Raw genomic sequence first — 71,017 nt, 5'->3', positions numbered from 1 at the left:
CAGGTGCTAAAATGCTGTTGGCTGGCCCTGTGTGCTACGTTCAAGCTTTGCGTCATTTTGAGCAAGAATTACTCCTACTGGCTCCTCTTAGTTTCCACATCTCGTCCTGCCACCCATGGTGTCTGTCCCTCTCTCTTTCCCTGCCCCGGCTGAGCCGCTGCTATGGTTCCCTGAGCACATCTGAAGAAGTGGGCTGTTCCCACAAAAGCACAGGACACCATCTCTGTGTTTTGTGGTGCTGCTAAACTATTCGTTGTTGTTTACGTTTTTCCAGTTACCAACTAACTCGGCTCCCCCTTGGAAGCTTTTCCCACATAGATTGTTCAGGCTGATCTCCCCCAGTTCTCCAGTGCAGGTAGACACTGCGCTTAGCCAAGTCTGAGGAGGTATTTCTGTGAGCTGTCGCTGTGAATCCTGGCACTGGTTTTGTTTCTAGGTGAGGGGTATCACTGTGTGGCAGGGCTGGACATTCTGGGTAGACGTACATGGCCAAGTGGCCAGTATTGGGTGTTCTGGGTCCAGAAGCTGGGTGCACATTTACATAGCTCACATTGCGTAGCTTATTTTGAGCTAGAGGTGCAGGGTAGATGCACTCACAGTGCATCTTATTCAGTTCGGTTTCAAATGTTGTTTTTTACCTTCAGACATTTCACTGGAGAAAAGTATCATTGATTGTTCTGTGGCACTGCTCTTCAAAGTGCTGTTATTATGACACAGTTATAGTAAAAGCTCCATTTTATGCAATAAGACTCGGGCTACATCTAGACTGGCATGATTTTCCACAAATGCTTTTAACGGAAAAGTTTTCCGTTAAAAGCATTTTTGGAACAGAGCGTCCGTGGCCAATCTAGATGCACTTTTCCACAAAAAGCCCCGATCGCCATGTTTGCGATCGGGGCTTTTTTGCACAAAACAAATCTCAGCTGTCTACACTGGCCCTCTTGTGCAAAAGTTTTGCGCAAAAGGGACTTTTGCCCGAATGGGAGCAGCACAGTATTTCCACAAGAAGCACTGATTTCTTACAGTAGGAAGTCAGTGCTTTTGCGGAAATTCAAGCGGCCAGTGTAGACAGCTGGCAAGTTTTTCCGCAAAAGAGGCTGATTTTCCGGAAAAACAGGCCAGTCTAGACACAACCTCGGAGTTTGGACAAGAACAGGACAGTCCTCCACCTAGGACCTAGTGGTTATTTTGTCTGAAGCCTGTTTAGCATTGGTTCACACAGTGCCTGGTCAGACAGACCCTCGGAAAATTTTCCTGATGTGTAATTACTCTCACCGTTTTAAAAATACGTGCCTTATTTCCAGTCAGAAATACTTTCACTTAAACTTCCAAGCTCTGGATTGTGTTACACTTCATGTTAGGCTGAAACACTGATTATTAAATATCAGTTACACATAGATGTAGTTAATGGCTATGATGCTTAGGCATCTTTGTTAAAGTAAATCGACTGAGCTGTCTGGGTCTATCATTATAAAGCAGGTTTTCTAATCTTTTAGGCTGTGTCTACACTGGCATGAATTTCCAGAACTGCTTAAAACGGAATACTATTCCGTTTTCAGTTTTTCTGGAAAAGGAGCGTCTACATTGGCAGGCTGCTTTTCCGGAAAAGCCCTTTTTCCGGAAAAGCGTCTGTGGCCAATGTAGACACGCTTTTCCGGAAAAGAGCCCCGATCGCCATTTTCACGATCAGGGCTTTTTTCCGGAAAAGACTACTGGGCTGTCTACACTGGCCCTTTTCCGGAACAGTGTTCCGGAATAAGGACTTATGCCCGAGCGGGAGCAGAATAGTTTTTCCGGAATAGCGGCTGATTTTGTACAGTAGAGCGTCATTGCTTTTCCGGAAATTCAAGGGCCAGTGTAGACAGCTCGCAGCTTATTCCAGAAAAGCGGCTGATTTTCCGGAATAAGTGGCCCAGTGTAGACACAGCCTTAATGTCAGAGGATGGTGTGAAGACCAGGACTGTAACAGGGTTAAAAAACGAACTAGATAGATTCCTGGAGGTTAGGTCCATTAATGCTTGCCAGCGAGGATGGTGTCGCTAGTCTGGGTTTATCGGAGGCTGGAAATGGATGGCAGAAGAGGGATCATGTGAGGATTTCCTGTTCTGTTTGCTCCCTCTGAGGTACCTGGCATTGGCCACCGTCAGGAGACAGGACACTGGGTTGGATGGACCTTTGGTCTGACTCAGTCTGTCTGTTCTTATGTTCTTAATAATTCTTATTTCTGACTTCCATGTGGCAACATCCATCTTTAATTGTAGACCCCATAACCGAATGAAGTACTCCAGCAGCACTCACACCAGTGCGAAATACAGACGCCATATAACGTTTACCTCTCTTTGAGTTTTCTCTCATTATCATCTAAAGATCACTTTGGTCTTTCGGCCACAGGATCACACTGGGTGCTCATGTGCAGCTAATTATCCCTTCGTGCCCCCAAATCTTCCTCAGGGTCATTGTGGTCTCCACAACAGCCCCTGTCTGTGTAAACATCAACTGCATTCTTTTTTCCTAGCGGAGGATAGCTACAGGGTCACATTAGAACACACGTGGCTTGTTTTGACCCGTACACCAACCAATCCAGAGGGCTCTGAATCAATGACAGGATCTTTTAATTCTAGTCCTCATTTTTTGAGGAATAAGGGTTCTTGCACAAAAACATGGCACAAAACAGCCCCGTCTACACTGCGTTTTTTTTTTAGCAAAAACCTCTTCCACAAAAAGGATCGTAGGAGAATATGCAAATGAAAGCACAAGAAATGCTAATGAGCACCTCATTTGCATTTCCTCGTCTGCAAAAATGATGCAGTTAGGACGGAGCTTAGGTGTGTGGGTTAGACAAGCTTTTCCCACCAACAGGAAGCCATATTTCCATTACTGACATCAAAGTCTATCTGCTACCAGGATGCCTGTTCTCCAGCTTAGTTAGCTCCCTCTGAGGACTTTTGTGGACACAATCATGAGCTAAATAATCTGGTGCCATGTGCAAATGTTGCTGCTTCACTCCTCACCCCTGACCCCCTCAAACTGGCTAATTGCTATATGCACCTGCCGTACTAACTTGCTCACTCTGTCTCTCATCCTTCACAGACCTTCAGCATTTCTGAGCATGATCAACACATTGACCGTCGGATGGCAGCTTTCAACCTTACCCCCTCTAACCCGTCCACATTCATCCTATTGGGCGTCCCTGGCCTGCAAGATGCCCACGTCTGGATTTCCATCCCCTTCTCCATGTTCTACATTAGCAGCCTGTTGGGAAATCTCATGCTTCTGTTTGTCATAGGCAAAGAGCAGACCCTGCACCAGCCAATGTACCTGCTGCTCTGCCTGCTGGCGCTCACCGACATCGCCACCTCCACTTCCCTCATACCGAAGGCCCTCTGTATATTTTGGTTCAACTCGCAAGACATTACTGTGGGTGGCTGCCTCACCCAGATGTTCCTCATTAATGTGGGTGCGTCAATGCATTCAGCCATTCTTGTGACAATGGCCTTCGACCGCTATGTTGCCATATGCAACCCCTTGAGATATACCACCATCCTCACCAATGCCCGGATAGCTAAGCTGGGGTTAGTGTGTTTGCTAAGAGCTATCCTCTTAATTTTGCCCCTGCCCCTGCTCCTGAGCCAACAGCCATTCTGTGCCAACCGCATTATCCCCCATACGTACTGTGACCACATCGTTGTCGCAAAGATGTCATGTGGGGACACCACAGTGAGCAGTATGTACGCTTTGGTGACAGTGATTGTAATCATGGGGTCAGACCTGACGCTTATCGCCCTGTCCTACAGATTCATCGTCAGAGCCGTCCTCAGAATCTCCTCCAAGAAAGCCCACCAGAAAGCCTTCAACACCTGCACGGCCCACCTTTGTGTGATACTCATTTCTTATCCTATTTTCCTCTTCTCCAGTCTCACACACCGGTTCGGTCAGGCTATTGCACCCCACGTTCACATTATCTTGGCCAACCTCTATTACCTACTGCCCCCCGTGCTCAACCCCATCGTTTATGGGATCAAAACCAAAGAGCTCCGTGAGAAAGTGGAAAAATATATCTCCAGCCTGTCCTCACCTGGGGTCACTAATGTTAAATCTGCATGAAAGCCCATCTCTGCATTAATCAACCATGCTCTGTCTGAGTCAGGAGTGAGTAGTTTCCCAGACTCCGAAATTCCACCACACTAAGGGTGTGCCTAGACTACATGTTTCCGTCAATGGAGGCATGTAGATTAGACAGATAGGCAAAGGGAAATGAAGCCGCGATTTAAATGATCGCGGCTTCATTTAAATTTACATGGCTGCCACGCTGAGCCGACAAACAGCTGATCAGCTGTTTGTCGGCTCAGCACACTAGTCTGGACGCTCCACACTGACCTGAAATCCTCTTATCAACATCTCCCTTATGCCTCGTAGGATGAGGCTTACGGGGGATGTCGATAAAAGGCTTTCATTTCGACAGGGGAGGTCCAGACTAGCGCGCTGAGCTGACAAACAGCTGATCAGCTGTTTGTCGGCTCAGCACACTAGTCTGGACGCTCCACACTGACCTGAAATCCTCTTATCAACATCTCCCTTATGCCTCGTAGGATGAGGCTTACGGGGGATGTCGATAAAAGGCTTTCATTTCGACAGGGGAGGTCCAGACTAGCGCGCTGAGCTGACAAACAGCTGATCAGCTGTTTGTTGGCTCAGCGCGGCAGCCATGTAAATTTAAATGAAGCCGCGATTATTTAAATCGCGGCTTCATTTCCCTTTGCCTATCTGTCTAATCTATATGCCTCCATCGACGGAGGCTTGTAGTCTAGACACACCCTAAGTTCCATCTACCTTCTTACCTCTTCATCACCAAATATTGCTCACTCCATTCCTCCATTCTCTCTCTCTCTGAACAGCACCTAGTTTTTTCCTCATCACCCATCAGCCCCTGGCTCCACAAATCCTCTCCCTCGGTCTTTCCTTGATATCGCTTTTTTTGGAAAAAGCTACACAAAATGTGCTCTGCATTTTGCGTAACTTTTTCCAATTTTTTTTTTGGAAGAGGATTTTCTGAAATTTAGCCCATCTCTATTGGACCAAATTTTAGAAAATGCCCCTCTTTTGGAAGATCCCTTCTTTCTCACGGAGGGTATGTCTACACTACATGGGTCTGTCGACAGAGCCATGTAGACGAGCTTTGTAGACATAGCAAAATGAAGCGGCAATTTAAATAATCGCTGCTTTATTTACATCAAAATGGTGACCTTGCTATGCCAATCAACTGTTTGGTGGCACAGCACGGTAGTCTGGACACTCGGCGGTTGACATCAAAATCCTTTATCGACCGCCCCGGTAAACCTCATCCCACAAGGCATAACAGGGCGGTCGACAAAGGCTTTTGATGTCGACCGCCAAGCATCCAGACTACCACACTGTGCCACCAAACAGCTGATCAGAACAGCGCAACAGCCATTTTGATGTAAATGAAGTGGCGGTTATTTAAATCGCTGCTTCATTTTGCTATGTCTACAAAGCTCATCTACATGGCTCCGTCGATGGAACCATGTAGTATAGACATACCCAGAATGAGGAAGACAGGGCTTCCGGAACAACATGTTTGCACTTCTGCAAAAAAAAAAAAAAAAAAAGCAGAAGAGCAAACGTGTTCCCTGGACTCAGCAGGGTTTTTCTGGGATACCTCTGATATCCCAGAAAAACCCCAGTATAGACATAGCCTGAAGGAAGGTGGCTTTCCATTAAGCACTTATGAACAGGTTTCTTTATCCATTTGATGAACTGAAGCTACACTTTCTGATAGCCAAAGGGGGGTGGGGGAAACACAATGTTGACTTCCTTTACCCTATGTACAGTGATGTGGTGTGCAAAGGGTACCTGTTTAGTCTTCATTCAATCATTCACAAAGGCTGATGGCTCAACCCAGTGTTTTAATTGAATAGTGTGGCTATATGAAGGGCTCTCAGCCATGATGAATTAATAAAATAAAATATGTCCTACTTAAGGATTAATTGGAAACTGACTTTTGGATGAAAGATCCAAATTTACCTGGCATCTTCTGCTAATCCCACTGGGAAGAGTGGATAGACAAGCAAATAAGTGAGAATGAAAGAAGATAAATGAATGAAAACACAATGTCTTGATATAAGAACTGTGGTTCTCAACTGGTGGTCCATGTCATTAAATTAATTAAAAGCCTGCTGTCATGGCTCCTGGCTTCTACCCTCCTGCCCACCACTGCTATGCCCATGTCCCCTCTGCCCAATGCAATGCCTCTTCTCACTCCCCAAGCAATGCCCAGGCCCCCTCCCCAAGTGAAACCCATGCCCCCTCCCCCTGCCATCCCTGACCCCACTGCAGCCCCCCCCCCATGCCCACCTCCGATGAAGTCCCTGCACCTGAGGTGGCACATCTAGCTGTCCCCCTCCCTCTCCAGGTTATGAGGCCCTGTCCTCCTGCACACCTTTTTTAATGTAATATTAATTCAGACTTCATTTTGTTGGAAACAACACAGGTGTTTTTATTGACAGGTCAGGGAAGGGGTGAAGGGAGGGGTTGTGGTAGGGAAGGGATAGGGCTGAAAGCCAGAGGACCCTATTGGGGAGGCCCTGAGGAGAGTTTCTGGGGTTCTTGAGAGAAACTCTTCCTCAGGGCCTCGTGGATGCACACCCCGGCCTGATGGGCCTGTCAGATGGCAGCTGTCCATGGTTGCTGGAAGGCTTGGCCCTCGCAGCCAGAGTCTGCCTCCAACTCCAGGAGGAAGGCCTCCCCCTTCCTCTCCACAATGTTGTGGAGGGCACAGCATGCTGCGACCACCATGGGGATGTTGTGCTCCCCCACATCCAGGAGGGTCAGCAGGCACCTGAACCGTGCCTTCAGATGCTCAAAGGCACACTCCACTTGGATTCAAGCCCAGCTGAGGTGGGCATTAAATTGGTCCCTGCTGGGGTCCGGGTGGCTGGTGTACAGCTTCATTAGCCACGGCATGAAGGAGTAGGCTGCATCCCCCATGATGCACAATGGCATCTGCATGTCCCCAACCGCTAGTTCACAGCGGGGGAAGAATGTGCCCACCTCCAGATTCCTGTTCAGGCTAGAGTTCCTGAAGACATGGGCATCATGTGCCCTGCGTGACCACCCGACAGAAATGTCCGTGAACTGTCCACGGTGGTTGACCAGGGCCTGCAGCACCATTGAGAAGAAACCCTTGCAATTTATGTATTGGGCTGCTTGATGCTCCGTTGCGCTGATTGGTATGTGGGACCCATCCGTCGCTCCACCACAGTTCGGATACCCCAGGGCAGCATATCTGGCCACGACCAGGTCCAGGTCTCCCAGGCAGATGATCCTCCACGGCAGGATCGAGTTGATGACCCTCACCACCTGCAGAAGGACACAAACAAACACACAACACAGAGAATAAGAGAGGGAGTGCCTGGACCCCTGGGAGGTGGCTGCCCCCTCTTCCCTTCCCTCCCTAAAACACCCCAGGAGCCACCCACTATGAAGCTGCCTCCCCAGCAGCAGGGCTGAGTGAGGGCAGGAAGGCACAACTCCCAAGAGAAAGGGTTTCCCCCACCCTCATTCCACCCCCCATAGTCTCCAACCCCCCATTCCCTAGGATTTCCCTTTTCCAGGACTCCCCTTGCCTGCAGGGACTGTAGCCCCTGAGTGCCTTACCTCCATGAGGAGGGCCCTGACAGTGGACTTCCCCACACTGAACTGGTTGCCCATCAACCGGTAGCTGTTGAAGGTGGTGAGCTTCCAGATGGCGATTGCAACCCTCTTCTCCAGGGGGATGGCAGGCTGCAGGTGGGTGTCACGTCTCTGGAGGGTGGAGGCGAGCCAGGTACACAGCTCCAAAAAGGTGGCCTTCTGCATGTGGAAGTTTTGGAGCCACTGCTGGTTGTCCCACTGCTCCATGACCAGCTGGTCTCACCAGTCCGAACTGGCATCGAGCCTCCAGAAACGCCTCTCCACTGAGGGGTGTGGTTGCCAGACTGTAGCGCCTGCGCCTAGGGAGAGGGTTGCCAGAATGCGAAATGTAAGCAGGCAGCAGAAGCAGAGAAATGACTGTCCGGGGGGGGGTTCCCTTTAAGTGTGTGTCTCTGCAGGGCTCTAGCACCAGCACTCGGAAGCAACTAGTGACCTAAAGCCCTGGTTGAAGTGGTTCTGGGTGGCCTTTTATGTGAAACAGCGTCCAATCAGTGTGAACACTCTCAGTGTGGAGTTTGATTGTGTTTCCAGTGTGTACTTAGGCTGTTAGAAACTCTCTGGGGTATGTCTACACTACCCCACTAGTTCGAACTAGCGGGGTAGTGTAGACATACCCTCTGTTAGTTCGTTTGTTTCTTAGGCTAGGTCTACCCTGCAAGGATAACTCGGAAAAAGAAACGCAATTTGCAATATGCAAATTTTGTGTATCTTTTTCTGCTTTACTATTGAAAGAGGGTTTTCTAAAATTTGGCACATCTACATGGCACCAAATTTTGGAAAAAAAGTTATTTTTCGACACATCCCTTATTCCTTGTAAAATGAGGTTTACAGGGTTGGCGAAAGAGCGCATCCGCTTTTTCCAATTTTTTTTTTAAACGATGCCTTCCTTGGATGCAGCATTGCTTTTCTAGGATACCAGAGGTATCCAGGAAAAGCAGTGCAGTCTAGACTTAGCCTTTGTTTGTTTGGCATATAAGGGTATGTCTAAACTACATGGCTATGTCGATGGAGCCATGTAGATTTGTTTTTTTGGCAAAGGCAAATGAAACCGCGATTTAAATGATCGCGGCTTCATTTAAATTTACATGGCTGCCGCGCTGAGCCGACAAACAGCTGATCAGCTGTTTGTTGGCTCAGCGCGCTAGTCTGGATGCTTCCCTGCTGACATCAAAGCCCTTTGTCGGCAGCCCCGGTAAACCTCATCCCACGAGGAATAACGGGGCTGCCAACAAAGGGCTTTGATGTCAGCAGGGGAGCGTCCAGACTAGCGCGCTGAGCGGACAAACAGCTGATCAGCTCTTTGTCGGCTCAGCGCAGCAGCCATGTAAATGTAAATGAAGCCGCGATAATTTAAATCGCGGCTTCATTTGCCTTTGCCTATCTGTCTAATCTACATGGCTCTGTCGTCGGAGCCATGTAGTCTAGACACAGCCTAAGTTAGCAATTAGCTGTCAAGAGCACTGTATCTAACACATATATATATAAAAAGAAATTAAAGAAATTACATCAGGGATGGTCTAGATGGTACTGGGTCCTGACGTGAGGGCAGGGAACTGGACTTGATGACCTCTTGAGGTCCCTTCCAAATTTTGGGGATCTAGGATTCTAAGATTCTCTGAGTAGACCCATTCAGCTATAATACTATCATGCTCTGACATCCTGTCACAAGTCACTTAAGGGACACTGGTTAGTTGTAACATTTTCATGTATATTCTTTCTTAGTCACTAACTCTGCAGAGAGATGGACCCGTCATTACTCTTGGGTTCCATCTCTGCCATTGGATGGGCGTGCATTTAGTTGGACTCAGCAGAATCAGAGATACAAGAGACATATATATAAGAACATCAGAATGGCCATCATGGGTAAGACCAATGGTCCATCTAGTCCCAGCATCTTCTCTTCTGACAGTGGCCAATGCCAGCTGCCCCAGAGGGAAAAAACAGAAAGAGAACAAGGGTTTCCCACACATTGTAGTTTGAATCAATTCATCACCATGTATTTTTCCTACCATAGGGTGACAGTGACTTTTTAGGGGCAAATGGACTTCATGTTACAATGACATGATCCATATGCAGCTGTAGGATGTTACAATAAACCATAAGAGGAGGCTAGAGAAACATGGAGTTCCTTGTTCTAAGGCCTTGTGTTACATGTAGAATTCCCCATCCCATGCCTGCTGGATTCAGATGTTTTCCTTAGTTTCTGTCCCTGCTTGCTCTGTGAGCAGGGTATCCCATGCCGTAGTGCCCAGCTCCCTCTCATGCAGGTGTGTGAGGTGTTCACGCATTTCCCTCCCCAACGGACATACATGTTGAAGTTATTGACGTCAAAGTTTACCCACCAACATTCTGCCTGTTCCCTAGGCATGATTAGCTCCCTCTGAGAACTCTGGACATGAGCATGCACTAAATAATCTGGTGCCATTTGCAAAATTTGGCACTGCACTACTCACTCACTTTTCTAGATGGTTAATAAATATCCAATAATTCATGTACTGTTTGATATAAAGCATGTAACCTTCTGGCTCTGCTTTTTTTCTTTCACAGGCGCCTTGCTCACTTCTGAGCATGATCGATGTCTTGACCACCTCATGGCAGCTTTCAACTTCACCTCCTCTGACTCTAACATTCATCCTATCGGGCGTCCCTGGCCTGGAGGCTGTTCATGTCTGGATTTCCATCCCCTTCTCTATGTTCTACATTTCTGGCCTCTTCAGAAATCTCATGGTTCTGTTTGTGGTCGGCAAAGAGCAGACCCTGCGCAAGCCGATGTACCTGCTGCTCTGCATGCTGGCGCTCACAGACATCGTTACACCTTCCTGCGTTGTGTCCAAGGCCCTGAGTATATATTGGTTCAATTTGAAAGACATTACTATGGCTGGCTGCCTCACCCAGCTGTATATCCTTCATGGGTGTGTTGCGATGCACTCGGCTATCCTCATGATAATGGCCTTCGATCACTACATTGCCATCTGTAACCCTCTGAGATACCCCACCATCCTCACCCTCACACGGGTAGCTAAGCTTGGGCTAGTGGGGTTGCTAAGACCTGTTCTCTTCATTCTACCTCTGCCCCTGCTCCTGAGCAGACTGCCATTCTGTGACAACCACGTTATCCCCAACACGTACTGTGACCACATAGCAGTAGCATAGGTGTCATGTGGGGCCATCACAGTGAACACTATGTACGCTTTGGCGATAGTGTTTCTTGGCATTGGGTTAGACCTGACACTCATTGTCCTGTCCTACAGTCTCATCATCACGGCTGTCCTCAGAATCTCCTCCAAGAAAGCTCCCAAAAAAACCCCTCAACACCTGCACCGCCCACATCTGTGTGATGCTGATTTCTTACCCTGTTTTCCTCTTCTCCAGTCTCACACACCGATTCGGTCAGGCTATTGCTTCCCACGTTCACATCATCTTGGCCAACCTCTTTTACCTACTGCCCCCTGTGCTCAATCCCATCATTTATGCGGCCAAAACCAAAGAGCTCCATGAGAAAGTGGGGAAATAACACCTGCAGCAAGTCGTCTCATCTGGGCATCACCAACGTTAAACCTGCATCACAGGGAGGGGAAAGCCCATCTCTGCATTAATCTATGGTGCCCTGTCCTAGTCAGGTGTGTGGAGTTTCTCAGACTCTGAACTTCCACCAGACCAAGTTTCACCTATCTTCTTACCTCTTCATCACCAAATACTGCTCACTCCATTCCTCTGTTCTCTCACCTGTTCTCTTTCAACATCACCCTCAGCCCCTGACTCCACACAACCTCTCCCTCAGCCTTTCCCTGACATCAAGTTTAACAGCCAATACTGCAGCTCTGTGAAGGAAAGTGGCTTTCGACTAGGCCCTATGTGAACAGGTTTCTTAGTCAAGTTGAGGAATGGAAGATACGTAGGCCACAATGGCCTTTTTTTTTGTAGAGGGTATAAAATCATAGTTAAAACTGTGTACATTTGGGCATTCCTCTGAATCCACATTGAGAGACATTTTTCTTGACACCTTCTCCCCAAGGGTATATCTAGACTACATGCCTCTGCCGATGGAGGCATGTAAATTAGACATACCGACATAGTCAATGAAGCAGGGATTTAAATATCCCCCGCTTCATTAGAATAAAAATGGCCGCCACGTTGTGCCAGCTCAGCTGTTTGTCAACCCAAACTGGCAGTCAAGATGGGGATCAATCAACAAGGAAAGCCTTTGCTGACTGATCCCTTATGCTTCGTGAAACAATTCTAGTATTTAAATGTACACAAACACACAGAGCAGCCAATTCCTCTTTGACTCAGCACAGAGCTCAAGAGTTCTCCTCCCCCTTTGGGAAGGTCTCTTAATTATTGTTTACTTTTAAAGGTGGAAAAAGAATCCTGAAGCAAAGATGTGGAAAGAGAGACACTGGGTACTGTGCGCCTGGTCTCCAGCCTGGTTACATCCAGATGCCATGTTTCCCCTACAGGCTGAGCAACCCCCCCTGCGATTGTATGGAGCTATATTAGCAACAGCACATGCACCATGTCCGTTCCTGGCGTGGGAGGCTGCTGCAGATGCTGGGGTGAGACAGGTGTGGGATACAACTAGCTGAAGGGGAGTCCCAGGGAAGACACGTCCCTCTCAGAATTAACAGGTACCCATCTCACGCTGAGGAGCTCACCTGCTCGACAAACCCAGTGCAACATGGGCATGATGGGACAGAGACAAGGTCTGTTTTTCATTCTGCTCTGCACAGCCGTTAAACAGCCCTGGGCCCTGTCACGCTGAAAATGAGTCATCCATATAGAAGGTGTCAGTGTCTTAATTAGAGGTGGTGCCACCAGCAATATCTACAATGGCCATGCCCCTTGTGAATCCCACTCAGCTAAACTCTTTGCCCCCATGACATCTGAGACAAGGAGCTGTGCAGGAGAAACGTGGATGCTGGGAACAATGTTCCCTTCTTCCTGTGTTCTATGAGACAGCTGATGGAAATGCCCGCTCTATTTTCTTTATTCATAGATTTGTAGGGTTTAGGGCCCGAAGGGACCAGTGCATCTTCCAGTCTGAATTCCTGTATGACACAGGGTATTCAATTTCACCTTGTTATCCAGGCATTGAGTTCCATAACTTGTGTGTGCCTAAGGGCCAGTCTGCAAAACAGAGGCGTAGCGAAGGGGGGGGGGGGCAGAAGGGGACTGTTGCCCCTGGATGCCAAGTTAGGGGGACGACAGGCTGGGGTGGGACCGGACCACATGGTGCTCTGGCCCAGGTGACACTTTGAATGGAGACCCGGAAGCTGCTAGCTAAGTGCTGGCTGCTGGCTTCGTTGCCTGGCTCTCTACATACTGTGAGCTGAAGTAGCCAAGCTGGGTGGGAGGAGCAGCGGTTTTAAAAGTACGTTCCTCCTTTGCCTGGCTCTCGGGGTGGGGGGGATTTGATTGGGGGAGTGCTCCCCGCATTGGGGGTGCCTAGCTCTGGGGGAGGAGAGGTGAATGCATGGCGGGGTAGGGGTGGCTCTGGGGGAGGGGTAAGTGCATTGGGATGGGGGGCATTGGTGTGGCCTTGCTCTGGGCACAGGTGAGTGCAATGGGATTGGGGGTACTTGGGGGACTGACTCTGGGGCAGGGATGGTTGTATTGTACTTAAAAGTACTGCATGGAATCTGTTATCGGTAATACACACATATAGCAGTCAACACTTCCATCATATAATACAGCACACACACACACATGCACACGCACCATGTCTTGTTTTTACCAATAGCTGTTCCACCTAACTGCTGGCCAGATTAGTTAGTTGGGGGAAAGCTGAAGCCGGATCAAAGCTCGCATGTTGACTGTAAGATGCCTGTAAGATGCATGTAGAATGTAGACTCATGCAGAGAGTCATCACATGCCTATGCAGTTATTCCTCTATGGCACCTTCTTGTGGGTGTTGTTTTAATGCTCCCCCATTCACCTTCAAAGAGGGAGCTTCCAAAAGCAGGGGCCTGCTGCTTACTCCCAAAGAATCCATAGATCCAGTCTTCTTTCAATGAGTTCTTATTGTTCTTGAATCTGGCTTCCACCTTTCTCCAACCATGGCAGGTGTCCTGCTAGTGGGGCGCTAATTTAGTGCCCTTTCACTCCCCGTCATCCCTCTGCTGGCCCGCTCCACCTCTGCCCACTGCTACCGGCTGGAGACACCTCCTTCCCGCCTCCTGGCCCCCAGCCTCACTCTCCTCCACCTCTGCCAAAGGGTTAGTGTGTGCAGGGGCCTGGCCCCAAACTGGAGGGAGTGGGGTAAGATGTGGTACAAGCTACCCCCCTCTCCCAGGGCCCGGCTCAGCCATGCACCAGGTTTGGGGGGGGAGAGCAAATTTTGCCTTCACCCCCAGGCACATAACACCCTCGCTACGCCTCTGCTGCAAAAGGATTTTTCATTAGAGAAACGTGGCTCAACAGGGTTAGAAGGGACGGCATGGGCCAGCTAGTCCAACCCATGACAAATGGCAGGCATCATTGTAGCTAACCCCTCCAGGGCAGATGCTGTCCAGCCTCCCATGGGAAACCATCAATGAACAACCTCCATGACCTCAAGGTGTCCATTCCATTCTCATTCTGTTCTTACCATGGAGGAACATTTGATAGTTGTGTCAATATTGACCATTGAAAGTGCCTCTGTACAAACTGTTACAATGACTTAATTGACGATTTTGTAAAGACAAAGTGTAGAAAGGGAGCCAGCTGGATTTTTTTTCCAAAATAAATACGTTTCTTCAGAGGAAGTCAACTTCTATTTTTTTCCACACATACGTCAGCTATACATTTTATTTGGACATATTTTTCATGTTGGTGTAGGGAAAATTCAAAGTTTCATGTAGACCTGAAGGTCTAAAACGGTGCTCTGAGAACTCCATTCAGGCTGACTGAGAAAGGTTATGATGTTTGGGTTTTTGGGGGTTATTTTTATAAAGTGCTCTTCTCCAAAGCACTTTACAATAGTGAGCTAATGGTACAAACAATATTCAGAAAGATCGTGAACGGGTTTACCGAGACCCTCAGCAATTTTCAATTGGTCGGTGAAAAAAAAGTTAGACCACTCAAACAACCAAAGTCCCTCACTTTTATTTTCATTTACTTATCATTACTTATAATATAGGAGGAGGATGAAGAGAAAAAAATGAAAAATGTCAGGGGCAGGAGGAGTGAATTTTCTTTTTCATGGCTGGGCCCCGAGGGCCCCCCAAAAGGAAGCTGAGCATAGGGCCCAATTAATTCTAAATCTGCCACTGCTGCTGTCCTGTTCCCTTTCCATTTCCTCTTTTCAAACCAAATATACCCAGTTTCTTCAGCCTCTGCTTGTGCGCCTTGTGATCCATCCTTGGATCATCTTTGTCCCATGACTCTGGACCTTTTCCAGGTTTGCTGCATTCTTCCTATACATGGGCAACCCAAATTAGATACAATGGACCAGCTGAGGCCCAACCAGTGCCAAGTATAGCAGTATTGTCACCACCTATGACTTGCAGGCAATGCCTTGGGTAAGGCAACTCCAAACTGCATTTTCTTTTTTCACAATGGCAAATAAATCCACACCCCAGAGAGGTGAAGCTATGGGAAGGCAACCCTTGCATAGGCAGCATGAGTCCCTCAACAGAAGACTTCTTCCATAGCCCTGGCTACCACCTCTCAGGGAAATGGATTACCCACACTGATGGGAGAAGCTCTAGTGTCAATGTCAGTAGCGTGTACAATAATGTGCTACACCAGCACCACTCTAGCCTTTTATTTCTAGTGAAGCCTTCAAACAGATCTTCCAGAAAAGCATCCAGTCTGGATCTGCGAGCACAGGGAATTAGAAAATCCACCACTTTCCTTTGCTGTGACCCAAACGTTAATCCCCCTCACAGCTCAAGATTTGGTCCTTATTTCCAACACAAATTTGTTTGGCTTCAGCTTCCAGCTGTCGTGGTTCCTCTGCCTTTGTCTGCTAGATTACAGAGCCGGTTATCACCCCTGGGTTTTCCCCATGAAATTCCCCCCTTAACCATCATTTTCATCAGTTCTGTCTCTCACTCTGGCATTTTCTCCAGCCTCCTGCCATTTTTCTAGCTCTTTTCTGCAGGTCCCCCAATTTTTCAACAACCTGTTTGAATGATCAGCCTCAGGGCTGGACATGGTTGGTATCACCAATGCCATGCACTGAGCTAAAATCCTTCCCCTGCTCCAGCTCTCCACTCCCCGATTTTGCATCCAAGGAGCCCGTCAGCCCTGTTTTCCACATCATCACCCTGGGAGCTCAAAATCCTAATGACCCCTAGTGATCCCTAATTCCTTTTTAAGGTCCTTGGCTGTGTCTAGACTATCCAGTTTTTCCAGAAAATCAGCTGCTTTTCCGGAAAAACTTGCCAGCTGTCTACACTGGCCAGTTGAATTTCCGCAAAAGCACTGACGTCCTACTTTAAGAAATCAGAGCTTGTTGCAGAAATACTATGCTGCTCCCGTTCGGGCAAAAGTCCTTTTGCACAAAACTCAGCTCAGATTTGTTTTGCGCAAAAAAGCCCCGATTGCAAACATGGCGATCGGGGCTTTTTTGCGCAAAAGCGCGTCTAGATTGGCCACGGACGTTTTTCTGCAAAAAGTGCTTTTGCGGAAAAGCATCCATGCCAATCTAGAAGCTCTTTTCCAAAAATTCTTTTAACAGAAAACTTTTCCATTAAAAGCATTTGTGGAAAATCATGGCAGTCTAGACGTGACCCTTGTGTTCCCTAATGAAGTGTCTTACTGGGAGAGTCGGTTCTATATTCCCTGGTTCCCAGACAATAGTTCTGGATCTGACTGTACCAAAAGATTTTGTTCGTTTGGACCCAACTAATTATATGCTCCAGGACAATCAATGTTCCTGCCTTGGCGTCCTCGTTTTAACCCCTCTGCCTATATTTCGGCCAACCACAATTTTTTTCTGTAATGATTTTCTGTTTGCTTCTGGATCATTGATGAAAATATTGACTACCATTTAGCCTAGAATGGAATGCTGCAAACAGTCCCAGTCCCTAACAAAGACCTATTGACAACTGCTCTCTGAGATGTGGCCTTTAGCCTCTTTTAGCCCATTTTTCATGTGCTCTATTGATATTGTCAGTGTTCATTTTAAGAATTATATTTCCCAACACTGAATCAAATGCCTCAGAGGAATCGAAGCATTTTTTTCATATCTGTGGATGACCCTTCAACAATCAAAAGTTCTACTATACTTACTATTTCACATCCGTTCTCCTTCACCAGCTAATGTGATAGGAGTGTCTCTAACTGCTTCTCCCAAATGAAGAACAAACTTAGGGTATGTCTACACGTGCACCCTTTTTCAAGAGAGGAATGCAAATGCAGACATTCGAAATTGTAAATGAAGTCGGGATTTAAATATTCTGTGCTTCATTTGCATATTTGTGGATGGGTGCTATTTCAAAATACGTCTTCCGAAATAAACTTTAAACCTTGTTCTATGAGGAATAAGGGTTATTTTGGAAGAAGGGTTTTCTCCCAAAATAATTGCATCTAAACAGCGTTTTTTATTTCGAAATAAAGTATTTTGAAATAGCGCCCGTTTGCAAATATGCAAATGAAGCATGGGATATTTAAATCCCGGTTTCATTTACAATTTCAAATGTCTACATTTGCATTCTTCTCTCAAAAGAGGGTGCAAGTGTAGATATATCTTTATTGTTGAAAGCATCTACCTTTTCTGCAACATTCACAAGTTTCCTTTCGCCCTCTTATAACTGGTGTAAATCTTTTCTATGATTTCTTTTGTGTTCAATACACTTCATAACCACCTTTTTCTGAGTGCCACCGGACTCCTTGGTGTTTTTATTGAATCAGACTAACAGGACTCCTTTTTTGGAACCTTTTTGGGATATAATAGAAATGTAGCCTTGTTAGTCTGGTGTAGCTGAAGCAAAATACAGGACTATGTAGCACTTTAAAGACTAACAAGATGGTTTATTAGATGATGACCACGAAAGCTCATCATCTAATAAACCATCTTGTTAGTCTTTAAAGTGCTACATAGTCCTGTGTTTTGTTTTTGGGATATGTAACTCTGCCAAGCATAGATTTTTCCCTTATCACTGTGGAATGGTAGCTCTTAGATATCTAATAAATTCTAAAGAATTCACAATTTTTCCCCCATTTTTCTGTCTAAATGTTTCCTTCCAATACCAATTGCTCGTTATTTGCCTCAGCTTTAGGGAATTAGCACTTTTGCAGTGATATAGATATCACTGGTTGGGAACTGTTCTCACCTTCTCCATTTGAATGTAATAAGTTTGATTCTTCATTTCCTTCTCCTCGCTCATATGTACCTTTGTTTGTCTCTTCTTTAAGGGTGCATCTACACAACACCCTAAACTCGAAATAAGATACACAAATTGCATAATGCAAATTGCATATCTTATTTTGATTGAAATTCAAAATAGGCTCTTTCAAAATTTGGCACATCTACACAGCACCAAATTGTGAAATAACATGCTCTTTTGAGATGTCCCTTAGCCTTCGTGGAACAAGGGATGCCAGGATGCTGAAATATTGCACCCGTTCTCTAGAAAAATATTTAGAAAAATATTTAGAAATAATGGACAGCTTGTGAAGACGGGGGGGAAGAGAGGGCAGCTATTTTGGGATATCTCCAGTATCCCGAAATAGCCGTTTAGTGTAGATGTACGCTAAGCTAAGTAGTTCCAGAATTTTCAGCCTGTCTGCAAAGACTTCCCCAATCTCATAACCTGCCAGGGAAACCCTCTTTCTATCTGCTATATGCTTTCCAGAGATTGGGTGGACAGAGTTGAGCGTACAGTCTGAGCAGATAATTCTGAGCAACCCGTTGACTGGGGAAAATCCGTACAGCGGGGATTTTCTGGCCTGGATTTAATTGAAATAAGAAACATAAGAGATAGCCATTATCCACACTCCTGTTTCCTCCTGATGCCTATTAAGGTTTCCCACACAGAAGTGTTTTGGAACTCCTGAGGCTCGGAGAACTTTCATATATGGGACATGCATTCCTATGGTCAGTGGTTCAGAATTCATTTCTGTGAATAACAAAAGTGCCACTCTGCTTCACGCGCAAGACAAACCTGTAGTAGTACATTCAGGGTCACATATTTCCATTGTCTCTCCTTTCAGGCATTTGTACTGAAACCTTCACCATAGGCCCTGGACAAATACAAGAACTCACAGGAGCACACGGTACAAGTTGGGGCAACATTCTTCCACAGAGCTGGACACCATCTCTCCTACTTGATGTCAGAAGCCAACTCAACTGACTTCAACAACCCCTCCACCTTCATCCTGCTGGGCATTCCTGGCCTGAAGGCAGCCCATGTCTGGATCTCCATCCCCTTCTGCACCATGTATATCATAGCTATCTTGGGGAACTTCACCATTCTTTTCATCGTTACTAGGGAGCCGAGCCTTCATAGGCCTATGCACTATTACCTCTGCATGCTGGCCGTCAACGACCTGGTCCTGTCTACGATTATCGTGCCCAAAACCCTGAGCATCTTCTGGTTTGATTCCACAGAGACCAGTTTCAATGCCTGCCTCACCCAGATGTACTTTGTTCACTGCTTCACAGTGGTGGAGTCTGGGATCTTGGTGGCCATGGCTGTGGATCGCTACGTGGCCATCTGCCATCCCCTGAGACATTCCACCATCCTGACTGACCGCATGGTGGCTAAGATTGGCCTGGCCCTGCTGCTGCGCGGTAGCACAGTTGTATTGCCCTATCCACTCTTAGCCAGGCAGTGGCTATATTGTAGAACCAACATCATCTCCCATTCATACTGCAAGCACATCGCCGTGGTAACTTTGGCCTGTGGCGACATCCGTGTCAGTAATTACTACGGCCTGTTTATGATGCTCTTTGTGGCCTTTGTGGATATGTGCTTTATCACAGCGTCTTATACCCAGATCTTTAGGGCGATTTTCAGCCTCCGCACAATGGACGCCCGGTGCAAAACATTTGGGACCTGCAGCACCCAACTCTGTGCCATCTTAGTCTTTTTCATCCCAGATGTCGTGTCCTCCGTCATTCATCGGTTTGACTATATTGTGCCCCCCCATGTCCTCATTCTCATTGCTAACGTGCACCTTGTGGTGCCGTCCATGCTTCACCCCATCATCTATGGGATAAGGACCAAGGAAATCCGGGACAGGTTGCTCTGGGTCTTTACTCATAAAAAGATCTAAAGGTTTCTCTTGGTGCATTCACTCTCTTGTAATAATATGTTTTTTCTGTAGTCATGTTGGAAAGCCTGTAGCCATATTGGTAGGCCTAAAGCCTTCCACTGTAGCCAGACTGAAGAGCAGCAGCCATGAGCTGTAAAGCCTGGAGTCCCATTCTCACATTCTATGTAAATAGCATTAAAATAGTGTCGCACTAGGCTGTTAAGAAGGAGATCCTGTCCTAATGGCCCCCACTGTCACCAGATAAAGAAACAGATCTCAGGATTGGTCGAGAAAACTTAGTTAACAACATTTCATCTGGCAAGAAACTGTTTATCAATAGTTGAGGTCGTGGGATTCTAGGTTCATGGTCCTCACTTTCCTATTTTTTGTCTGTGTGGTCTCTCTCTGGTTTGGAACTATATCCATCTGCTGTATAATTAATTTTGCTAGGTGTAAATCAATTAAGGTAGTGAGGTAGGATTGGTTAGGTAATTCTGTTAGAATATGTTATGATTGGTTAGTAAAATTATACTAAAGTAATTGGTCAAAGTATAGCTAATCAGGACTGAAGTTTCACTATATAAACTGGGGTCCAAGAAGGAGAACAGGAGGGAAAAAAGAGAAAGAAGAAGGAAAAGAGGCAGGGAAGAAAGGAACAGCAAGAGGAGAAGGAAGGAAGAGCCGGAAGAAGAACTCACCTCCAAAGCCTAAGACTAGAGCTGCCAGGATTCCTCTGCACGACCATGAAGTGCAGCAGCTAGAATCGCGAGAAACTGACATTGCCTGGTGAACAGGGGAAGTCTGCCTGCCTTTATTGGGATTGGTGAGCATGAGACTGTGCTGTGTCTAGACTGGCCAGTTTTTCCGGAAAATCAGCTGTCTACACTGGCCGCTTGAATTTCCGCAAAAGCACTGACTTCCTACTGTAAGAAATCAGTGCTTTTTGTGGAAATACTATACTGTTCCCGTTCGGGCAAAAGTCCCTTTTGCGCAAAACTTTTGCGCAAAAGGGCCAGTGTAGACAGCTGAGATTTGTTTTCCACAAAAAAAGCCCCGATCGCCAAAAAGGCGATCGGGGCTTTTTTGCGGAAAATCATGTCTAAATTTGCCACGGATGTTTTTCCGCAAAAAAAGCGTCCGTGCCAATCTAGAGCCTTTGTTCTGAAAATGCTTTTAACGGAAAAGTTTTCCATTAAAAGCATTTCCGGAAAATCATGCCAATCTAGATGCAGCCTTGGAGATTTCATGAGCGGGACCCAAACCAACAAAATATTTTAATACAGTCAAATCCAAAGCTATTCTCTCAGAACCAGCGAATATAGAACCAACTCACACTGTAGGACACTTCCTTAGGGAATGCAAGGGACCTTGGAAAGGACTTAGGGGGCACTTTGGACAATCAGCTGATTCTGAGCTCCCAGCATGATGCCGTGGACAAAAAGTCTGATGGGATCCATGAATGCATGAATGGTGGAGTGAGGAGCTGGAGCAGGGGAAGGAGAATTTCTTTGTGGAAATTCAAGTGGCCAGAGTAGAGAGCTGGCAAGTTTTTCCGGAAAAGCGGCTGATTTTTCCGGAAAAACTGGCCAGTCTAGACACAGCCAAAGAGAATCAATGTTCCTGTTTTGGTGTCCTCATTTGATTCCCTCTGCCAATATTTTGGCCATCTGCAATTTTTTTCTGCAATGATTTTTCTATCTGCTTCTAGATCTAGCATAATGGCAGCCGCTTCTTTTTTTTGAAATGGGGCTTTTTCGGAAATCATATGGCAATTTAGATGGGGATCTTTCGAAAATAAAACACTTTTTTGCAAGATTCTGTACTCCTCATAAAATGAAGTTTACAGGATCTTTTAAAAAAGGGTTTTGTTTTAGAAAGATCCCCGACTAAATTGCTGCGTTATTTTTTTTCTGAAAAAGCCCCGTTTTGAAAAAAAAGCACCGGCTACCATGAGGCAAATTAAGGGCTGTTCTGACAGAAACACTGGCACTGACTTACCTGGTTTGCGGGTCTTTCTGCACCCCTTTGGAGTCTAATCAATCAGCCATCTGTGCAACACTCACTCAGTGTTTGAAGGGCCGGCATGCAGCTGAACAGACATCATAATTGGACAGACCATGGTACCTGTCAGGACACCGTGCTGCTGTCTTCTAGCAACCAGACCATCTATGGACAGTTCATTGATTTGCCAACTTCTTAAAACTAGACCCTCCAGACCTTACCTCTCAGATCTCTTCTATGTCGGTCCCTCCCTGCTCTGCCTCTTCTGCCCCAAATCCTCCTGTTGCTCTCTTCCCCTCCCCTTGTCACTCGCTAGATCACCTCCATATGCCCCATCCAACAGCCTCCATCTGTAAGGGAGTCATTTCAGATGGTATGGGATAGACTTTGATTGTGTTTCCAATGTCTACTTAGGCTGCTGAAAGTTCTTGATTTTTTGTCTGTTTATTTTGGGAGGGTTTTTTGACATATAAGATAGCAATTAGCTATCGGGAGCACTGTATCTAACACATAGATAAAAGAAACTTAAATACACATTAGACCCACTCAGCTCTAAGACCATCATGCTCTGACATCCTGTCACAAGTCACTTAAGGGACACTGGTTAGTTGTAACATTTTCATGTATATTCTTACTTAATCACTAACTCTGTGGAAAGCTGGACCCGTCATTACTGCTGGGTTGCATGTCTGCTATTGGATGGGTGTGTATATAGACGGACTCAGGAGAATCAGAGATACAACTGGTATGTATATAAGAATATCAGAATGGGTAAGACCAATGGTCCCTCTAGCTCTGGAATCCTCTCTTCTGAAAGTGGCCAATGCCAGGTGCCCCAGAGGGAAAGAACAGGAAGGACAAAGGTTTCCCACACATTGTAGCTTGAATCAATTCATCATGTTGTTTGCCCACCAGAGGGTGCCGGTGACTTTTTAGGGGCAAATGGACTTCATGTTACAACGGCATCGCCCATATGCACTGGTGGGGTGTTACAATAAGCCAGAAATGGTTTTGTTCCCATACAGAATGGGAAGCGACTATCTAGGAAGGAGTACAGCAGAAAGGGATTATAGTGGATTCACGAGCTAAATATGAGTGAACAGTGTGACACTGTTGCAAAAAAAGCAAACATGCTTCTAGAATGCATTAACAGGTGTGTTGTGAGCAAGACACGAGAAGTCATTCTTCCACTAGACTCTAATCTCGCTAATTAGGACTCAGTTGAGTGTTGTGTCCAGTTCTGGGCACCACGTTTCAAGAAGGATGTGGAGAAATTGGAGACGGATCAGAGAAGAGCAACAAGAATGATTAAGAATCTAGAGAACATGACCTATGAAGGGAGACTGAAAGAATTGGGCTTGTTTAGTTTGGAAAAGAGAAGACTGAGAGGGGACATGATAGAAGTTTTCAGGTATCTGAGAGGGTGTCACAAGGAGGAGGGAGAAAATTTGTTCTTCCTGGCCTCTGAGGATAGAACAAGAAGCAATGGGCTTAAACTGCAGCAAGGGAGGTTTAGGTTGGACATTAGGAAAAAAGTTCCTACCTGTCAGGGTGGTTAAACACTGGAATAAATTGCCTAGGGAGGTTGTGTAATCTCAATCCCTGGAGATGTTTAAGAGCAGGTTAGATAAATGTCTATCAGGGATGGTCTAGACAGAATTGGGTCCTGCCATGAGGGCAGAGGACTGGACTCGATGACCTCTCGAGGTCCCTTCCAGTCTTAGGATTCTATGATTCTGATTCCCATAGTTTGTGGCAGCAATCCCACACATAGTGCAGATGGCGGCATCATACACAGAGTGGTGTGTGGGGGAGGGGAAGCCACTGTTATTGGCTAAGCTGACTGGATTTGGAAACTCCGTTGGCTCTGACCATATGAGCCCCTGGTATCAGCTCATCATTTCCTCCCTCCTAGAGGAAGCTCTCAGGCTGCAGTTGTCCAGGATCTATTTTCTGCTCTTCCCGCTGCTCACAGAGCTGAGGGAATTGTCTGGGAGCCTGGCCAACCTAAGAGTCCACAGGGATTGTGCAGGGAAATCATAAAGGTGGCTGTCCAGCAGGGGAGTGTCAGACATGTTAGACTCACACGCTGATTCTCGGAGCTCTGCCTCTCTGTCACAGGATGGAGGTTTCTTCTCTCGTGTGAGCAGGTTTGTGGTGAGTTACTTGTTCCTGCTTTAATGGCAGTGGTGCGGGCTGAGAAAGAGTTCCAGGGTTCAAGTCAAGAACTGCCCGGGCAGGAATTCACCAGGATAGAGCCTTTAACTGTTTAGTTTTGTCAGACACAGCTGGCAAAAATAGAAAGGCAAATGTACTGGAAAGAGCTTAGATAAAACTTTGTTTTTAAGATCAGTTATTTTATCTCCTCTTGTGTCTCGCTGTATTACCCCGGAGCTTCCTTTCGGAGCCGTGTGGTTTTTCCTTCAGTTTTCCAAGTCAGGCAGGGTGCTGCACTGTTAGATGGCCCAGCCAGAGCCTCAGCAGTGGGTCTCTGTTCTACCAAGGGGGGTTCACCCTATGCCTGAGTCCCATACTGGCCAGATTCTGTTCTCCCATTCTGCCTTCCTGAGGTCACTCCAAAGTAGTCTGGCCTCCCTGTCAACAAAATCAGGGCCCGTTTGTTTTGAAATCCCCAGATTCCAAAGCTGGTCTCAGAACACCACATAAACTGGGGAGTTTCTTCGCTCCCTTTCACTCTGTGAACAGAATAGCACTCGCTGTAGCCAGACCCGAAGGCAGGAGATTTGCAGCTCAAAGCCAAGACTTAAACCTTCAGAGTGACTCTTGGTCCCGTAGATATCGGTGGCAAAACTCTGAACACAGACAGGAGTTCATCCCGAGTCAACATGTAGGGACTTCAATAAAGGGCCTGATTTACACCGGACAGGAGCCGCAGGGCCCATCCACAGGAGTCCTCCCAGGGGTGAACTTATTTGGACCAAATTAGAACGGACAGAAGAGCTGCTGAAATGTCAAACTCACAGATTTCAGAGCTCAGGATAATCAGGAGAACAGTTGATTTTAGGGCAGGAGAGGGGCTCTCCTCTCTGGTTCCCTGCATCTCAGGATCTGGAGAGGATGATAAACACCAAAGATTGCAGTAAGGAAGGTTGAGGTTAGACATTAGGAAACATCTCCTACCTGTCAGGGTGGTTAAACACTGGAATACATTTCCTAGGGAGGTTGTGGAATCTCCAAAACTGGCGATATCTAAGAACAGGTTGGATAGACATCTGTGACGGGGTGAGGGCACAGAAGACCCTTTGGGGGGTGCCTCCTGGGGTCCTGAAATGGCCATGGCCGCTCGTCTTCCTGCTCTCTGGGGCTTCTTACCGTCTGGTCCTGCTTGGCCAGTTCCCTGGTCTGCCCCAGCCAAGGCCCTGAGCTGAGATCCCTGCCCTCACCCCCAAGAAGCACTACACACATTAAACCACTTCGCATCCAAGGAGAGTGCAGTTTAGGGCCCAGCTTCCTGGGATACCCCTCCCCAAAAGGGATCAAACCCCAAAGAATTAGGTAAGACCCCTCTACCAATGGAAGGGGGAATGTGCAGAGTGGTTGCTTTCTCAGGTGTTTACTCTGGGTTTGATACAAAATAAAAGTGATTGTAAGTAGAAGCAGTAGAATTTAAATGGAAATAAGTGAGAACAGGAAGAGCTAAGTAGGCTACAAATCAAAAGAAAGAAAAATACTTGGCTAATTCTACACTGACGTCTCACTACAAATGTTTTCAAACTCACCCTAACACCTTTTTTCGAGCTGCCCCCCTCTGAGGTCTTCAACTCCTTCCTTCAGGTGATGCGTAACCAAAAGACCCACTCCCTACCAAGCACTGCTCAAACTTAAGGACAAAAGAGATTGTTTACCCTCCATGACTCTCATTCACACGTTTGAAATGCACAAAGTATCCCCCACTCCGTATGTCTCATTTTAAACATGAAAATGATGCATACATCAAAGTAAGATAAACAGAACAAGTGGATCGTGACATGAAGATTGATAGGTTATTTGAAATAATTCGCTCAACGCACCTTAGAGTTAAGTATATTCAAGTCACAAAAAGTCATTCTTCCTCTCTACTCTGCACTGATTAGACCTCAATTGGAATATTGCATCCAGTTCTGGGCACAATATTTCAAGAAAGATGTGGAAAAGCTGGGGAAGGTCCAGAGAAGAGAAATAGGAATGATTAATGGTCTAGAGAACATGACCTATGAGGGAAGACTGCAAGAATTGGGCTTGTTTAGTTTGGAAAGGAGAACATTGAGAGGGGACATGATAGCGGTTTTCAGGTATATAATAGGGTGTCACAAGGAGGAGGAAGAAAACTTGTTCTTCCTGGCCTCTGAAGATAGAACAAGAAGCAATGGGCTTAAACTGCAGCAAGGGAGGTTTAGGTTGGACATTAGGAAAAAGGTCCTAACTGTCAGGGTGGTCAAACACTGGAATAAATTGCCCAGGGAGGTTGTGGAATCTCCATCCCTGGAGATGTTTAAGAGCAGGTTAGATAAACGTCTATCAGAGAGGGTCTACATGGTGCTTGACCCTGCCATTAGGGAAAGGGACGGGACTCGATAACCTCTCAAGGTCCCTTCCAGTTCTAGTGTGCTATGATTCTAGGATTCTATTAAAAGGCATTACAAATAAAAGCCAGTTTCTGTCATGCAGGGGATCGGGAGGTGTTGGAAATCTCACCGGTTGTAGGTACAGGAATGCACAGTATGTGTGGAGGAGGTGGGGGGTGATTACAAGATGTGCAGTACGCAGATCGCAGTGGCACAGAGTCCTGAAACTGGGTGAATTAGGGAACAGACAGCCTGCCTCATGCCCAGACTGCAGGAAAAACAGCCTCAGAGAGGTCTGCTTTCGCTTCTCAGGAGCTGCAATACATTAAAACTTTGTGCCGTTTTGAGGAAGAGTTAATCGCACTGGCTCCTTTAGTGTCCGTGTCTTGCCAGGCCTGTACCTCTCTCCCTGCCCAGGCTGAGCTTCCTCTGGGGTTTCCTTCTCCTCAGAAAGGTAGGTCAGGCTGGTCTCCCCCTTTTCCTGCTGCAGCCTCATTCCACGAGGGTTGAGGGACTTGTCAGAATAGTGCTGTATTTCAAAATAACCTCGACATCAGCTACACAATTTGTGTATAGCAAATTACGTACCTTCTACCGAGGTAAAGTGGATGTAGCCACACCCTGAGAGAAGAAAGCTTTGTTCTGTTTCCCCTCAGTATTGAATTAGCCATACTTCAATTCAACTGAATGTCCTCTTCATTGACATTCTCTATTTACTTGCTACCAGTCGGTATTTTACTCACTTGTCTCACATCACCCCTTGTTCATCCCCTTTGTAGGGCAGCCATAAGAACATAAGAGCATAAGAACGGCCGTAGTGGGTCAGACCATGCCAGGCTTTTCAGTCTCTCACTCCCTGAGAGCTTCCTCGGGCCCTTAGTCAGGTGGTGAGAAGGGGCCCAGTGTTACACAGAGGAGGCCGGAGAAGGGGGAAACATTGGGTTCCTTGTTCTAAGACCTTGTGTTACGGGAAGAATTCTCCATCCTAGTCCTGCTGGATCCAGATGTTTACCTTAGTTTCTGTCCCTGCTTGCTCTGTGAGCAGGGTGTCCCAGAGCTGTGTGCCGTGGTGCCCAGCTCCCTCTCATGCAGGTGTGTGAGGTGTTCAAACATTTCCCTCTCCAATGGACATATATGTTACAGTTACTGACATCCAAGTTTACCAGCCAACATCCTGCCCATTCCCCAGGCTTGGTTAGCTCTCTCTGGGGACTTCTCTTGTCTCCAGTGTGCACTAAATAATCTGGTTCCATCTGCAAAATTTGGCACTGTACTACTCACTCCCTTTTCTAGATGCTTAATAAATATCCAATGTTTCGGGTACGGCTTGATATCAAGTGCGTAATCCTCTGGCTCTGCTTCTTTTCTTCACAGGTGCCTTGCGCAGCCCTGAGCATGACTGATGCACCGACCACCTCATGGCAGCTTTCAACGTCACCCCCTCTGACCCTTTAACATTCATCCTAGCGGGTGTCCCTGGCCTGGAGGCTGTTCATGTCTGGATTTCCATCCCCTTTTCTATATTCTACATTTCTGGCGTTTTTGGAAATCTTACGGTTCTGTTTGTGGTCGGCAAAGAGCAGACGCTGCACAAGCCAATGTACCTGCTGCTCTGCATGCTGGCGCTCACAGACATCGTCACACCTTCCTGTGTTTTGCCCAAGGCCCTTTGTATATTTTGGTTCAATTTGAAAGACATTACTATGGCTGGCTGCTTCACCCAGCTGTTTATCCTTCATGGGTGTGTTGCGATGCACTCGGCCGTCCTGGTGCTAATGGCCTTTGATCGCTACGTGGCCATATGTAACCCTCTGAGATACCCCACCATCCTCACCCTCACACGGGTAGCTAAGCTGGGGCTAGTGGGGTTGCTAAGAGCTCTTTTCCTCGTTCTGCCTCTGCCCCTGCTCCTGAGCAGACTGCCATTCTGTGCCAACCGCGTTATCCCCAGCACGTACTGTGACCACATAGCAGTAGCAAAGGTGTCATGTGGGGACATCACAGTGAACAGTATGTACGCTTTGGTGATAGTGTTTCTTGGCGTTGGGTTAGACCTGACACTCATAGCTGTGTCCTATGGTCTCATCATCCGGGCCGTCCTCAGAATCTCCTCCAAGAAAGCTCCCCAAAAAACCCTCAACACTTGCACAGCCCACCTCTGCGTGATGCTGACGTCTTATCCTGTTTTCCTCTTCTCCAGTCTCACACATCGGTTCGGTCAGGCTATTGCTCCCTACGTTCACATCATCTTGGCCAATCTCTTTTACCTACTGACCCCCGTGCTCAACCCCATCATTTATGGGGCCAAAACCAAAGAGCTCCGTGAGAAAGTCGGGAAATACGCCTGCAGCAAGTCCTCTCATCTGGGGGTCATCAACATTAACCCTGCATGATGGCATGGGGAAAGCCCATCTCTGCATTCATCTACGGTGTCCTTAGTCAGGTGTGTGGAGTTTCTCAGACTTTGAACATCCACCACACCGAGTTCCACCTCACTTCTCACCTCTTCATCCCCAGATACTGCTCACTCCTTTCCTCCATTCTTTCTCGTGTTTTCTTTCAACATCACCCCTCAGCCGCCAACTTCACACAACCTCTATCTCAGCCTTTCCCTGACATCCAGTTCAACAGCTGATACTGTAGGTCTCTGAAGGAAAGTGTACTGTGTGCATTCGTGCATTCCTCTGAATCCACTTTGAGAGGCATTTTTCTTGACACCTTCTCCCCAACAGCTGAGTGAATAGGCATTTTGAACCTGCTGTTAAATACTCAGTCTTTTTCCAGATTTTGGATCTCTGGGGTGTTCTACTCCTATTGTTTATATCAACGTGCACTTAAATCTAATAAACTCCTGTACTAAATAAGAAAATTCTTACTTCCCTTTAATACTTCATTAGATCAAAGGGCTGGGTTCCAATGATTTATTCCTGACATTGCCTGTAGGGAAATGGTTGAGTTGTAGCTTAACTGGGTTGCAATAACGGGAGTGCTGTGAGAAAGACACTCACAGCTGATTAGACCCCGTTTGGATTATCCCATCCAGTTCTGGGCACCACATTTCAGGACAATTGTGGATGAATTGGAGAAGGTCCACAAAAATGATCAAATGTCTAGAAAACATGAGCAATGAGGAAGAGGAGGAAGACTGAAAGAACTGGGTACATTTGGTTTGGAAAAGAGAAGACTGAGAGGGGACATGAGAGCAGTTTTCAAGTATCTAAAAGGGTGATAAAAGGAGGAGGGAAAAAATTGGTTCTCCTTGGCCTCTGATGATAGGTCAGGAAGAAATGGGCTTAACTTGCAGCAAGGGAGGTTTAGGTTGGCCATCAGGAAAATCTTCCTATGCGGCAGGGTGGTTAAACATTGGAATAATTTGTCTAGGGAGGTAGTGGGATCGCCATCGTTGGAGATATTTAAGAGCCGGGTTGGATAGACATTTATTAGTGATGATCTGGATTTTACTTGGTCCTGCACTGGGGGCAGGGGACTGGACTTATTGACTCCTCAAAGTCCCTCCCAGATTTAGCATTCCAGTATTCTAGGATTCACGCCTGGGGGCTCTGAAAATTCCAGGTAGCAGATTGCTGTGTTAAACATCCCCTGGAGTTCCAATCCCTGAATACTTTGCATAGTTGATTCAGGTTTCATGGTATAAGCTGGGATCCCCAAGGAAGTTATTTCAGATCCAGATTAGGATGCAGCCCCAAGATCAGAGCTGCCAGGCTCGATACCCTGCCAACCACACAGTGCAGAAGCCAGCAGGAACACATCATCTGCCTTTCGGGGAGTGGTCAGCATTGTATGCATAGCATCTTCTATTTGGTAACTGTTGATAAAGAGAGGATGAGGCTATTACTGTATGTCTTTCTGCCCAGAAAGGTCTTGAAAACCTGGGAAAACCTGGGAAAACCTGGTCCTGCTTTGGACAAGGGGCTAGACGTGATGATTTTTATCCAACCTCTGCAGAAGCAGGCATGAAGCACATGAGGCTGCCAGCATTAATGGCAGAGGATGCCCTGGGTGAGACGATACAGGGCAGACATTTCTGTGGGAACCAAGAGTAGCATGCAGGAAGGTGACCTTCTTCCTGGAGAGATGGCAGAACTTTTCTTAGGAGGAGGAGACAAATTCCTCGTGCTGTTCGCTAATGTGTACATTAACCGAGGAGCAACATTCTGCTGGGACCCCAGAGGAAAGGGGGAAGGTCCCAGGAACCACTGAAGGAGAGAGGAACTGTCTCGTTCATCCCCCTTATAGTGCTGGGAGGATGACTGGCCCCAGGGGTGAGGTGACAGTCCCCATAGAGGGGAGGAGAACATTCCCTTGACTGGTAGGACACAGAACACAGCTCTGAATGAGCTATTGGGAGAAGACCCAGCTCTTAGCCCAGAGAGCACAGATCACAGCTTTCTAGGAAAGGGGGGAGGAAGGTCTCAGTACTTGGAGTGGGAATTTCAGGGAAAGACCAAAATGGTGGGGTGAATTTTTCTCATGACCATAACTCTGGGGTTGGAAAGCAGACACACATTGGGCCAGCCACCACCCAAAGTCCCCTGATATCCTTACCTCACCAGACTCTGACATTAAGGCCGTGTCCACACTCAGGGGTTCTTTCGAAAAAAGTAGCCTTTTTTCGAAAGAACTTCCCCTGCATCCAGACTCAAGCCGCGTTCTTTCGAAATTATTTCGAAAGAACGCGGCTTTTCTTTCGATGGCGGTAAACCTCGTTTCACGAGGAAGAACGCCTTCCTTCGAAAGTTCTTCTTTCGAAGGAAGGCGTTCTTCAATGTAAAGAGGCTGTCTTCGAAAGAGAGCATCCAGACTCGCTGGGTGCTCTCTTTCGAAAAAGCGGATTTCCTCTATCGAAAGATCCGCCTGCAGTCTAGACGCGATCTTTCGAAAGAGGCTCTTTCGAAAGAAGCCTGCAGTCTAGACACACCCTAAGAGATGAACTTTGATGGAGATCCCTTCTGAAGGAGACAGTGATAGGAAAAGAAAACCAGCAACTAACCACATGTTCAGGTTCAGGGAGGCATTGAAAACACGACGGCTGCATCTAGACTGGCAAGTTTTAGCCGCTTTTGCGGAAAAGCTTTCCAGCTGTCTACAGTTGCCGCTTGAATTTGCACAAAAGCACTGACTTTCTACTGTCTGAAATCAGTGCTTCTTGCACAAATACTATGCTGCTCCCGTTCGGGCAAAATTCCTTTTCCGGAAATGCTTTCGTGCAAAAGGGCCAGCATAGACAGCTGAAAACTCTTCTGCACAAAAAAGCCCCGATGGTGAAAATGGCGATCGGGGCTTTCTTGTGCAAAACTGCATCTAGATTGACGTGGACGCTTTTCCGCAAAAAGTGCTTTTGCGGAAAAGCATCTGTGCCAATCTAGATGCTCTTTTCCGCAAATGCTTTTCACGGAAAAACTTTCTAAACTGCTCCACACCACAGGCTGCAACAGCAACTACCTCAGCCCTCCGAATAATATTGTTAACCTCTCCACCTACAAACTCAATCCAGCGGAAGAGTCTGTCTTATCTTGGGCTCTCTCTTTCTGCCCTTCGTCCCCCACAAACTGGATTCAATTTTGCAGACCTTGAGGTTTTTTTTCGCCACCTCTGCCTTCGAGAATATTTCCAAACCACCAATGAACATCAATCTGACCTACCAGATCCCCCCTATCAACACCAAAGGAAAAATAATTCTATATGGACTCCCCCTGACAGTCGGAATTCCAATCAGGATTTCTATACAAAGCTTCCGAAACAACGCACACTGACATTATTCACAAACGACAAGAAGCGGCACACAATCTAAGCCGCGCTGAACACAATGCCATCCAGAGGCTCCCCATGAGCAACAGGGCGACCGCAGGATCAGTCCGAGGGCGGGTCCGCTTCCGCGTCATACCCCGTCATACCAAGACTGTGTGCAGGTAACAGCTTCTGCACATCATGACAGGAAGCACGTCAAGGCTGTCACCTCTAAGGGTAGAGGTTGCTTGGGTTAGAAAATTTAGAGCAGAAACTTCTATGGCAATTGGTGCCACAAGGTGACCTGCAGAGACGGCAGAGTTTTGAAGAGGAGGAGAAGACAAAATCCATGTGCCCTTGGCTAACGTGCACATAGAAAGCGAGGGGGTGGGAAGCCGTATTGCCAGTGGTAGTTGTGAGGACAATCCAATTGGTGAGCTGAAGGGCAATGGCTCCTAGACCACAGCTCAGGCTATGAAAGTGTCAACCTGCAGCAAGAAGCAACATTCTGCTGGGAACGCAGCAGTATGGGAAAAGGTCTCAGGAATTGCTGAAGGAGTTAGTGAGAGTGTCTTCATCCCCTTATAGTGCTGGGAAGATGCCTGGCTTCTGGGGTGGAGTGACAGTCCCCACAGAGGGGAGGAGGGTGTTCCCTGGGCTGGTAGAACACAAAACACAGCTCTGAATGAGCTACTGGGAGAAGACCCACCTCTTATCCCAGAGAGCGCAGATCACTGCTCTCTAGGAAAGGGAGGAGGCAGGTCCCAGTACTGGGAGTGGGGATCGCAGGGAAAGGCCACAATGGTGGGGTGAATTTTTTTCATGACCATAATGCTGCAATCGGGAGGGAGACACACAGCAGGCCACATCTAAAGTCCCCTGATATCCTTACCTCACTAGATGCTGGCATCCCAAGATGAGCGTCGATGGAAATTCCTCCTGAAGGAGACAGTGAGAAGAAGGGAAAACCAGCCACTATCCACATGTTCAGGTTCAGGAAGGTGTTGAAAGGCACAACTGGTATTGAACAAACCAAGCAGAAGGTGTGTGGTATCATACAAACACCTGGAAGGGCCTACACGTGGGGAAAGGGTTAGGGTTATTGTTCAATCTCATGATGTTATGTTATGTTTGTCCTGAACAGTAAATCTTATTACAAAGAATTGAATATTGATGGGTAATTCTTATGATAAGGTGCAGCATGCATGTCTTCAGAGGGGAAATTTTGGTCACAAGACGCATCACAGGAATACTTCTTATCATCTAACACCATTAAACAGGCTGAAAGCTTGTCACCCCCAGAAACCAACGGAAACCAGGTCTGCTGTTTAGAAGGGAAAAGCAAGGGGTGATAACGCAGTATAGATGTCACTTTCTGATCTAAGGAAGTGTTAAAAGGTGCAAGCACACCTTAGGAGACACAACTGTGTTTTGTATCCCTTAATAGTTCGATGGGGACACTTAAAGACACCTCCAGGACACTGCTTCCTCATCAGTCAGTGACTCACACTCCTGCTATAAACTAATAGGGGAGGGAAAGCTATGATGTGCCGAGTATGTGAGTCTCTCTGTGGTATGCACGTATCATTTTTGTCCCTAAAGGCATGTACCAGCACCAGCTATAATGGCCAGTCCACTTGTGAATCCCATTCAGCTAAGCTCTTGGCTCCCATGATGTCTGAGACAAGGAGCTGTGCCGGAGAAATGTGGATTATTTAACCAATGTCCCCTTGTTCATGCATTCTGAGATATAGTCCATAGAGAGACCTGGTCTATGTACTGTATCGGAAGTGGCCATTAGATCCTCTGGTCTGAACTCCTGTGTAGTAAGTTGAAGGTCAGTAATATGGATCCTAAGACCTGCAACCTGGAAACAGCAAGAGGCCTGCAATCTAGTGAGCAAGACTTTGGTTCAGTAACACAGGAGCCAAGAAAGAGGCCGTACTGATAACTGTGTGATTGTGTAAGTTAGGTCGAGCATGGAAGGACACAGGAAGGTACTGGGTACAGACTGTGAGCCAAAGGGGAGTAACGGAACATCTTCATAAGAATTGTCTTGGTACAAAAACCCCTAAATACTAATGCACATACCGACCTAGGTTCAGGACCTGGTTGGAATTGACAGCATGAAGGCTAGTAAGTAAGCCCCCTTCCATCAGGTGAGGGGTGGTAACTAGGCAACAGAGGGTGGTAACCTGGTACGTAAAGAAATGATGTAAGTTGTTTGTACCCGTCTATAAAAGGACACCGCAGAGGGTGCTCTCCGGCCGACCTTGGGGGGGTCGCACTAGGCGCCTGAACGGCAGGTGTCATTACCTAAACTTACAGAATGCACAGTAGCTTAACATTGACTACCTGCTGTTAATATCTGATATATGGCAATAGGCCTGCCCAGTGTTGGTACCTTGTCAACGTGGGCCATAGTGCCCAGTGGTGTAACATTGTACTGATCTCGGTTACCAACTGGTAGAGCTTCGCATTTGACAATAAACCAGCTCGATTGATTTCAAACCTTGCCTGCATCTGTCTCTTCCGGGGCCTCTCAGAGATCTCTTGTGTTGACCCAAGTGCACGGGGTGTAACGCTCTAGATAAAGGGAGTACCGATTGTTACGCACGCAGCCGAAAGTTTATCATCACCGACGCAGTAGAGGTCCTGTCAGGAGCGCGCCAGGACAACCCTGACCAGACGACGCTGACACTGACAGTCCAGACCACCGAAGGTACCGAGGTACGAAAACACCAAGTTCGAGAAATCTTACCATTCCAAACTCAACATACCCATTTCCGCCAGCTTTTGCTCATGTACCTTGTGTTCCCCTCCTTGGACATCCACTCTATGAGCAGTAGAAGTCAAACAAGCACACAGAATGCTAGGATTCATTAAAAAGGGGATAGTGAATAAGACAGAGGACATCTTACTGCCTCTATATAAACTATACTACGCCCACATCTTGAATACTGAGTACAGATGTGGTCGCCTCATCTCAAAAAAGATATATTGGCATTGGCAAAGGTTCAGAAAAGGAAAACCAAAATCACAAAATCATAGAATTATAGAACTGGAAGGGACCTCAAGAGGTAATCAAGTGAAGTCCCTTGCCCTCCTGGCAGGACCAAGCACCGTCTAGACCACCCCTAACAGGTGTCTGTCCAACCTGCTCTTAAATATCTCCAGTTATAGAGATTCCACAATATCCCTAGTCAATTTATTCCAGTGTTTCACCACCCTGACAGGCAGGAAGTTTTTCTGAATGTCCTACCTAAACCTCCCTTGCTGCAGTTTAAGCCCATTGCTTCTTCTCCTGTCACCAGAGGTCAAAGAGAAGAATTTGTCTTCCCACTCCTTGTAACAACCTTTTAGATACTTGAAGACTGCTCTAATGTCCCCTCAGGCTTCTCTTTTCTAAACTAAACAAGCCCATTTTTTTCAGTCTTCCCTCACAGCTCACATTTCTAAACTTTTTCTCCACTCAGTCATCGTTTTCATCAGTTCACTCTCTCACTCGGGTATTTTCTCCAGCCTCCCATCCTTATTCTGGCTTTTTTTTTGTAAGCCCCCCAGTTTTTCAACATCCTGTTTGAAAAGTGAGCCACAGGACCGGACACAGTCAGAGTCCCCTGTGCCATGCACTGAGATAAAATCCTTCCCCTGCTCCAGCTCCTCACTCCACCATTCATGCATCCATGGATCCCATCAGACTTTTTGTCCATGGCATCATGCTGGGAGCTCAGAATCAGCTGATTGTCCACAGTGCCCCCTAAGTCCTTTTCAAGGTCCCTTGCATTCCCTAATGAAGTGTCCTACAGTGTGAGCTGGTTCTATATTCCCTGGTTCTGAGAGAATAGCTTTGGATTTGACTGTATTAAAATATTTTGTTTGTTTGGGTCCCGCTCACGAAATCTCCAAGGCTGCGTCTAAATTGGCATGATTTTCCGGAAATGCTTTTAATGCAAAAGTTTTCCGTTAAAGCATTTTCGGAACAGAGCGTCTAGATTGGCATGGATGCTTTATTTTTGCAGAAAAGCGTCCATGCCAATCTAGAGGCACTTTTACGCAAAAAAGCCCAGATTGCCTTTTTGGCGATCGTGCTTTTTTGTGGAAAACAAATCTGAGCTGTCTACACTGGCCCTTTTGCGCAACAGTTTTTTGCAAAAAGAACTTTTGCCCGAACGGGAGCGTCAAAGATTTTCTGCAAGAAGCACTGATTTCTTACAGTAGGAAGTCACTGCTTTTGCGGAAATTCAGGCGGCCAGTGTAGACAGCTGGCAAGTTTTTCCGTAAAGAGGCTGATTTTCCGGAAAAACTGGCCAGTCCAGACACAGCCCAAGAGAATCAATGTTCCTGCTTTGGTGTTCTCATTTGATCCCCTCTGACAATATTTTGCCCATCTGCAATTTTTTTCTGCAATGATTTTTCTATCTGCTTCTAGATCTAGCATAATGAGGGCCGCTGCTTTTTTTTCAAAATGGGGCTTTTTCAGAAAACATACGGCAGTTTAGATGGGGATCTTTCGAAAATAAAACCCTTTTTTGCAAGATCCTGTAGTCCTCAAAAAATGAAATTTACAGGATCCTTTAAAAAAAAAGGTTTTGTTTTAGAAAGATCCCCGACAAAATTGCTGGGGGGGAGGAGTTTTTTGAAAAAGCCCCGTTTCGATGTACCTGGTTTGTGGGTCTTTCTGCGCCTCTTTGGAGTCTAATCAATCAGCCATTTGTGCAGCACTGACTCAGTATTTGAGGGGCCGGCATGCAGCTGAACGGACATCATAATTGGACAGACCAAGGTACCTGTCAGGACACCGCACTGCTGTCTTCTTGCAACCAGACCATCTATGAACAGTTAATTGAGTTGGCAACTTCTTCAAACTAGACCCTCCAGACCTACATTAGAACATAAGAACGGCTGTACTGGGTCAGACCAAAGGTCCATCTAGCCCAGTAACCTGTCTACCGACAGCGGCCAACGCCAGCTACCCCAGAGGGGATGGACTGCAGACAATGACCAAGCCATTTGTCTCGTTCCATCCATCTCCAGCCTTCCACAAACAGAGGCCAGGGACACTATTTCTATCCCGTGGATAATAGCCTTTTATGGACCTAACCTCCATGAAATTATCTAGCTTCTCTTTAAAATCTATTATAGTCCTAGCCTTCACAGCCTCCTCTGGCAAGGAGTTCCACAGGTTGACAACATGCTGTGTGAAGAAGAACTTTCTTTTATTAGTTTTAAACCTGATACCCATTAATTTCATTTGGTGTCCTGTAGTTCTTCTATTTAGGGAACTAATAAATAACTTTTCTTTATTGGCCCTCTCCACCCCACTCATGATTTAATAGACCTCTGTCATATCCCCCCTCAGTGTCCTCTTTTCTAACCTGAAAAGTCCCAGTCTCTTTAACCTCTCCTCAGATGGGACTCATTCCAAACCCCTAATCATTTTAGTTACCCTTTTCTGAACCCTTTCCAAGGCCAAAATATCTTTTTTTAGGTGAGGAGACCACATCTGTACACAGTATTCTCACCTCTCACGTCTCTTCTATGTCGGTCCCTCCCTGCTCTGCCTGGGTATGTCTACACTACAAAGTTAGTTCGAACTAACAGACGTTAGTTCGAACTAACTTTAATAGGTGCTACACTAGCGCTCCGCTAGTTCGAATTTGAATCGAACTAGCGGAGCGCTTAGTTCGAACTAGGTAAACCTCATTTTACGAGGACTAACGCCTAGTTCGAACTAGCTAGTTCGAATTAAGGGCTGTGTAGCCCTTTAGTTCGAACTAGTGGGAGGCTAGCCCTCCCCAGGTTTCCCTGGTGGCCACTCTGGCCAACACCAGGGAAACTCTATGCCCCCCTCCCGGCCCCGGACCCCTTAAAGGGGCACGGGCTGGCTACGGTGCCCGTGCCAGGTGCAAGCCTGCCAGCACCCAGCTAGCAGACCCTGCACCTGGCACGGCACAGAGCCACCCACCCGATGCCCCCCAGCCCACCCCCTCTTGCCGGGACCAGGCTGGCGGCTCCCGGGAGCTTGCCCTGGACCGCAAGAGGCGGGCACCTTCCTGGGCTAGTGCGGACATCGTGGACCTCGTCCACGATCTCCGCACTAGGCACAGGAAAGTGGCCGTCTAGGGCAGGAGAGCTGCCAGCCTGGCCACCCAGGACCAGGTGTGCATGAAAATCAAGGGGGTCCACTGAGACCCCCGACCCTGAGCCCTGAGCTTACAATGGCCGTACTGGGTCAGACCAAAGGTCCATCTAGCCCAGTAGCCTGTCTGCCAACAGCGGCCAACCCTAGGGACCGTGGAGGGGATGGACCGAAGACAATGACCAAGCCATTTGTCTCGTGCCATCCCTCTCCAGCCTTCCACAAACTTTGGGCAGGGACACCACTCCTACCCTCTGGCTAATAGGACTCCATGGACCCAACCTCCATCACTTTATCTCACTTCCCTTTAAACTCTGTTCTAGTTGTAGCCTTCACAGCCTCCTGCAGCAAGGAGTTCCACAGGTTAACTATTTGCTTTGTCAAGAAGAACAACTTTCTCTTACTAGTTTCAAGCCTGCTACCCATTCCTTTCCTTTGGTGTCCTCTAGTCCTTCTTTATGGGAACTCAGGAAGAACTTTTCTGAATGCACCCTCTCCACCCAACCCCTGCTTTTAGAGACCTCTATCCTGTCCCCCCTCCGTCTCGTCTTTTCTAAGCTGAACAGTCCCAGTCTCTGTAGCCTTTCTTCATCTGGGACCTGTTCCCAACCCCTGATCATGTTAGTTGCCCTCCCCTCTCCCAGCCTTTCTCTTCCCCTCTCCCACCTCCTTTTCCCAGTCTCCCCCAGTTTTTTTTCAATAAAGACAGAGTCAATGTTGGAAGAAACGTTATCTTTATTTTGTACATCAATAAGAAGGGGGGCTAAGGAAGGGTAAGTGGAAGGAGGTGAGGGAGGAATGGGGTACGAGCCCCCGATGGGGAGGACTGGGCTGGCTCTGCGGGCTTCTGGGGGTGGAAGCTCTCCTGCAGCCCCCCAATTACTCCCTCTCCCCAGATGGCAGCCTGCGGCAAGTGCAGCCGGGCTGATGGCCGAGTGGTGTGATGTGCCCAGTGTGGGCACTCAGGGCACTCCAAGCCAGAACTTCTTTGCAAGCGGGGCACCCCTTAGAACTGTGTGTCCGGGGTGGGGGTCGGGACCCTTTAAGCGCAGCCCTCGGCTAGCCTGAGACAGCATCTCCATGCTCTAAGTCCTCCTTTTATGCCCTGCCGGCACTGCTTCCGGCCATCCTTAAGCCCTGTTCAGAGTCCACTCAATGTGGACTTGCTAGTTCGAACTAGCAAAACGCTAATTCGAACTAGTTTTTAGTTCTAGACGCGTTAGTTCGAACTAGCTTAGTTCGAATTAACTAAATCGAACTAAGTTAGTTCGAACTAGCGCTGTAGTGTAGACGTACCCCCTCTTCTGCCCCAAATCCTCCTGTTGCTCTCTTCCCCTCCCCTTGTCACTCGCTAGATCACCTCCATATGCCCCATGCAACAGCCTCCATCTGTAAGGGAGTCATTTCAGATGGTATGGGATAGACTTTGATTGTGTTTCCAATGTCTACTTAGGCTGCTAAAAGTTTTTGGTTTTTTGTCTGTTTATTTTGGGAGGGTTTTTTGACATATAAGTTAGCCATTAGCTATCGGGAGCGCTGTATCTAACACATAGATAAAAGAAACTTAAATAAACATTAGACCCACTCAGCTCTAACACTATCATGCTCTGACATCCTGTCACAAGTCACCGAAGGGACACTGGTTAGTTGTAACATTTTCATGTATATTCGTACTTAATCACTAACTCTGTGGAAAGCTGGACCCGTCATTACTGCTGGGTTGCATGTCTGCTATTGGATGGGTGTGTATATAGATGAATTCAGGAGAATCAGAGATACAACTGGTATGTATATAAGAATATCAGAATGGGTAAGACCAGTGGTCCATCTAGCTCCGGAATCCTCTTTTCTGACATTGGCAAATGGCAGGTGCCCCAAAAGGGAAAGAACAGGAAGAACAAAGGTTTCCCACACATCGAAGCTTGAATCAATTCATCATGCTGTTTGCCCACCACAGGGTGCCGGTGACTTTTTAGAGGCAAATGGACTTTATGTTACAACGGCATCGCCCATATGCACTGGTGGGGTGTTACAATGAACCAAAAATGGTTTTGTTCCCATACAGAATGGGAAGCGACTATCTAGGAAGGAGTATAGCAGAAAGGGATCTAGGGGTTACAGTGGATCACGAGCTAAATATGAGTCAACAGTGTGTTGACAAAAAAAGCAAACATGATTCTCTGATGCATTAACAGGTGTGTTGTGAGCAAGACACGAGAAGTCATTCGTCCGCTCGACTCTGCGCTGATTAGGCCTCAGTTGGAGTATTGTGTCCAGTTCTGGGCACCACGTTTCAAGAAGGATGTGGAGAAATTGGAGACGGTTCAGAGAAGAGCAACAAGAATGATTAAGAGTCTAGAGAACATGACCTATGAAGGAAGGCTGAAAGAATTGGGCTTGTTTAGTTTGAAAAAGAGAAGATTGAGAGGGGACATGAGAGCGGTTTTTAGGTATCTGAGAGGGTGTCACAAGGAGGAGGGAGAAAATTTGTTCTTCCTGGCCTCTGAGGATAGAACAAGAAGCAATGGGCTAAAACTGCAGGAAGGGAGGTTTAGGTTGGACATTAGGAAAAAAGTTCCTACCTGTCAGGGTGGTTAAACACTGGAATAAATTGCCTAGGGAGGTTGTGTAATCTCAATCCCTGGAGATGTTTAAGAGCAGGTTAGATAAATGTCTATCAGGGATGGTCTAGACAGAACTGGGTCCTGCCATGAGGGCAGGGGACTGGACTCGATGACCTCTCGAGGTCCCTTCCAGTCTTAGGATTCTATGATTCTGATTCCCATAGCTTGTGGCAGCAATCCCACACATAGTGCAGATGGCGGCATCATACACAGAGTGGTGTGGGGGGGAGGGGAAGTCACTGTTATTGGCTAAGCTGACTGGATTTGGAAACTCCGTTGGCTCTGACCATATGAGCCCCTGGTATCAGCTCATTATTTCCTCCCTCCTAGAGGAAGCTCTCAGGCTGCACCTGTCCAGGATCTATTTTCTGCTCTTCCCGCTGCTCACAGAGCTGAGGGAATTGTATGGGAGCCCAGCCAACCTAAGAGTCCACAGGGATTGTGCAGGGAAATCATAAAGGTGGCTGTCCAGCAGGGGAGTGTCAGACATGTTAGACTCACACGCTGATTCTCGGAGCTCTGCCTCTCTGTCACAGGATGGAGGTTTCTTCTCTCGTGTGAGCAGGTTTGTGGTGAGTTACTTGTTCCTGCTTTAATGGCAGTGCTGCGGACTGAGAAAGAGTTCCAGGGTTAGATAAAACTTTGTTTTTAAGATCAGTTATTTTATCTCTTCTTGTGTCTCTCTGTATTAACCCGGAGCTTCCTTTCGGAGCAGTGTGGTTTTTCCTTCAGTTTTCCAAGTCAGGCAGGGTGCTGCACTGTTAGATGGCCCAGCCAGAGCCTCAGCAGTGGGTCTCTGTTCTAACAAGGGGGGTTCACCTGAGTCCCATACTGGCCAGAATCTGCTCCCCCGTTCTGCCTTCCTGAGGTCACTCCAAAATAGTCTGGCCTCCCTGACAACAAAATCAGGGCCCATGTCTTTTGAAATCCCCACATTCCAAAGCTGGTCTCAGAACACCACATAAACTGGGGAGTTTCTTCGCTCCCTTTCACTCTGTGAACAGAATAGCACTCGCTGTAGCCAGACCCGAAGGCGGGAGATTTGCAGCTCAAAGCCAAGACTTAAAACTTCAGAGTGAATCTGGGTCCCGTAAATATCGGTGGCAAAACTCTGAACACAGACAGGAGTTCATCCTGAGTCAACATGTAGGGACTTTAATAAAGGGCCTGATTTACACCGGACAGGAGCCGCAGGGCCCATCCACAGGAGTCCTCCCAGGGGTGAACTTATTTGGACCAAATTAGAACGGACAGAAGAGCTGCTGAAATGTCAAACTCACAGATTTCAGAGCTCAGGATAATCAGGAGAACAGTTGATTTTAGGGCAGGAGAGGGGCTCTCCTCTCTGGTTCCCTGCATCTCAGGATCTGGAGAGGATGATAAACACCAAATATTGCAGTAAGGAAGGTTGAGGTTAGACATTAGGAAAAATTTCCTACCTGTCAGGGTGATTAAACACTGGAATACATTTCCTAGGGAGGTTGCGGAATCTCTATTACTGGCGATATCTAAGAGCAGGATGGATAGACATCTGTGACGGGGTGAGGGCACAGAAGACCCTTTGGGGGGTGCCTCCTGGGGTCCTGAAATGGCCATGGCATCTCGTCTTCCTGCTCTCTGGGGCTTCTTACCGTCTGGTCCTGCTGGGCCAGTTCCCTGGTCTGCCCCAGCCAAGGCCCTGAGCTGAGATCCCTGCCCTCACCCCCAAGAAGCACTACACACATTGAACCTCTTCCCATCCAAGGAGAGTGCCGTTTAGGGCCCAGCTTCCTGGGATACCCCTCCCCAAAAGGGATCAAACCCCAAAGAATTAGGTAAGCCCCCTCTAGCAATGGAAGGGGGAATGTGCAGAGTGGTTGCTTTCCCAGGTGTTTACTCTGGGTTTGATACAAAATAAAAGTGACTGTAAGTAGAAGCAGTAGAATTTAAATGGAAATAAGTGAGAACGGGCAGAGCTAATTAGGCTACAAATCACTGAATTTCACCGAGCTGGAGGAGATATTTATCTGAGCTCTCACTGTGGGGTCCGGCAGCTGGATATATTTTGGAATAACAGGTACACTCTTCCAGCGTCCCTGAAACCCTCATTCCACGAGGGTTGAGGGACTTGTCTGAATAGTGCTTTATTTCAAAATAACCTCGACATCAGCTACAGAATATGAGAAGGGGCCCATGAGAAGGGGCCCAGTGTTACACAGAGGAGGCCGGAGAAGGGGGAAACATTGGGTTCCTTGCTCTAAGACCTTGAGTTACGGGTAGAATTCTCCGTCCTATTCCTGCTGGATCCAGATGTTTACTTTAGTTTCTGTCCCTGCTTTCTCTGTGAGCAGGGTGTCCCAGAGCTGTGTGCCGTGGTGCCCAGCTCCCTCTCATGCAGGTGTGTGAGGTGTTCAAACATTTCCCTCTCCAATGGACATACATGTTGAAGTTACTGACATCAAAGTTTACCAGCCAACATCCTGCCCATTCCCCAGGCTTGGTAAGCTTCCTCTGGGAACTTCTCTGGTCTCCAGTGTGCACTAAATAATCTGGTTCCATCTGCAAAATTTGGCACTGTACGACTCACTCCCTTTTCTAGATGCTTAATAAATATCCAATGTTTCGGGTACGGCTTGATATCAAGTGCGTAATCCCCTGGCTCTGCTTCTTTTCTTCACAGGTGCCTTGCGCAGCCCTGAGCATGACTGATGCATCGACCACCTCATGGCAGCTTTCAACGTCACCCCCTCTGACCCTTTAACATTCATCCTAGCGGGTGTCCCTGGCCTGGAGGCTGTTCATGTCTGGATTTCCATCCCCTTTTCTATGTTCTACATTTCTGGCGTTTTTGGAAATCTTACGGTTCTGTTTGTGGTCGGCAAAGAGCAGACGCTGCACAAGCCGATGTACCTGCTGCTCTGCATGCTGGCGCTCACAGACATCGTCACACCTTCCTGTGTTTTGCCCAAGGCCCTGTGTATATTTTGGTTCAATTCGAAAGACATTACTATGGCTGGCTGCTTCACTCAGCTGTTTATCCTTCATGGGTGTGTTGCAATGCACTCGGCCATCCTGGTGGTAATGGCCTTTGATCGCTACGTGGCCATATGTAACCCTCTGAGATACCCCACCATCCTCACCCTCACACGGGTAGCTAAGCTGGGGCTAGTGGGGTTGCTAAGAGCTCTTTTCCTCGTTCTGCCTCTGCCCCTGCTCCTGAGCAGACTGCCATTCTGTGCCAACCGCATTATCCCCAGCACGTACTGTGACCACATAGCAGTAGCAAAGGTGTCATGTGGGGACATCACAGTGAACAGTATGTACGCTTTGGTGATAGTGTTTCTTGTTATTGGATTAGACCTGACACTCATAGCTCTGTCCTACGGTCTCATCATCCGGGCTGTCCTCAGAATCTCCTCCAAGAAAGCTCCCCAAAAAACCCTCAACACTTGCACAGCCCACCTCTGCGTGATGCTGACGTCTTATCCTGTTTTCCTGTTCTCCAGTCTCACACACCGGTTCGGTCAGGCTATTGCTCCCTACGTTCACATCATCTTGGCCAACCTCTTTTACCTACTGACCCCCGTGCTCAACCCCATCATTTATGGGGCCAAAACCAAAGAGCTCCGTGAGAAAGTCGGGAAATACACCTGCAGTAAGTCCTCTCATCTGGGGGTCACCAACATTAACCCTGCATGATGGGTGGGGAAAGCCCATCTCTGCATTCATCTACGGTGTCCTTAGTCAGGTGTGTGGAGGTTCTCAGACTCTGAACTTCCACCACACCAAGTTCCACCTAACTTATCACCTCTTCATCACCAGATACTGCTCACTCCTTTCCTCCATTCTTTCTCCTGTTTTCTTTCAACATCACCCCTCAGCCACCGACTCCACACAACATCTCTCTCAGCCTTTCCCCGACATCCAGTTCAACAGCTGATACTGTAGTTCTCTGAAGGAAAGTGTACTGTGTGCATTCGGGCATTCCTCTGAATCCACTTTGAGAGACATTTTTTCTTGACACCTTCTCCCCAACAGCTGAGTGACTAGGAATTTTGAACCTGCTGTTAAATACTCGGTCCTATTTCAGATTTTGGATATCTGGGGTGTTCTACACCTATTGCTTATATCAACGTGCACTTAAATCTAATAAACTCCAGTACTAAATAAGAAAATTCTTACTTCCCTTTAACACTTCATTAGATCAAAGGGCTGGGTTCCCATTGATTTATTCCTGACATTGCCTGTAGGGAAATGGTTGAGTTGTAGCTTAACTGGGTTGCAGTAACGGGAGTGCTGTGAGTAAGACACGAGAAGACATTCTTCTGCTCTTCTCTTTGCTGATTAGACCCTATTTGGAGTATCCTATCCAGTTCTGGGCACCACGTTTCAGGAAAATTGTGGATGAATTGGAGAAGGTCCAGAGAGGAACAACAAAAATGATCAAATGTCTAGAAAACATGAGCAATGAGGAAGAGGAGGAAGACTGAAGGAACTGGGTACATTTGTTTTGGAAAAGAGAAGACTGAGAGGGGATATGATAGCAGTTTTCAAGTATCTAAAAGGGTGATAAAAGGAGGAGGGAAAAAATTGGTTCTCCTTGGCCTCTGATGATAGGACAGAAAGAAATGGGCTTAACTTGCAGCAAGGGATGTTTAGGTTGGCTATCGGGAAAATCTTCCTATTCGGCAGGGTGGTTAAACAATGGAATAAATTGTCTAGGGAAGTAGTGCGATCGCCATCATTGGAGATATTTAAGAGCAGGTTGGATAGACATCTATTAGTGATGATTTGGATGGTACTTGGTCCTGCCTTGAGGGCAGGGGACTGGACTTATTGACCCTTCATGGTCCCTCCCAGATTTAGCATTCCAATATTCTAGGATTCACTCCTGGGGACTCTGAGAATTCCAGGTAACAGATTGCTGTGTTAAACATGCCCTGGAGTTCCAATCCCTGAATACTTTGCATAGTTGATTCAGGTTTCAAGGCATAAGCTGGGATCCCCAAGGAAGTTATTTCAGATCCAGATTAGGATGCAGCCCCAAGATCAGAGCTTTCAGGCTCAATACCCTGCCAACAAGACAGTGCAGAACCCAGCAGGAACACATCATCTGCCTTTTGGGGAGTGGTCAGCATTGTATGCATAGCATCTTCTAGTTGGTAACTGTTGATAAAGAGAGGATGAGGCTATTACTCTATGTCTTTCGTGTCCTGAAAGGTCTTGAAAACCTGGGATTGGTCCTGCTTTGGATAAGTGGCTGGACTTGATGATTTTTATCCAACCTCTGCAGAAGCAGGCATGAAGCACATGAGGCTGCCAGCATTAATGGCAGAGGATGCCCTGGGTGAGACGATACAGGGCAGAAATTTCGGTGGGAACCAAGAGTAGCATGCAGGAAGGTGACCTGCTATCTGAAGAGGAGGAGACAAATTCCTCGTGCTGTTGGCTAGTGTGTACATTAACCGAGGGGCAACATTCTGCTGGGACCCCAGACGAAAGAGGGAAGGTCCCAGGAACCACTGAAGGAGAGAGTAAGAGTCTCGTTCATCCCCCGTATAGTACTGGGAGGATGACTGGCTCCAGGGGTGGGGTGACAGTCCTCACAGAGGGGAGGAGAACATTCCCTTGACTGGTAAGACACAGAACACAGCTCTGAATGAGCTACTGGGAGAATACCCAGCTTTTAGCCCAGAGAGCACGGATCACAGCTCTCTAGGAAAGGGGGGAGGAAGGTCTCAGTACTTGGAGTGGGAATTTCAGGGAAAGACCAAAATGGTGGGGTGAATTTTTCTCATGACCATAACTCTGGGGTTGGGAATCAGACACACATTGGGCCAGCCACCACCCAAAGTCCCCTGATATCCTAATTTCACCAGACTCTGACATTCAGATATGAACTTCGATGGAGATCCCTTTTGAAGGAGACAGTGATAGGAAAAGAAAACCAGCAACTAACCACATGTTCAGGTTCAGGGAGGCATTGAAAACACAATGGCTTTGTCTAGACTGGCAAGAAAAACTTGCCAGCTGTCTACAGTGGCCACTTGAATTTGCACAAAAGCACTGACTCTACTGTCTGAAATCAGTGCTTCTTGCACAAATACTAAGCTGCTCCTGTTTGGGCAAAAGCCCTTTTCCGGAAATGCTTTTGTGCAAAAGGGCCAGCGTAGACAGCTGAAAACTGTTTTGCGCAAAAAAGCCCCAATGGCAAAAATGTTCGATCGGGGCTTTCTTGTGCAAAACTCCATCTAGATTGGTGTGGACGCTTTTCCACAAAAAGTGCTTTTGCGGAAAAGCATCCATGCCAGTCTAGATGCTCTTTTCCGCAAATGCTTTTAACGGAAAAACTTTCTAAACTGCTTCACACCACAGGCTACAACAGCAACTACCCCAACCCACCGAATAATATTGTTAACCTCTCCACCTACAAACTCAATCCAGCGGAAGAGTCTGTCTTATCTTGGGCTCTCTCTTTCTGCCCTTTGTCCCCCACAAACTGGATACAATTTTGAGGTGACCTTGAGGCTTTTTTTTCCCTCTCCGCCTCCAAGAATATTTCCAAACCACCAATGAACATTAATCTGACCTACCAGATCCCCCCTATCAACACCAAAGGAAAAATAATTCCATATGGACTCCCTCTGACGGTCGGAATTCCAATCTGGATTTCTATATACAAGGTTTCCGAAACAACACACATACTGACATTATTCACAAACGACAACAAGCGACACACAAGCTCAGCCGCGCTGAACACCATGCCATCCAGAATCTCCAAAACAACCTGGACATTATAATCTAACCAGCTGACAAAGGGGGTGCTGTGGTCATTATGAATAAGGCCGACTATAACCAGGAGGCAACCAGACAACTCTCCAACACCACGTTTTACAAAACTGTCTCCTCTGATCCCACCTTGGAATACCAAAGGAAACTACACTGTCTCCTTAAAAGTCTCCCTACAGCTACTCGGGAACAAATCCACACAGAATCACCTTCTGACCCCCGACCAGGATTGTTCTATCTGCTTCCCAAAATTCATAAACCTGGACACTCCGGACTTCCCATCATCTCTTTTATTGGCATACTCACTACTGGTTTATCCAGCTATGTAGACTCTCTTCTCAAACCCTACGCAACCAACACCCCCAGCTATCTCCGAGATACTACTGACTTCCTAAAGAAACTACAAAACATTGATAACCTCCCCAATAACACCATCTTTGCCACCATGTATGAAGAAGCTCTATACACCAACATCCCACATGAAGACGGATTACAAGCAATTAGAAACACTATCCCAGAGGACACTATGCCAATCTGATAGCAGACCAATGTAACTTTGTTCTCACCCACAATTATTTCCAGTTTGAGAACAACTTATATCTCCAGATCAGCAGCACAGCCATGGGTACACGCATGGCCCAACAGTATGCTAATATCTTTATGGCTGACCTAGAACAATGTTTCCTCAACTCCCGTTCCCTTTTACCCCTTCTCTACTTACACTACATCGATGACATCTTTATGATTTGGACGCATGGCCAAGAAATACTGGAGATATTCCACAGAGATTTTAACAACCTACACCCCACCATCAATCTCAGCCTGGATCACTCTACACGAGAGATCCATTTCCTGGACACAACAGTAGAAATCTGCAATGGAAAATTAGACACTACTCTCTACAGAAAACCCATTGACTCATACAGTTACCTACTTGCTTCCAGCTCCCATCCAGCACACACCAGACGATCCATCATCTATAGCCAAGCCCTTCGATGCAACTGCATCTGCTCTAATCCCACTGACAGAGACCAGAAACTTCAGGATCTCTACCAAGCATTTATAAACCTCAGCTACCCACCCAGAGAAATAAAAAAGCAAATTGAAAGAGCCAGACGAATACCTAGAAAGCAGCTACTTCAAGACAGACCCAAGAAAACCAACAGTAGAACACCACTTGTCATCACTGTTAGCCCCCAACTTGTCCTACACATTATCAATAAACTACAGCCTATACTGGAACAGGATACTAAACTCCAAGAGGCTCTGGGAAACAGACCCATAGTCTCCTATAGACAACCACCTAACCTCAAGATGATTCTTACCAGCAACCACAGGATATACCACACTAATACCAACCCTGGTACCTTCCCTTGCAACAAACCCCATTGCAGCTTTGTCCGCATATTCACTCTGCCGATACCATTATTGGACCCAACCAAGTGAGTTATAAGATCAAGAACACATATTCCTGCACATCCAGAAATATAATTTATGCTATCATGTACCGAAAGTGTCCGTCTGCTATGTACATTGGACAAACGTCTCAGACACTTCGCCAAAGGATCAATGCCCACAAAACATATCAGACAGGATCACAAAGAAAAATCAGTTTCTTGCCATTTCAACCAGAAAGGACATTGTCTCAATGACTTGATTACCTGCATCCTGCTTCAAAGACCTTTTAAGACTGCACTTGAAAGAGAATCCTCTGAACTGTCATTCATGCTTAAATTCGACACTTTACACTCAAATTTGAATAAAGGCGCTAATTATCTTACCCATTACAAAGACAGCTTCCCCAATTATCACCTCTAATATCATTAGCTCACAGACATTTACCTCCCTCCCTTACTTTCCTCCATCCCCCTTCTGTTCTGAAATTTGATTTGTGCTTTTCAGATGTGTTCATTTTTTTAATTGTATCCTTTGGTATATATGGTTGTGACAATTTTCTTCCACTATTTGATCTGAGGAAGTGGATCTGGCCCACGAAAGCTCACCACCTATTAAACCATCTTGTAAGTCTTTATAGTGCTATAGAGTCCTGTTTTTTGTTTCAGCTGCACCAGACTAACACGGCTACATTTCTACCACTAAAGAAGGAGCTCACCATCATGTGTTTCATGCTGGGGGCTTTGCTTGGAAAAATGAAATTCCCTCAATGAGACAAAAGCTATAATGGGGGAAGAGACATCACAACTCAACACCATAACACAATTTAGGAGCGAGAGCTGATTTGGGGCTGTGGTGCTGGACGGAAGGGATTTTTAGGGGTTTGTAAGCGAGATTGGTGGACTGTTTGTTCCAAAGGGTGAGACCTGGCTGACTTGAGTTCCTATCTAGGGTGTAGAACTTAGATTTGGGTTTTGTTTATTTCTGATCATTTCCAACTTTGATCTGTTCACTGTTACTTAGAATCTCTTAGAAATCTAACCTTATAGGCTTAATAAAGCTATTTTATATTTTCACCCAAAATAATGTATTTGTGGTGTAAAAAAGGAGTCTGCTGTGTAGACATGCCCTTATAGAGAATCAGACCCCATGGAGAACAATCCATCGTCCCTAATTTTCGTACTGTTTAACTCTAATATTTAAACATACACAAACACACAGAGCAGCCCATTCCTCTTTGACTCAACACAGAGCTCAAGAAATCTCCTCCCTTAATTATTGTTTACTTCTAAAGCTGGGAAAAGAATCCCAAAGCAAAGACATGGAAAGAGAGACACTAGGTACTGTGCATCTGGTCTCCAGCCTGGTTACATCCATATGTCGTGTTTCCCCTGGGGGCTGAGCAAATCCCCCAGCGATTGCATGGAGCTATATTAGCAACGGTGCACATGCCATGTCAGTTCCCGGCGTGGGAGGCTGCTGCAGATGCTGGGGTGAGACAGGTGTGGGATACAACTATCTGAAGGGGAGTCCCAGGGAAGACACGTCCCTCTCAGAATTCACAGGTACCCATCTCGTGCTGAGGAGCTCACCTGCTTGACAAACCCAGTGCGACATGGGCATAACGGGACAGAAACAAGGTCTGTTTTCCTTCCTGCTCTGCACAGCCATTAAACAGCCCGGGGCCCTTTTGCGCTGAAAACTAGTTGTCCTTAGAGAAGGTGTCTGTGTCTTAATTAAAGGTGGTGCCACCAGCAATATCTACAATAGCAACGCCCCTTGTGAATCCCACTCAGCTAAGCTCTTTGCCCTGATGACGTCTGAGACAAGGAGCTGCACCGGAGCGCCTGTGTTCTGTGAGAAAGCCAATGGAAATGCCCTCTCTATTTACTTTATTCATAGCTTCACAGGGTTTAGGGCCCGAAGGGCATTTTCCAGTCTGAATTCCGGTATGACACAGGATATTCAATTTCACCTCACTATCAGGGTATTGAGTACCATAGCTTGTGTTTGACTAGGGGCTGGTCTGGAATTGGATTTTTCATTAGAGAAACGTGGAACAACAGAGTTAGAAGGGACGGCACGGGCCAGCTAGTCTAACCCATGACGAACGGCAGGCGTCATTGTAGCTAAACCCTCCACGGCAGATGCTGTCCAGCCTCCCATGGGAAAGCATCAATGAATAACCTCTATGACCTCCGAAGGTGTCCATTCCATTTTTGTTCTGTTCTTACCATTGGAAAATCTTCCCTGAGATCTCATCTAAATTTTCCCCTAGATCTCCTCTCTGCTCTGTACTTGGATCCCACTCACTCCTGTCCCTCCAACTGTGGTAAGGAATAACATTTTTCTGCATGCCGACCTGTCGTGTGTGTGACTACTGCTGGCCAGGGGCAGATTTACAATTAAACATACCGTGCCCTGAAATGTCCCCACCCTCCAATGACACAGGGCCCCCAGTGCCTGACAGTCCAGCACTGAGTCTAGCAATCCCCCTGTCTCCCAGCAGGGGGCAGCTGCTTTGTGTGGAGGGAGGTATGGGGGGAGCAAGAGAAGAGGGGAGAACCTTGGACAATTTCAGCAATATTGACCACTGAAAGCGCCTCTTTACAAAATATAACAATGACTTAATTGACGATTTTGTAAAGAAAAAGTGTAGAAAGGGAGTCAGCTGGATTTTTTTTAAATGAACATGTTTCTTTAGAGGAAGTCAACTTTTATTTTTTCCACACATGTGTCAGCTTTACATTTTATTTGTACACATTTTTTATGTTGGCTTAATGCATGTTAAAGCTTCCATCTAGACGAAGGTCTCAAAGGGTGTGTCTAGACTACATGCCTCCGTCGATGGAGGCATGTAGATTAGCCAGATCGGCAGAGGGAAATGAAACTGCGATTAAAATAATCGCGGCTTCATTTAAATTTAAATGGCTGCCCCGCTCTGCCGATCAGCTGTTTGTCGGCAGATCGGGGCAGTCTGGATGCGACGCGCCGACAAAGAAGCCTTTCTTGATCGGCACAGGTATGCCTCGTGAAACCAGGTTTACCTGTGCCGATCAAGAAAGGCTTCTTTGTCAGCGCGGCACGTCCAGACTGCCCCGATCTGCCGACAAACAGCTGATCGGCAGAGTGGGGCAGCCATTTAAATTTAAATGAAGCCGCGATTATTTTAATCGCGGCTTCATTTCCCTCTGCCGATCTGGCTAATCTACATGCCTCCGTCGACGGAGGCATGTAGTTTAGACGTACCCAAACTGTGCTCTGAGAACTCCATTCAGCCAGTCTGAGAAAGGTTATTATGTTTTTTTTTTTTTATAAAGTGCTCATATACAAAGCACTTTACAATAGTGAGCTAATAGTACAAAAAATATTTGGAAAGATCAGGAAGGGGTCCACCGAGACCCTCAGCAATTTTCAATTGGTCTGTGAAAAAAAAAGATAAATTACACAAATAACTAAGGTCCCTCACTTTATTTTCATTTACTTCATTACTTGTGATAGGAGGAGAATGAAGAGAAAAAAATGAAAAATGGGAGGAGAGGAGGAGGAAATGTTTTTTTTCATGGCTGGATCCCTGGGACCCCCCCAAAATGAAACTGAGTACAGGACCCTATTAACTCTAAATCCGCCACTGCTGCTGTCTTGTTCCCTTTCTGTTTCCTCTTTTCAAACCAAATATACACGATTTCTTCAGCCTCTGCTTGTGCACCTTGTGATCCATCCTTGGATCATCTTTGTCTCATACCTCTGGAATTTTTTCCAGGTTTGCTGCATCCTTCCTATACATGGGCAACCCATATTAGATACAAAGGACCAGCTGAGGCCCAACCAGTGCCAAGTATAGCAGTATTGTCATCTCCTGTGGCTTGCAGGCAATGCCTTGGGTAAGGCAACCCCAAACTGCATTTTCTTTTTTCCCAATAGCTCATAGATCCATACCCCGGAGAGGTGTAGGTATGGGAAGGCAACCCCTGTATAGGCAGCATGAGGGCAACAGAAGAATTCTTCCATCATCCCGGCTACCATCTCTCATGGAAATGAATTACCCACACTGATGGGAGAAGCCCTGGCATCGATGTAAGTAGTGCTTACACTGATGTGCCACACCAGCACTGGTGAAGCACTGGAATGGGTTACCTAGGGAGGGGGTGAAATCTCCATCCCTAAAGGTTTTTAAGTCTTGGCTTGACAAAGTCATGGCTGGGTTGATTGAGTTGGGATTGGTCCTTCCTTGGGCAGTGGGCTGGACTTGATGACCTCCTGAGGTCTCTTCCAGCTCTGTGATTCAATAATACGTAAAATCCTTCCCCTCTTCTAGCTCCCCACTCTCCCATTTATGCATCCAAGGAGCCCATCAGCCCTTTTGTCCACAGCATCACACTGGAAGCTCAACATCAGCTGATTGTCCACAGCAACCCCTATGTCTGTTTTAAGGTCCCTGCATACCCCAATGAAATGTCCTACATGGTGAGTTATTTGTGTATTCCTCGGTTCCAAGAGAATAGCTTTAGATCTGACTGTTCCAAAAGATTTTGTTTATTTGGGCCCAGCTTATTATATGCTCCATGACAATCAATGTTCCTGCCTTGGTGCCCTCATTTTAACCCCTCTGCCAATATTTCGGCCAACCACAATTTTTTTCTGTAATGATTTTCTGTTTGCTTCTAGATAATTGATGAAAATATTGCCTATCTTAGGGTATGTCTATACTACCCCGCTAGTTCGAACTAGCGGAGGTAATGTAGTCATCCGCAGTTGCAAATGAAGCTCGGGATTTGAATTTCCCGGGCTTCATTTGCATGAAGCCAGCCGGCGCCATTTTTAAATGCCAGCTAGTTCGAACCCCGTGCCGCGCGGCTACACGCGGCACGGAGTAGCTAGTTTGGATTAGGCTTCTAATCCAAACTAGCTGTACTCCTCGAGGAAGCCTAATCCAAACTAGCTACTCTGTGCCGCGTGTAGTCGCGCGGCACGGGGTTCGAACTAGCCGGCATTTAAAAATGGCGCCGGCCAGCTTCATGCAAATGAAGCCCGGGAAATTCAAATCCCGGGCTTCATTTGCAACTGCAGATGACTACATTACCCCCGCTAGTTCCAACTAGTGGGGTAGTGTAGACATATCCATATAGCCTAGAATGGAATGCCACAATGAGCCCCAGTCCATGACAATGACCTGTTGACAACTGCTTTCTGAAACGTGGCATTTAGACCCCTTTTAGCCCATTTTTCATGTGCTCTATTGATATTGTCAGTGTTCATTTTAATAATTATATTTCCCAACACCGAATCAAATGCCTGAGAGGAATTTAAGTAGTTGTTTTTGAATCTGTGCACATTCCTTCAACAATCAAAAGTTCTACTATAGTTACTTTTTTACATCCTCCTTGAAATATTTTCCAGTCCATTTGCCCTCACCAGCTAATGTGATAGGAGTGTCTCTAATTGCTTCTTCCAAAAGCAGAACAAACGTATTCTTGAAAACATCTACCTTTTCTGCAACATTCACAAGTTTCCTTTTTCCCTCTTATAACTGGTCTAACTCTTTTCTAGGATTTCTTTTGTGCTTAAGACATTTCTTAACCACCTTTTTCTGAGTGCCACCAGATTCCTTGATGTTTTTGTTGAATCAGACTCACAGACCTACCTCTCTGGAACCTTTCTGGGATATGTAGCTCTGCCAAGCATGAATTTTTCCCTTATCACCGTGGAATCATGGCTTTTAGCTATCTAATAAACTCTAAAGAATTCACAATTTTCTCTCCCATTTTTCTGTCTAAATGTTTCCTCCCAATACCAATACCGTTTGCCTCAGCTTTAGGGAATTAGCACTTTTGCAGTACTATAGATACTGCTGTTTGGGAGCTGTTCTTGCCTTCTCCATTTGAATGTAATAAGTTTGATTCTTTATTTCCCACTCCTCTGTCATATGCACCTTTGTTTGTCTTTTCTGTAAGGGTGCATCTGCACAGCACCCTAAACTCAAAATAAGGTACACAATTTGTGTTATGCAATTTGAGTATCTTATTTTGACTGAAATTTGAAATAGGCTATTTCAAATTATGGCACATCTACACAGCACCAAATTTTGAAATAACACACTATTTTGAGACATCTCTTAACCCTCGTGGAATGAGGGTTACTAGAATGCCGAAATAGCACACCCATTATTTCAAAAAATATTTCAAAAAATAGTTTGAAATAATGGACAGCTTGTGACAACGTGGGGTAGCTATTTTGGGATACCAGAGGTATCCCAAAATAGCGGTTCAGTGTAGATGTACCCTAAGCTAAGTAATCCCAGAATTTTCAGCCTGTCTCCAAAGAATAATCTTCCCCAATCTCATAGCCTCCCTGGGAAACCCTCTTTTTATCGGCTATATGCTTTACAGAGATTGGTTGGACGGCGCTGAGTTTATAATCTGAGCAAGTTATTCTTCATCCTATTCCTTAGTCATTCGAACATTGTCTATGTTTTGGCCACTGATGAAAATAAGTGGGTCTTCCCACGGAGCTGCTATCTGTGATGCTCCCTGACGTTGGGAGGTTTCCTCCAGCACACGTCTCGGCAAAGATTAGGTCATTTTCCACTCACAGATTTTGAGCAACCAGTTGACTGGGGAAAACCTGTACAGTGTGGATTTTCCGTCCTGGATTTAATTGCAGTAAGAAATGCTGAGAGCCATTATCCACACTCCTGTTTCCTGCCATGCCTATTGAGGTTTACCACACAGAACTGTGTTGGAACCCCTGAGACTGGGAGAACCATCATGTATGCTTTCCTATGGTCAGTGGGTCAGAATTCATCTCTGAGAAGAAAAGTGCCTTTTTTCCAGGCATGAAGAATGACCGATCTGCTTCACGCACAAGACAAGTACATGCAGTGTCTCATATTTCCATTGTTTCTCCTTTCAGGCATTTGTACTGAAACCTTCACCGTAGGCCCTGGACAAATACAAGAACTCACAGGAGCACACGGTACAAGTTGGGGCAACATTCTCCTACAGAGCTGGACACCATCTTTCCTACTCCATGTCAGAAGCCAACACAACTGACTTCACCAACCCCTCCACCTTCATCCTTCTGGGCATTCCTGGCCTTGAGGCAGCCCATGTCTGGATCTCCATCCCCTTCTGCGCCATGTATGTCATAGCTATCTTAGGGAACTTCACCATCCTCTTCATCATTGCCACGGAGCCGAGCCTCCATAGGCCTATGCACTATTTCCTCTGCATGCTGGCCATCAACGATCTGGTCTTGTCTACGTCCATCATGCCCAAAACACTGAGTATCTTCTGGTTCAATTCCACAGAGACCAGTTTCAATGCCTGCCTCACCCAGATGTACTTCATTCACTGCTTCACAGTGGTGGAATCTGGGATCTTGGTGGCCATGGCTGTGGATCGCTATGTGGCCATCTGCCATCCCCTGAGACATTCCACCATCCTGACCAACCGCATGGTGGCCCAGATTGTCCTGGCCGTGGTGCTGCGCGGTAGCACAGTTGTATTACCCTACCCACTCTTAGCCAGGCAGTGGCCTTATTGTAGAACCAACATCATCTCCCACTCGTACTGCAAGCATATCGCTGTGGTAACTTTGGCCTGTGCCGACACCCGTGTCAGTAATTACTACAGCCTGTTTATGATACTCTTTGTGGCCTGTGTGGATATGTGTTTTATCTCAGCGTCTTATACCCAGATCCTTAGGGCAATTTTCAGCCTCCACACAACGGAAGCCCGGCGCAAAACATTTGGGACCTGCAGCACCCAACTCTGTGCCATCTTAGTCTTTTACATCCCAGATGTCGTGTCCTCCGTCATTCATCGGTTTGACTATATTGTGCCCCCCCATGTCCTCATTCTCATTGCTAACGTGCACCTTGTGGTGCCCTCTATGCTGCACCCCATCATCTATGGAGTGAGGACCAAGCAAATCCAGGACAGGTTGCTCTGGGTCTTTACTCATAAAAAGATCTAAAGGTTTCTCTTGGTGCATTCACTCTCTTGTAACAATATGGTTTTTCTGTAGCCATATTGGAAGGCTTGTAGCCATATTAAAGTCTTCCTCTGCAGCCAGACAGAAGAGCAACAGCCATTCGCTGTAAAGCTTGGAGTCCCATTCTCACATTCTGTCTAAACTGCATTAAAATAGTGTCGTACCAGGCTGTTAAGAAGGAGATCCTGTCCTAATGGCCCCCACTGTCACCAGATAAAGAAACAGATCTCAAGATGGGTGAAGAAAACTTAGTTAACAACATTTCGTCTGGCAAGAAACTGTTTGTCCATAGCTAAGGTCGTGGAATCCTCATTCTATGATTCTGGTCCTCACTTTCCTATTGTTTGTCTGTGTGGTATCTGCCTGGTTTGGAACTGTTTCCATCTGCTGTATAATTAATTTTGCTAGGTGTAAATCAATTAAGGTAGTGAGGTAGGATTGGTTAGGTAATTCTGTTAGAATATGTTGTGATTGGTTAGTAAAATTATACTAAAGTAATTGGTCAAAGTATAGCTACGCAGGACTGAAGTTTCACTATATAAATTGGGGTCCAAGAAAGAGACCAAGAGGGAAAAAAAGGAAAGAGGAAGGAAAAGAGGAAAGGAAGAAAGGAACAGCAAGAAGGAGGAAGGAAGATCTGGAAGAACTCCAAAAGACAGCCTAAGACCAGAGCTGCCAGGACTCCTCTGCACGACCGTGATGTGCAGTAGCTAAGATCCCGAGAGACTGATCTTGCCTGGACAACAAGGGGAGTCTGCCTGCCTTTATCAGGCTTGGTGAGCATGACACTGTGTACTTAGCATGTGTATTCTGCTTGCTTGGTAATTGTCAATAAATAGAGACTAAGAATATTACTGTGTGAGGCTCTTTCAGTGGCAAAAGGTCCATCAGACCCTCAGGAAGTTACACCCTGAGTCCTAGGAATTGGGTAAGGGTGAGTGTCCCTAAAGTGTGGAAGGTTTAAGGAAATTTGTGCAGGTAACACTTCGACCAAACTCCATGCAGAACTCACAAGTGACAAGGTGCTGGGTCCTCTTTCTTGAATCACTGACTGGACAGTCAGACAGACACTGGGCCCTTTCCTGACATTGCTGTGCCTGTGTGATAAACCGGTGTATGCACAGCTCATTGAGTTGTCACCTTTTTTTGCTTTTAACTGAACCCCTAAGGCCTCACCCTCTGTCATATCTCTTCTACAAAGGCCTATCCCCACTCTGCCTCTTCTCCTTCTGTCACTTGCTCCCTTCTTCCCCTCGGGTGTGTCTAGACTACATGCCTCTGTCAACAGAGGCATGTAGATTAGACAGATCGGCAGAGGGAAGTGGAGCTGCGATTTAAATAATCAACATATCCACCTACCTCCAAGACAGTTATTTCAGATTTTTGCTGGTTGTTGTGATTTGTATCCATTGTCTACTTCTATTGTTGAAAGCTTAAGTTTTGTGGCACAAAAGCCAGCAATTAGCTGACAGGAGCACAGTATCTAACTCCTATATCAAAGAAATAATTTTTAAATAAATATTAGACGCGCTCAGATCTAATGTTATCATGTTCTAACATCATATTACAAATCATTTAAGGGACACCAGTTGGTTTTGAAATTTTAAAGTATAGTCTTATCTTTGCCTTTATGGTTTTGGCTCCTTCTCTCACCTTGGCCGTGTCCAGACTCAGGGGTTTTTTCGGGAAAAGTAGCCTTTTCCCGAAAAAACTTCCCCTGCGTCCAGACTCAAGCCGCGTTCTTTCGAAATTATTTCGAAAGAATGCGGCTTTTCTTTCGATGGCGGTAAACCTCGTTTCACGAGGAAGAACGCCTTCCTTTGAAAGTTCCTCTTTCGAAAGAAGGCGTTCTTCAATGTAAAGAGGCCGTCTTCGAAAGAGAGCTTACAGACTCGCTGGGTGCTCTCTTTCGAAAAAGCGGATTTCTCTTTCGAAAGATCCGCCTGCAGTCTAGACGCGATCTTTCGAAAGAGGCTCTTTTGAAAGAAGCCTGCAGTCTAGACATAGCCCTTCTCTCACCTAACTCTCAGTTAGGGCATTTCTACACTAGAGCTACATCTAGACTGCATCCCTCTGTCGACAGACAGATGTAGATTAGGCACATCAAAATTGATAATGAAGCCGGGATTTAAATATCCCGTGCCTCATTAGCATAAACACGGCCGCCACTTTTTTTTTAAACGGTGTTTTTTCGAAAAAAAACCCAGCAGTCTAGACGCGAAGCTGTCAAAAATAAACCCTTTTTCAACAAAGCCTGTATTCCTCAAAAAATTAGGTATTCCTCAAAAAAAGTGGCAGCCATGTTTATGCTAATGAGGTGAGGGATATTTAAATTCTGGCTTCATTAGCTATTTCGATCTGCCTAATCTACATCTCTCTCTCGACAGAGGGAGGCAGCCTAGAAATAGCTAAATAACTAAATTTGAAATAATAATTCCCAAAATATTTCCAAATAGCACGTCCATACTACAGGGAAAACTCAAAATTAGTCAGAGGCAGACTCCCTTAATGTGGATGCGCTACCTCGACTTAGAGCCTCAGGAAGCTCTGAGGTGTAATTGCTTTGAATGACTTTGGGGAGTAGTTCTTTCAACAAAGCAGCTGAGCGTCCACACTAACCCTATTTTGAACTAGCAGTTTCCAAATAGGCATTATTCCTCATAAATTCTGGGGTTATTTTTTGAAAATAACAAGCCTGTTATTTTGAAATAATTTCAAAATAACAGGCTTGGTAGTGTGGACACTACCCTTCAAAATAACTCGCTAGTGTAGACATGCCTTACTGACCGAGAGACACTGGTTGTGGCAGGGAAGTCAATACTCTTGGTTTCTCTCTGCCAATCTCTGTGTGACCCTGACTAACGCATGTCTCCTGGTGCCTCCATTTTATGAATTGTGGAGATAGGTTCATAATGTCTTCCATTTGCTGTGTTTTTGCAGCTGCTTGAATATAAGGGCAGCCCAACATGATGATAGTTATTGATGACAATTATTGATCTCAGCTTCCACAGTAACATCTCCCGTGTCTGCAGATAGTGCTCATGTTTTCCCTCTGTCATCTTTCTCCAGATCTCTCTGTCTATCCTCTACGCAGCCGCACTGGGCATTCACAGGGAATCCAACCTGTGGAGATTAAGGCATTATCCCTTGTTTACTTACCTATTAACCACACAGAGTAGCCACTTCCTCTCTGACTCAGCCGGGAACCCAAGAGAGCTCTTCTCCCTTTGGAGAATTAATTACTGTTTACTCTTAAAGCTGCATTACCACCGAGAGGTTTCTCCACAGCCTATTTACATCCAAAGGCTGCTTCTCCCTCTAGGATTGCACAGAGCTGTATTATAAATTGTGCAAACGCCTGTGTTGGGTCTCGGCGTGGGTTGTTGCTGTAAATGCTGGAGCGAGACAAGTGCGGGATACAACTGACTGATGGGGGTTCCCAGGTAAGATGCTTCCCTCTCAGAATTCACCGGTACCCATCTCTTGCTGAGGGGCTCACCAACTCAACATACCCAGTGCAACACGGGTGTGATGGGACAGAAATGAGGTCTGTTTTCCTTTCTGCATCATATACCCATTAAACACCACAGCTTCCTTTCAATGTCTGATGAGTTTGCGGCGGGATCATGAGCCAAAACGTCCCTGTTTGTTATGTCTCTCCCTCGCCCCCAGCTGGTGGCTGCCAGACCTGAGGTGGCTGCATTTCAGTGGCACATGAGATGCAATAGAAGGCCACATTTTGAAGCTGTTGCCCATACATTCCTCAGAATCCATTGAGGCAAAATTTTCGTAGGTGAAAGAACTCAAGGAAAGGCTTCAGGAGCCATCTGTGTATCAATACACAGAGTCTGTCACCTCCTCCTCTGTACATTGAAGGCTTTGGCTGTTAACAGTCACATGACTTTCGCCTGCTGTGAAGCATGGAGGTGCTAAGGCTCCTCTAGGGAACAATGACAAGAATGTTTCAATGTGGGCCAAATATCTTGTCTTGCTGCTGGTACGTCAAAAATGTTCAAACAATGATTTTCCAGTAACAGACTAAGTCGGCCACTCCTCTGAAGGGTCAAAAAACAGTTCAGCTTGAAACAGACACCAGACGTGGAAAAACACAGTTTGGCAAACTTATAAGCAATAGAAAATGAGTTCTTATAAAAGACGTCACTGCTTTAACTAAAGGTGGTGTCACTAGCACCATCTACAATGACTACTTCACTTGTGAATGTCACTCGAGTAAGCTGTTTGCTCACATAGTGTCTGTGGCAAGGAGACATACAGACTATGTGCAAAAACTTCCTTTTATCAGTGTTACATTTTCAGACTTTCAATGGGCTGAATGTTCCCTTCGTCATGTTATAAGAACATAAGAACGGCCGTACTGGGTAAGACCAAAGGTCCTTCTAGCCCAGTAGCCTGTCTGCCGACAGTGGCCAGCACCAGGTCCCACAGAGAGGGTGGACCGAAGACAATGATCAAGCAATTTGTCTCCTGCCGTCTCTCTCCAGCCTCTGACAAGCAGAGGCCAAGGACACCATTTTATCCCCTGGCTAATAGCCTGTTATGGACCTAACCTCCATGAATTTATCCAGTTTCTCTTTAAACTCTATTATAGTCCTAGCCTTCACAGCCTCCTCTGGCAAGGAGTTCCACAGGTTGACTACACGCTGTGTGAAGAAGAACTTTCTTTTATTAGTTTTAAACCTGCTACCCATTAATTTCATTTGGTGTCCTCTAGTTCTTCTATTATGGGAACTAATAAATAACTTTTCTTTATCGGCCCTCTCCACACCTCTCATGATTTTATAGACCTCTATCACATCCCCCCTCAGTCTCCTCTTTTCTAAACTGAAAAGTCTCAGTCGCTTTAATCTCTCCTCATTTGGGACCCGTTCCAAACCCCTAATCATTTTAGTTGCCCTTTTCTGAACTCTTTCCAAGGCCAAAATATCTTTTTTGAGGTGAGGAGACCACATCTGTACACAGTTTTCAAGATGTGGGTGTACCATAGTTTTATACAGGGGCAGTAAGATATTCTGGGTCTTATTTTCTATCCCTTTCCTAATAATTCCTAGCATCCTATTTGCCTTTTTGACCGCCGCTGCACACTGTGTGGAAGTTTTCAGAGAACTGTCCACGATAACGCCAAGATCTCTTTCCTGATTTGTCGTAGCCATATTAGCCCCCATCATACTGTACCTATAGTTGGGGTTATTTTTCCCAATGTGCATTACTTTACACTTATCCATATTAAATTTCATTTGCCATTTTGTTGCCCAATCACTCAGTTTGGTGAGATCTTCTTGGAGTCCCTCACAGTCTAATTCTGTCTTGACTATCCTAAACAGTTTGGTATCATCTGCAAATTTTACTACCTCACTGCTTACCCCTTTCTCCAGATCATTTATGAATAGTTGAAAAGGATTGGTCCCAGGACTGACCCTTGGGAGACACCACTAGTTACCCCTCTCCAATCTGAAAATTTACCATTTATTCCTACCCTTTGTTTCCTGTCTTTTAACCAGTTCTCAATCCAAGGAAGGACATTCCCTCTTATCCCATGGCCATGTATTTTACACAAGAGCCTTTGGTGAAGGACCTTGTCAAAGGCTTTCTGAAAATCCAAGTATACTATATCTACTGGATCCCCCTTATCCGCCTGTTTGTTAACCCCTTCAAAGAACTCTAATAGATTATTAAGACAGGATTTCCCTTTACAGAAACCATGTTGACTTTTGTCCAACAAATTATGGTCTTCTACATGCTTCACTATTTTATTCTTTACTATTGTTTCGACCAATTTGCCTGGTACTTAAGTTAGACTTACCGGTCTGTAATTGCCAGGATCGCCTCTAAAGCCCTTTTTGAATATTGATGTCATGTTGGCTACCTTCCAGTCATTAGGTACAGAAGCTGATTTAAAGGATAGGTTACAAACCACAGATAATAGCTCAGCAATTTCCCATTTGAGTTCTTTTAGAACCCTTGGATGAATGCCATCCGGTCCCGGAGATTTGTTAACATTAAGTTTTTCTATTTGTTCCAAAACCTCCTCTAATGACACTTCAATCCGGGAAAGTTCCTCAGATTCATCACCCACAAAGGACGGTGCAGATTCGGGAATCTCCCCAACGTCCTCAGCCGTGAAGACTGAAGCAAAGAAATCATTTAATTTCTCAGCAATGGCTTTATCATCCTTGATTGCTCCTTTTATAGCTCGATCATCTAGGGGACCCACAGGTTTTTTAGCAGGCTTCCTGCTTCTAATGTACTTAAAAAACATTTTGTTATTTCTTTTTGAGTTTTTGGCTAGCTGTTTCTCAAAATCTTTTTTTGCTTTTCTTATTACATTTTTACACTTGATTTGACAGTGTTTATGTTCCTTTCTAGTTATCTCATTAGGATTGGACTTCCACATCTTAAAATATACCTTTTTGTCCCTCACTGCTTCTTTTACATGGTGGTTAAGCCACACTGACACTTTTTTAGGTCTCTTGCTATGTTTTTTAATTTGGGGTATACATTTAAATTGGGCCTCTATTATGGTGTCTTTAAAAAGTTTCCATGCAGCTTTCAGAGAGACAGTCAACAGAATTGGATATTAGGAAAAACTATTTCCCTAGGAGGGTGGGGAAGCACTAGGAGGGGTTCCCTAGGGAAGGGGTGGAATCTCCATCCCTAGAGGTTGTTTAATCTCAGATTGACAAAACCCTGGCTGGGATGATTGTGTTGGATTGGTCCTACTTGGGGCAGAGGGCAGGACTCCATGATTCCTGAGGTATCTTCCAGCCCTAGGATTCTATGAGTCTATGGTTCTATGAAATGCTTGATCTATTCTCTTTCAATAGATTCATAGAATTTTAGTCCAGAAGGGACCGACAGATCATTCAGTCTGAATGCCAGTATAAACTAGGCAAATACAACTTAGATGGTGCTACTATAAGGTGGGTGCATAACTGGCTGGATAACCGTACTCAGAGAGTAGTTATTAATGGTTCTCAATCCTGCTGGAAAGCTATAACAAGTGGGGTTCCGCAGGGGTCTGTTTTGGGACCGTCTCTTTTCAACATCGTCATCAATTATTTAGATATTGGCATAGAAAGTACACTTATTAAGTTTGCAGATGATACCAAGCTGGGAGGGGTTGCGACTAATCTGGAGGATAGGGTCATAACTCAAAATGATCTGGACAAATTGGAGAAATGGTCTGAGGTAAACAGGATGAAGTTTAATAAAGACAAATGCAAAGTGCTCCACTTAGGAAGGAACAATCAGTTTCACACACACAGAATGGGAAGCGACTGTCTAGGAAGGAGTACGGCAGAAAGGGATCTAGGGGTTATAGTGGACCACAAGCTGAATATGAGTCAGCAGTGTGATGCTGTTGCAAAAAAAGCTAACATGATTTGGGATGCATTAACAGGTATGTTGCGAGCAAGACACGAGAAGTCATTCTTCTGCTCTACTCTGCGCTGGTTAGGCCTCAGTTGGAGTACTGTGTCCAGTTCTGGGCACCGCATTTCAAGAAAGATGTGGAGAAATTGGACAGGGTCCAGAGAAGAGCAACAAGAATGATTAAAGGTCTAGAGACCATGATCTATGAAGGAAGGCTGAAAGAATTGAGTTTGTTTAGTTTAGAAAAGAGAAGGTTGGGGGGGGGGGGGCATGATAGCTGTTTTCAGGTATCTAAAACGGTGTCATAAGGAGGAAGGAGAAAACTTGTTCATCTTGGCCTCTCAGGATAGAACGAGAAGCAATGGGCTTAAACTGCAGCAAGGGAGGTTTAGGTTGGACATTAGGAAAAAGTTCCTAACTGTCAGGGTAGTTAAACACTGGAATAAATTCCCCAGGGAGGTTGTGGATCCCCATCTCTGAAGATATTTAAGAGTAGGTTAGATAACTGTCTATCAGGGATGGTCTAGACAGTATTTAGTCCTGCCATGAGGGCAGGGGACTGGACTCGATGACCTCTCGAGGTCCCTTCCAGTTCTAATATTCTATGATTCTATAATATGGGCCATTAAATGTTACCTAGTAAACCCCATAATAAGCTCCATGAATTGTGTTTGGCTAAAGCCTGGTCTGCGATTCCACTGGGATTTTACATCAGAGAAACCTAGATCTACAGGATAAGAAGGAACTGTGGGGTCCAGCTAGTCTAACCCCATCAAGCCTCCTTAGGATTCTCTTCCACCCTTTAGATCATCTTTGTCCCATGCCTCTAGATCATTTTGACATACTCTACATCCTTCCTATACAATAAACCATAACTAGTGCCAAGTAGGGCAATTCTGTCACCTCCCATGACTTGCATGCAATCCCTTGTTTAATGAAACCCCAAACTGCCTTTTTACTACAGCTACACCCTGAGAGGTGTAGCTATGTCAAATAACCCTCATATAGATAGCAAGAGGGCAAATGAAGAATTCTTCCACTGCCCCAGCTACTACCTGTCATGGATTACTTATGCTGATGGGAGAATCCTTGCTGTTGGTGTTAGCAGTGTCTACCCTGATGTTCTACACCAGAAACCATTACAGCCTTTTAAGTCTCGTCAAGCCCTCAAGAAGATCTTCCAGAAAAGCATCCAGTCTGGATTGTCAGTCCGGTTTACGTGTACTGATTGAAAATGAAAACTATGCAATATCAGTAGAGCATATTCCCCAATACTAAAACAAATGCCTCAGAGCAATCCAAGCATATTGCATCTGGGCATGTCCCTTGCTGAACCGAATATTCTACTGTAGATACGGTTTAACGTTCTCCTTGAAGTATTTTCTAGTTTCTCAGCACTCATCCCCTAACATGAGATGGGTACCTTAAACTGCTTCTCTCTAAATGCAGAACAAAATTATATATTGAAAGCATATTTTCAACTACCTCTAGAAGTTTCTTTTCTCCCCATCATAACTGGTGTACAAAATTTCTGTTGTTCTTACTATATTTAATAACCTCCTTTTTGTGATATATAGCTCTGCTAGACAGTGATTCCCCCGCCCCCAATCTCAGTAGCTAATGAACTCCTCTTGCAAATTCACAATTTTCATTCCCATTTTTCTGTCCACTTTTTCTGCTCAATCCGTTTTTCTCCTCAGTTTTGGGGAAATAGTACTTTTGAAGCACCGAGTATACATCTACCCAGCAGCATTATTTCAGAATAACTGACCTTATTCCAAAATAACAAACAGCGCGTCTACACTACAAGCCTTTATTTTGAAATAACATCGAGCTTGAGGATTTCTTTCTCCGACTCATGGTAACACTCATTTCATGAGGAGTAAGGGACGTCAAAAGGAGAGTGATCTTCCTTCAACTTCCTGCTGTGTAGACAGCACCAAAAGCTAAATTAAGCTATTTTGACTTTAGCTACACAATTGATGTAGCTGAAGTTGTGTAGCTTAATTAGAATTTTGCCCTGCTGTGTAGACATACCCTAAGGCTGTGTCTAGACTGGCCACTTTTTCCGGAAAAGCACTTGCTTTTCCGCAAAAACTTGCCAGCTGTCTACACTGGCCGCTTGAATTTCCGCAAAACCACTGATGATCTCATGTAAGATTGTCAGTGTTTTTGCGGAAATACTATGCTGCTCCCGTTCGGGCAAAAGTCTTTTTCTGAAAAACTTTTGCGCAAAAGGGCCAGTGTAGACAGCAGAGATTTGTTTTCCACAAAAAAGCCCCGATCACGAAAATAGAGATTGGTTTTGGTTTTTTTTGCGGAAAAGTGCATCTAGATTGGCCACGGACGCTTTTCCGCAAAAAGTGCTTTTGCGGAAAAGCGTCCTGTCAATCTAGACGCGCTTTTCCGAAAATGGTTTTAACGGAAAATGTTCTCTCTTTGTCCATTTGAATGTAGTAAAGCCCATTCTTTATTTTCCTCTACTCTGTCATATTCATCTCATAGTTTTCCTGGGGGAGGGATAGCTCAGCAGTTTGAGCATTGGCCTGCTAAACCCAAGGTTGTGAGTTCAATCCTCGTGGAGACCATTTAGGGATTTGGGGCAAAAATTTGTCAGGCATGGTACTTGGTTCTGCTGTGAAGGCAGGGGACTGGACTCAATGACTTTTCAAGGTCCCTTCTCATTCTAGGAGATAGGCAGTCTCCATTAACTTAAAATTTATCAATTTTTCTCACCTATATGTCTTACAGAGCCTGAGAGAACAGAACTGAGCGTATAATGACAGCAAGTGATTCTCCATCCTTTTCCGTAAGCCTCAACATTGTCTTTGTTTTGGCCGCTCATGCGAATGAGCAGGTGTTTCCATTCAGCCGCTGGCAATGATGCTCAGGGCTTTCCCCTGAGGTGTGTTCCAGTTGGGATATTTCCCTGGAACATGTCAGATTCCAACATAACTGACTTTATCAATCTTTCCACATTCATCCTGCTGGGCATTCCCGGCCTGGAGGAGGCCCATGTCTGGCTCTCCATCCCCTTCTGCACCATGTACATCATAGCCATCTTGGGGAACTTCACCATCCTGTTCATTGTGAAGAGGGAGCTGAGCCTCCATGTACCCATGTACTATTTCCTCTGCATGCTGGCTGCCACCGACTTGGTCCTGTCTACATCCATCATGCCCAAAACGCTGAGCATCTTCTGGTTCAATTCCAGGGAGATTGGTTTCAATGCCTGCTTCACCCAGCTGTTCTTCCTTCACTGCTTCACAGTGGTGGAGTCTGGGATATTTGTGGCCATGGCATTGGATCGCTACGTGGCCATTTGTGATCCTCTGAGACATTCCACCATCTTGACAAACCGCATGGTGGCCAAGATCGGCCTGGCCGTGGTGCTGCGTGGTGTCATGCTTGTCTTGCCCTGTCCCCTCCTGGCGAGGCAGTGGCCATATTGCAGAACCAACATCATCGCCCACTCGTACTGCAAGAACATAGCTGTGGTGAGCTTGGCCTGTGCCGACAGCCGTGTCAGCAATTACTACTGCCTGTCTGTGATACTCTTTGTGGTCTCCTTGGATATGTTCTTTATCACAGTGTCCTATATCCAGATCCTTAGGGCCATTTTCAGCCTCCCCACAAAGGACGCCCGCCTCAAGACCTTTGGGACTTGCAGCACTCACCTCTTTGCCATCTTAGCTTTTTATATCCCCGATGTCTTATCCTCCATCATGCACCGGTTGCATGACAATGTGCCACAACATGTCCCCATTCTCATTTCAAATGTGCACCTTGTGGTGCCCCCCATGCTGCACCCTATCATCTATGGGGTGAGGGCAAAGGAAATCCGGGGAAGGTTGCTCAGGTCCTTTATGCATAAAAGAAATTAAAGTTCTCTTTTTGTGGATTCACTCTAAGACTAAACTCCATGCAGAGCTCATAGGTGATATGGTGCTTCAGAACATATTGAGTTGCCACCTTTCCTATTGCTTATAATGGGACCCCTAAGGCACCATCCTTTACCACATGTCTTCCAAAAATATTTATCCCTACTCTATCTCTTCTGCCCAAGACCTTCCTGTCATTCTCTCCTCTCTTCCCCTCCCCTTCTCACTCATTGGATCATCGCTATGCCCCCACAAGCCCCTTGGCTGCAAGTAAATTATTCCAGGTTTTAAATGGTGTTGGTGGGGAGTTTAATCATGTTATCAGCATCTGCTTAGGCTCTTGAAAGCTTTAGGTTTTTGGTAGATAACTTAGCAATTAGCTGAGAAGAGCATTGTATCTAATTCCTATATAAAAGACAAATTTAAATACATTTCTTATACTAATATGATCTGATATCTTCTCACAAATATCTTAAGGGACACTCTTAGGTTTACAATTTTAATACATATGTTTACTTTATTATTAATGAAAGCGGGAGAGAGAGAGTGAGAGAGACCCTGTCATTGCCTGTTGAATTCCATCTCAGATCTGGAAGGGGATAGAGGGGTAGTGGGATACCATTCAAGGTCGTGACTTCTAGTTTGAAAATCACTGACTTAGATCCTACCCAAAGATGACTCTGTGGTCTAGCCTTCAGTATGAAATATCTGAAGTTTTTTTTCTAAAGAAAAAAGGAAAGGAAAGGTGAAAGTGAAAGGAATCAAACACACACAATGATTGCAAAATTCTTGGTGCGGGCCTATAGCCATGATGGAATAAACTGCTGGCTTAAGTCAAGTCTGGTTGTTTCCAAATCATTGGAGGACCTCAGTCCCTTTGTTAGAATGCTGGCATAGGTATAAATCTATAGTCCAGAGCAGGGGTGTGGAAACGTTTTTGTGTCAAGGGCCACTTAATCCACAGAAAAATAGTTCGGGATTGCCCACAAGTAAGATGCAAAAAAACCTACCCCTCATAGAAGTGGCCCCCAACTGAGAAGGAGAATGACTCTTCCCCACATTCAACCTCACATACCAGAGCCTTGGTAGATTGTGTGCTCCAGCCCTTTGGAGAATAGCGGGGAAAAGCATGATAGCTAACGATACTATGCACATGCAAAATGATGTTTCCTAATGACACATACAAGGAACCCTTGCTGTTAGGTTTAAAAGTTTTATCTTTTTTATATTTGTATTTTAGGTTTAATGATGAAAGCAATGTAGCAATGTAGTTCAATGATGTAGCAATAATATAGTAACGTAAGGTAACATATTAACTCCCATTTAATATTTTGTTAAACTAAGTCCTTTCGATTAAATGCATAGTCCTTCATTTTAAAGTTTAGTAAGTTTAGTAATTGTTTCCTTGTTTTAAAGTGTAGTGAGTAAAGAGATAGAGTTTTGGTATTGTGTCTGTGTAATTAAACTAGAGGAATGTTGAAGGCTAAGGCCTTAATTGTTTGATTTACAATGCCTTTTTGCTTTGCCCAATGAAGATATTAATGTTATGCTCTTCCTCGAGACTCCATGTAAAAGATTGTTTATGTGTGAAAGTGGTATGTATGTGTCGAGATAAAGGTGCGAAAGTTATTGCTCAGAACCAGATGGCCGAAGAAGGAGGGGTGAGCGTGGGTGAAGACAAACTGTAAAAGACAGACTGTGAAGAGACATCTGAAAAAACGATCTGTGCATACCTATGGTCACGGATTGGCAGAATTGATCGCTCTAAAGGTGAAGGGGGGCACCCCTGAAAACAACTGATTAAATCCAGGACAGGATGAGCCTTTCAAGATGTTTTGGGAATGAATGTCAACATCAGAGGATAACAATAACAGGTCACAGACTGACACAGTGAAATCCATAAAGGAGAGGATTATAAAAGCAGGGTGCCTTGCTATGGGACTTTGGGTTCGTCTTGCCACCAACTCCAGGGGAGCTTCGGATCGATCGACTGACAAAGGCCCTGCTCTCCCTCTGTGTTCAATCTGGCTGGCTACTAGATTGATACAGAATCTGGACTGGTAACTATGACATCGACTAGCGGGACTGTGTATACATGGTGTTTGTATGTGCGAGTGACTGAAAAGCATATGTAACTGTTGTATTCTCAATAAATGCTGCCTTTTCCCCTGTAAAAGATCTTGTGTGCTTCATTTAAGCATAAGATTGCTCCCTTTTGAGATCTCTAGACTCAGCTAAAATATGTGATAAAAGGTGCACAGAGCTCTGCAAGAACACATGAGGATAACACTACAATGTTTTGCAACCCTTCACAGTTAACTAAATGGAGATATACCTATCTTATAGAACTGGAAGGGACCTTGAGAAGTCATCAAGTCCAGTCCCCTTCACTCATAGCAAGACCAAGTATCATCCCTGAGGGATTTAGCCCAGATTGCTAAATGGCCCCTTCAAGGAATGAATTCACAACCCTGGTTTAGCAAGCCAATGCTCAAACCATTGAGCTAACCCTCCCCCACCGTCTCCAGGGGCCATGGTCCAAACCTACAATATCGCCTCCATCTCATTGCTTTACTATATTAATGAGTAACACTCCTTCAAGAAAATAACAGGGTA

General features: G+C 45.9%; 6 protein-coding genes across 6 annotated transcripts; all 6 read left to right on the top strand.

Annotated features, from left to right (window-relative positions):
- The first annotated feature begins 3,102 nt into the window (after window positions 1–3,102).
- LOC102449388 (olfactory receptor 52N4-like) lies at window positions 3,103–4,104 on the top strand. The gene has a single exon (XM_006130078.2). It carries the CDS (start codon window positions 3,133–3,135, stop codon window positions 4,102–4,104), a length of 972 nt encoding a protein of 323 aa, XP_006130140.1. The 5' UTR covers window positions 3,103–3,132.
- Window positions 4,105–19,074: 14,970 nt separating this feature from the next.
- LOC102449145 (olfactory receptor 52M1-like) lies at window positions 19,075–19,914 on the top strand. The gene has a single exon (XM_075931259.1). It carries the CDS (start codon window positions 19,075–19,077, stop codon window positions 19,912–19,914), a length of 840 nt encoding a protein of 279 aa, XP_075787374.1.
- A 7,963-nt stretch (window positions 19,915–27,877) lies between these two features.
- On the top strand, window positions 27,878–28,852 carry LOC102448913 (olfactory receptor 52D1-like). Its single transcript, XM_006130076.2, has one exon. The coding sequence runs from the start codon at window positions 27,878–27,880 to the stop codon at window positions 28,850–28,852; it is 975 nt and encodes a 324-aa protein (XP_006130138.2).
- A 14,824-nt stretch (window positions 28,853–43,676) lies between these two features.
- Window positions 43,677–56,075, top strand: LOC102448665 (olfactory receptor 52D1-like). Its single transcript, XM_075931113.1, has 3 exons — window positions 43,677–44,607; window positions 53,455–53,603; window positions 56,049–56,075. Exons 1-3 carry the CDS (start codon window positions 43,677–43,679, stop codon window positions 56,073–56,075), a joined length of 1,107 nt encoding a protein of 368 aa, XP_075787228.1.
- Window positions 56,076–56,273: 198 nt separating this feature from the next.
- LOC102448427 (olfactory receptor 52M1-like) lies at window positions 56,274–57,113 on the top strand. Its single transcript, XM_075931004.1, has one exon. It carries the CDS (start codon window positions 56,274–56,276, stop codon window positions 57,111–57,113), a length of 840 nt encoding a protein of 279 aa, XP_075787119.1.
- Window positions 57,114–67,456: 10,343 nt separating this feature from the next.
- Window positions 67,457–68,404, top strand: LOC142829694 (olfactory receptor 52M1-like). Its single transcript, XM_075930946.1, has one exon. The coding sequence runs from the start codon at window positions 67,457–67,459 to the stop codon at window positions 68,402–68,404; it is 948 nt and encodes a 315-aa protein (XP_075787061.1).
- Window positions 68,405–71,017: the final 2,613 nt, after the last annotated feature.

Source organism: Pelodiscus sinensis, chromosome 1 (genome assembly GCF_049634645.1).
Source record: "Pelodiscus sinensis isolate JC-2024 chromosome 1, ASM4963464v1, whole genome shotgun sequence".
Lineage (NCBI taxonomy): Eukaryota > Metazoa > Chordata > Testudines > Trionychidae > Pelodiscus > Pelodiscus sinensis.
Note: the sequence above shows the minus strand (reverse complement) of the source record. Positions and strands in the feature narration are given on the sequence as shown.

Coding starts and splice junctions, on each gene's coding strand:
- LOC102449388 (XM_006130078.2), top strand. CDS start 3,133: ATGGCAGCTTTCAACCTTACCCCCTCTAACCCGTCCACATTCATCCTA.
- LOC102448427 (XM_075931004.1), top strand. CDS start 56,274: ATGTATGTCATAGCTATCTTAGGGAACTTCACCATCCTCTTCATCATT.
- LOC102449145 (XM_075931259.1), top strand. CDS start 19,075: ATGTATATCATAGCTATCTTGGGGAACTTCACCATTCTTTTCATCGTT.
- LOC102448913 (XM_006130076.2), top strand. CDS start 27,878: ATGGCAGCTTTCAACGTCACCCCCTCTGACCCTTTAACATTCATCCTA.
- LOC102448665 (XM_075931113.1), top strand. CDS start 43,677: ATGGCAGCTTTCAACGTCACCCCCTCTGACCCTTTAACATTCATCCTA. Junction 44,608..53,454: donor AGTCGGGAAATACACCTGCA/GTAAGTCCTCTC, acceptor CCCCTCTTCTAG/CTCCCCACTCTCCCATTTAT. Junction 53,604..56,048: donor CCAATGAAATGTCCTACATG/GTGAGTTATTTG, acceptor TTCTCCTTTCAG/GCATTTGTACTGAAACCTTC.
- LOC142829694 (XM_075930946.1), top strand. CDS start 67,457: ATGTCAGATTCCAACATAACTGACTTTATCAATCTTTCCACATTCATC.